The sequence below is a fragment of the Chionomys nivalis genome, chromosome 1, assembly GCF_950005125.1.
Source record: "Chionomys nivalis chromosome 1, mChiNiv1.1, whole genome shotgun sequence".
Classification (NCBI taxonomy): Eukaryota; Metazoa; Chordata; class Mammalia; order Rodentia; family Cricetidae; genus Chionomys; species Chionomys nivalis.
Genome location: NC_080086.1, coordinates 19,267,294 through 19,339,382, shown reverse-complemented (window position 1 = coordinate 19,339,382; position 72,089 = coordinate 19,267,294). Strand labels below are relative to the sequence as shown.

At 38.6% G+C, this 72,089-nt stretch overlaps 1 pseudogene; it reads left to right on the top strand.

The window, feature by feature from the left end:
* The first annotated feature begins 26,390 nt into the window (after positions 1-26,390).
* Positions 26,391-69,669, top strand: LOC130885239 (killer cell lectin-like receptor 2; annotated as a pseudogene).
* The last annotated feature ends 2,420 nt before the right edge of the window (positions 69,670-72,089 follow it).

The window sequence follows — 72,089 nt, the reverse complement described above, 5'->3', positions numbered from 1 at the left end:
ATGCCACAAAACTGGAAAATGCAAAAGAAATGGACACTTTTTTAGATAAGTACCATATACGAAACCTAAACCAAGACCAGGTGAATGATCTAAATATTCCTGTTAGTCGCGAAGAATTAGAAACAGTTATCAAAAATCTCCCTTCCAAAAAAAGCCCAGGACCAGATGGTTTCAATGCAGAATTGTAACAGAAATCCAAGAAGAGCTAATACCTATACTCCTTAATGTATTTCACAATATAGAAACAGAAGAGTCATTGCCAAATTCCTTTTATGAAGCTACAATTACCCTGATACCAAAACCACACAAAGACCCAACCAAGAAAGAGAATTACAGGCCTATCTCACTCATGAACATTGACGCAAAAATTCTCAATAGAATACTGGCAAACCGAATCCAAGAACATATTAGAAAAGTTATCCACTATGATCAAGTAGGCTTCATTCCAGAGATGCAGGGCTGGTTCAACATACACAAATCTATCAATGTAATCAACCATATAAATAAACTGAAAGAAAAAACCATATGATCATTTCATTAGATGCTGAAAAAGCATTCGACAAAATTCAACACCCCTTTATGATGAAGGTCTTGGAGGGATTAGGGATACAAGGGTCATACCTAAATATAATAAAAGCTATTTACAGCAAGCAAGCAGCTAACATTAAATTAAACAGAGAAAAACTCAAAGCCATCCCACTAAAATCAGGAACACAACAAGGATGTCCACTCTCTCCATACCTCTTCAATATAGTGCTTGAAGTTCTAGCAATAGCAATAAGACAACATAAGGGGATCAAGGGGATTCATATTGGAAAGGAAGAAGTTAAGCTTTCATTATTTGCAGATGATATGATAGTATACATAAACGACCCCAAAAACTCTACCAAAGAACTTCTACAGCTGATAAACACCTTTGGTAGTGTGGCAGGTTACAAAATCAACTCCAAAAAATCAGTTGCCTTCCTATACACTAAGGATAAGGAAGCAGAGAGGGAAATGAGAGAAGCATCACCTTTCACAATAGCCACAAATAGCATAAAATATCTTGGGGTAACTCTGACCAAGGAAGTGAAGGATCTATTTGGCAAGAACTTTAAGTCTTTGAAGAAAGAAATTGAAGAGGACACCAGAAAATGGAAGGATCTCCCTTGCTCTTGGATTGGGAGGATCAACATAGTAAAAATGGCAATTCTACCAAAAGCAATCTATAGATTCAATGCAATCCCCATCAAAATCCCATCAAAATTCTTCACAGATCTGGAGAAGACAATAATCAACTTTATATGGAAAAACAAAAAACCCAAGATAGCCAAAACAATCTTATACAATAAAGGATCGTCTGGAGGCATTACCATCCCTGACTTCAAACTCTATTACAGAGCTACAGTATTGAAAACAGCTTGGGCCGGGCGATGGTGGCGCACGCCTTTAATTCCAGCACTCGGGAGGCAGAGGCAGGTGGATCTCTGTGAGTTCAAGACCAGCCTGGTCTACAGAGCTAGTTCCAGGACAGGCTCCAAAGCCACAGAGAAACCCTGTCTCGAAAAACCAAAAAAAAAAAAAAAAAGAAAAAAAAGAAAAGAAAACAGCTTGGTACTGGCATAAAAGCAGAGAAGTCGACCAATGGAATCGAATAGAAGACCCTGACTTTAGCCTACAAACGTATGAAAACCTGATTTTCGATAAAGGAGTTAAAAGTATACAATGGAAAAAAGAGAGCATCTTCAACAAATTGTGCTGGCAAAACTGGATGTCAATCTGTAGAAGAATGAAAATAGATCCATATCTATCACCATGCACAAAACTCAAGTCCAAATGGATTAAAAACCTCAATATCAGTCCAAACACACTGAACCTGATAGAAGAGAAAGTGGGAAGTACTCTACAACACAGGGGCACAGGAGAACACTTCCTACGTATAACCCCAGCAGCACAAACACTAAGGACATCATTGAATAAATGGGACCTCCTGAGACTGAGAAGCTTCTGTAAAGCAAAGGACACTGTCACTAAGACAGAAAGGCAACCCACTGACTGGGAGAAGATCTTCACCAACCCTGCAACTGACAAAGGTCTGATCTCCAAAATATATAAAGAACTCAAGAAATTAGACCGTAAAAGGTTAATCAATTCAATTATAAAATGGGGCACGTAGCTGAACAGAGACTTTTCAACAGAAGAAGTTCAAATGGCCAAAAGACACTTAAGATCATGCTCAACTTCCTTAGCAATCAGGGAAATGCAAATCAAGACAACATTAAGATACCATCTTACACCTGTCAGAATGGCTAAAATCAAAAACACCAATGATAGCCTCTGCTGGAGAGGTTTTGGAGAAAGGGGCACACTCATCCATTGCTGGTGGGAATGCAAACTTGTGCAACCACTTTGGAAAGCAGTGTGGCGGTTTCTCAGGAAAGTCGGGTTCAACCTACCTCTCGACCCAGCAATACCACTATTGGGAATATACCCAAGAGATGCCCTAACATACAACAAAAGTATATGCTCAACTATGTTCATAGCAGCATTGTTTGTAATAGCCAGAACCTGGAAACAACCTAGATGCCCTTCAATGGAAGAATGGATGAAGAAAGTATGGAATATATACATATTAGAGTACTACTCAGCAGTAAAAAACAATGACTTCTTGAATTTTGCATACAAACGGATGGAAATTGAAAACACTATCCTGAGTGAGTTAAGCCAGACCCAAAAAAAGGAACATGGGATGTACTCACTCATATTTGGTTTCTAGCCATAAATAAAGGACATTGATACTATAATTTGTGATTCTAGAGATGCTAAATAAGAAGGTGAACCCAAAGAAAAACATATAAGCATCCTCCTGAATATTAACCTTCATCAGGCGATGAAAGAAGACAGAGACAGAGACCAACATTGGAGCACTGGACTGAAGTCTCACGATCCAAAGGAGGAGCAAAAGGAGAGAGAGCACGAGCAAGGAACTCAGGACCACGAGGGGTGCACCCACACACTGAGGCAATGGAGATATTCTATGGGGAACTCACCAAGGCCAGCTGGCCGGGGTCTGAAAAAGCATGGGACAAAACCGGACTCGCTGAACATAGTGGACAATGAGGACTACTGAGAACTGAAGAACAATGGCAATGGGTTTTTGATCCTATTGCATGTAATGGCTATGTGGGAGCCTAGGTAGTTTGGATGCTCACCTTAATAGACCTGGATGGAGGTGGGTGGTCCTTGGACCTCCCACAGGGCAGGGAAACCTGATTCCTCTTTGGGCTGAGGAGGGAGGAAGACTTGATTGGGGGAGGGGGGAAATGGGAGGTGTTGGCGGGGAAGAGGCAGAAATCTTTAATAATTAAATTAATTAATTAATTAATAAAAAAAGGAGTTTCTCAACACATTAAAAAAAAAACACAAAGTCCCTGCCAGCAAGCAAGCTGCAACACTATATCCACAGACAACACTCAAGTCCTCTCTCTGTAGTCGGCCCTCCTGCCTCAAACAGTCAGAGTTTGCCTTGGCAGGACAGACCAGAACGCCAGCATTTTAAAACAGCACAACTTTTTCCTGCTACAGCTGAAAACAAACAAGCATTCAGTCAGCTTTTATCAATACCATTTAAGTGTTTCATGGCAGGACCTCTTAAGAGAACTGCAAGTTTTTGCAGCTAAAGCTGAGTCAGGAAGCCTCTCTCAGATGAGAGCGCTTGCTTGCCTCAAGCAAGCAGAGCAGACCCAAGAAATTGCTGCTACCAAGAAAACATGCTTTACTCTATTTTTTCCCAAGCTTTCCCAGGCTTTCTGTGGACTCAGTTGGCCCCACATTGGGCACCATTCTGTAGTAGGAGCTGTGGGCTGTGTTCCTGCCACCCCAGCTCCTGGTCGCCTAGCTAGCTTATGCCCCGAAATAACAACACACAAACTGTATTCATTTAAACACTGCTTGGCCCATTAACTCTAGTCCTTACAGGCTAATTCTCGCACCTGGACGAGACCATTTCTAATTTATGTGTGTAGCACCCTAAGGTGTGCTTACCGGGAAGATTTTAGCCTACGTCCATCCTGGGTCGGAGCTTCATTGCGTCTGCTCTGGAGAGGAGCGGCATCGCGTCTGCCCGGGAGAGGGGAGCATGGCATCTGAGCTCACTTCCTCTTCCTCCCAGCATTCTCTTCTGTTTACTCCACCCACCTATGTTCTAACCTATGAGGGACAAACAGTTTCTTTATTTTTGAACCAATGACCTTCCTCCTTCACCAACCCTTTACTCTGAGTAGATGTCTGTCTTTGTGGTTGAGCTGTGTTTCTTGTAAGCAGCAGAATGTTGGCTACTGTTTTTGCATCCAATCTCTTAGCCTGTGCCTTTTTATAGGTGAATTGAGTCCATTGATGTTAAGTGATATTAATGACCAGTGGTTGTTAACTCCAGTTATTATTATTTTGGGGGGGTGGTAGAGTTTGTGTGTCTCCCTTCTTTGAGTTGTGCTGGTTAATGGTTGTTAGATGTCTGAGTTATTGTGGGCATTGTTGGATTTTTTGGGTTGTTATTTTCCTTCTAATACTTTCTGTAAGGCTGGGTTTGTGGCTACCTATGGTTTAAATTTGTTTTTAACCTGGAGTATTTTGTTTTCTCCATTGATGGTGAATGAAAGCTTGGCTGGATATAGTAGCCTGGGCTTGTATCCATGGTCTCTTAGTTTCTGCAGCACATCTATCCAAGACCTTTTGACTTTCATGGTTTCCATAGAGAAGTCAGGTGTAAGTCTGATAGGTTTACCTTTATAAGTTACATGAACTTTTTTCTTTGCAGCTCTTAATATTCTTTCTTTATTTTGTATGTTTTGTGTTTTGATTATTATATGATGAGAGGAGGCTTTTTTTTTTTGATCCAGTCTATTTGGTGTTCTGTATGCTTCTTGTGCCTTCATAGGAGTATCCTTCTTTAGGTTGGGAAAGTTTTCTTCTATAATTTTGTTGAATATATTTTCTGGGCCTTTGAGCTGTAATTCTCCTTTTTCTACCCCTATTAATCTAAGGTTTGGTCTTCTATGGTGTCCCATATTTCCTGAATGTTTTGTTATGAGAATTTGTTGGATTTGCTATTTTCTTTGATCAATATGTTTATTTTCTCTATAGTGTCTTCAGCATCTGAAATTCTTCGATCTCTTGTATTCTGTTGGCTATGCTTGTCTCTGTAGTCCCTGTTCCTTTACCTAGATTTTCCATATCCAGCTGTCCCTTGGTTTGTGTTTTCTTCATTGCCTCCATTTCAGTTTTAAAGTCTTGAACTGTTTCCATTATCTGTTTGGTTTTGTTTTTTTTTTTCATGGTTTCTTAGGGTATCTTTTAGGGATTTATTTTTTTCTTCAAACTTTTTGTTATTCTTCTCATCCATTTCTTTAAGGGAGTTTTTCACATCCTGTTTAAGGGTCTCTATCACTTTCATAATGTCTATTTTTTCTACTTCTTCTGGATTAGGGTGTTCAAGTCTTCCTGCTGTATGTTCACTGGGTTCTAGTGTTATCATGTTGTTTTTCAGATTGTTGGAGGAATACTTGCATTGGCGCCTGCCCATCTCTTCCTTCAAATGCTCTCCAATGGATCTTCTGGAACAAAATCAGGGCCACTTGCTGGCCAGGGACCTCGCAGACAAAAGGACAAGCTTGCTGTGTGCAGGCTCTCCAATGGATCTTCTGGTACAGGATCTGACCACTTGCTGACCATGTCCCTTGCAGACAAAAGGACAGGCTTGCTGTTTGCAGGCTCAGTGAAACGAAGGAACTCCTTCCCGGTTTTACACAACACTTTGTCCCCAGAGCCTCAGCTCCAAAACAGGCAGAGTTGGGAGATCTTATGACCCCACAGAAGGGAAGGAATGCCTGGGAGCAGGCTGGGATGGGATAGGAAGAGATAGGCAGTAACTGGGGAGAGAAGCCCCTGCAGAACGACCTGAAAGTTTAGGGGGTTGAGGGTGTCTGTGCTCCCTTTCAGGTGGCATCTGCCAGCCGGTCAGGAATACACTCATCTCTCCGATAAATCTTCTGGTACAGGATCTTGTTTTCTTTATTTTTAAATATTTATTTATTTATTTTACAACTTGAACTCAGTTTCCCCTCCCTCGTCTCCTCCTAGTCCTGCATTTCTTCTCTGTCCCTCCCCCATCCACTCCTCCATTTCTATTAAAAAAAAGGACAGGCCTCCCATGAATATCAAGAAAACATGGCATATCAAATTACAGTAAAAATGAATGTCTCCCCTATTATTAAGGCTGGGCAAGGCAAACCGGTATGAGGAGCATGGGTCCCAAAATCCAGTAAAAGAGACAGACCCTGTTCCCACTGTTAGGAGTCCCACAAGAAGACCAGACAATACAACATATATGCAGAGGTTCTACGTGAGTTCCATGCATGTTTCCTGGTAGTTGGATCAGATTCTGTGAGTTCCTATAAATACAGGTTAGTTGATTCTGTGATATCCTTGTTCTCTCTGATTCCTATAATCCCTCCTGACTCTACTCAGCAGGATTTCCCAGGCTTAGCATAAAATTTGGCTATGGGTCTCTGCATATGTTTTCTTAAGTTGCTGAATGAAGCCTCTCTGGTGACAAGTGGCATAAGCACCAATTCCAGCAGGATAAGAATCCTGCCTATCCTAATAGGCAGGATAGACTGTGGTCACAGGTTATGTGGCTAGATTAATGCCCAATCCTTCCATTGTCTGTCTTGCCTGGTCACAGGAGACCCCAGTTCAGGCTACCCTACTGCTAGGATTCTTAGCTTGAGTCATCCCTGTAGATTCCTATGAGTTTCCCTTGGCACCAGCTTTATATATGAGCCTGAAATGCCTGTCCCCTTTCATTTGTCTCTTTCAATATTTTCACCTCACTCCCACCTGATCCCTTATGTTTCCCATCTCTTCCTGCCCGAGTCCATCTATGAAATCTCTTCTACTTTGCCATCCCAGAGAAATCTGAGCAACTCCCTTGAGTCCTCCTTATTACTTATAATCTCCGAGTCTGTGGATTGTATCATAGTTACTTTTACTCTACAGTTAATATACACTTTCAAGTGAGCACATACTGTGTTTGTCTCCTATAAGAAGTCTTGCTTGTCAGGTGCACAGCACCAATGTGGTCAAATCTCCAGGAAGTTCTGAAAACTCTCAGTTACTAGATCTTTGTAAATTCTTCCCTAGGAACAAATTAATGCTGCTCCTGATGAGTGACTGTGTTCTCCAGAGTTGGCTGTTATGAAAATCACAGAAGATTCTTCTCTACTTCTGGTTTCCTATCTTTACCATATGACATCTCCATTTCCCACATATTGTCATGCGGTTCCTCCATAGTGCCACCTGCAAGGTTGATGAGCAGAGAGTACTGCCAAGTCTTATACCTCATACTTCCCAGACTGACAGCCTTGTGCATCTCTTTTCTTGATAAATCACTCAGCCTTGGGTATTTTATTACAATAATAATTTAAGTAGTAGATTATGTTGATTGATTTATTTCCCTTTTAACATATTAAAAACTAAATTTATTTACAATTTCCTATCTGTTTAGAATGCATTTTGACTACATTCATCCCCACTACTTTATCTCCTTCCCATTCCCTGACACCTTTTTTTTCTTTCTGAATGTCTCTTTCCCATACTGAAGGCATTTTGTTTAGTTTTGTTCTTTACTGATTTGTTTGTTTATTTTCTGGGGTCCCTAGATCTTGCTTGGTTACTGGAAAAGTCAAAATCTTCTTCTAAAGTTGTAGACCAGGATATGGAGCCCAGAGAAGGGGGTGCAGTCTAGGGTTGTTGGGTAGGATTAAAAGAGTTTAGTGGGCAGTGGGCATGTGTAGTGTTTTACCTGGGGCAGTCTTGCCATTCTGGCCTGTGTGAAAGCTCTCAGAGTATGGGCCCTAATGTGGAACCCTGGGGAGGGATTGTAATTTTGGATTGTTGGGTTGGTTTTAAGGAGTGTTAGTGAGTGGGGAGCATGGTTTTACCTAGTTCTCCTGGATCCCACCTGGCCTCTTATAAAGTCTAACACTCCTTCAAAGGTAGTAGGCTGGTATATGGAGCCCAGTAGTGTCAGTGCAGTCTGGGGTTGTTGGGCAGGCATAAAGAAATTAAAGCGGGATGTGGTCTGTACCTTACTTCGGGTCCCAAAGACTAGCCTGGCCACCAGTATAGCTGCTGGGGCTGGAGATCCTAGATCTGCCCTGTGCTCAGGTAAAACCTAAATCTGCTTCTGTAGTTTAAGGCCAGGATATAGGAGTGCACACTTATACAACCACTTTGGAAATCAGTAGGGCAGTTCAACAGAAAACCTGAAATCAATCTACCATAAGATCTAACTATACCACTCTGGGACACATATTGAAAGGATGCTCAATCATAAAACAAGTAAACTTACTCAACTATGTTTATAGTTGTTTTGTTGTAATAGCCAGAATGTGGAAACCATCTAGATGGCTCTCAACTGAGAAATGCATAAAGAAAAAAAGGTAGTACATTTATACATTGGATTATTACTCAGCTGTTAAAAGCAATGACATCAGGAAATCTGAAGGCAAATAGGTGGAATTAGAAAAAGTCATCTTGAGTGAGGTAACACAGACAAAGAAAGAAAAATGTGGTATATATTCCATCATAAATAGAGATTAGCAGTAAAATAAAGAATAGCTATGCTACAATCCACAGACTGTGAGAAACTAGGTAACAAGAAGGGTTCAATAGGAGACATCCAGATCTCCCTGAGGAAGGGAAATAGAAAAGTTATCATGAATGGACTGCAGAAAAGTGAGGATGTGAATGTAAACAATTGGGTTTGGGGACATGCAAGGAACAAGTACTGAAAGAGGCTACTGTAAAAAGCGGCCTTTTCATGGTCAGGCAAAAACCTGGGCAAGGGAAATTCCCAGGAATCTACAAGGATGACCGCAGCTAAGATTCCTAGAAATAGAAATACATAGTCTGCACTGGCCATCTCCCGTGACCAGGCAAGGCTTCAAGTGGAGGGAGTGAAAAACCAACCTGGCCACATAACCTTTGGCCTATAGTCTGTCCTGCCTCTGGGCTGGGCTGGGGAAAGGGTGGCATAGAGATAGAGGGAGCGGCCAACCAATGACTGGTCTAGCCTAAAACCCATTCCAGGAGAGAAAGCACATGGCTGACACTTTCAGGAGCACCAGAACACAAAGACAAAAGGACCTAGAGACCTAGGATAGAACCAAACATGATTGGAGGGGAGCAAATATCAATGTAATGATGGCTAACAATATTCTGCTTTAGTCATAGATTAGCCAGAGGGGTCACAAGAAACACAGAGAATCAAATAAACTGGGTTAATAGGTGTTCACAGAGAAGACCTAGATATTAATCCACACACCAATGAACACCTGATTTTTTTGATGTAGAAGCTAAAATTATACAATGGAAAAAAGAAAGTATCTTTTAACAAATGGTGCTGTCATCACTGGATGTCAACATGTAGAAGAATGAAAATATATTGATATCTATCCCCATGCACAAAACTCAAGTCCAAATGGATTAAAGACCTCAATATAAATCTGACAACAATGAACCTGATAGAAGAGAAAGTGGGAAGTATTTTCAATGCATGGGCACAGGAGACCACTTCCTAAATATAACCCCAGAATCACAGACACTGATATCAGCAATAAATAAATGGAACCGCTTAAAACTGAGAAGATTCTATAAATCAAAGAACACAGTCAATAAGACAAAAAGGCAACCTACTGAATGGGAAAAGATTTTCACCAAACCCACATCAGACTGATCTTCAAAATAACTAATGAACTCAAGAAATTAGACATCAAAATTCTAAATAACCCAATTAAAAATGGGGTACAGTTAAAAGGATAATTAACCCAATTAAAAAATGGGGCACTGAACCGAACAGAGAATTCTCAACAGAAGAAGTTAAAATGGCCAAAAGATACTTAAGGTCATGCTCAACCTCCTTAGCTATCAGAGAAATGCAAATCAAAACAACTTTGAGATATCATCTTACACCTGTCAGAATGGCTAAAATCAAAAACACCAAGGATAGCCTTTGCTGGAGAGGTTGTGGAGAAAGGGATACCCTCATCCATTGCTGGTGTGATGGAGGTGGGTCATCTTTCTATCAGTTGTTTCATTGGTTAAGTAATAAAGAAACTGCCTTGGCCCCTTTAATAGGACAGAAAATTAGGTAGGCGGAGTAGACAGAACAGAATGCTGGGAGAAAGAAGCCAAGTCAAGGAGTCGCCATGATTCTCTCTCTCCAGACAGACGCAGGTTAAGATCTTTCCTGGTAAGCCAGCTCATGGGCTACACAGAATATTAGAAATGGGTTAGATCAATATGTAAGAGCTAGCCAATAAGAGGCCGGAACTAATGGGCCAGGCAGTGATTAAAAGAATACAGTTTCCGTGTAATTATTTTGGGGCATAAGCTAGCCATGCGGGCGGCCGGGTGCAGGGGACTCAGCCCCGCCACTCTTATTACTACAGAGTGGCACCCAACGTGCTAATGAACTCCACATAAAACCTGAGAGGGCTTAAAAAGGAGAGAGAGAGAATTTAAGACAGCTTTTTGCTGTTTGTGGGTTGCATGCGGCAAAGAAATTGTCCTGACTCAGCAGCAGGAAAAAAACTGGCTGTTTTAAAATGCCGGCTTTCTGGGTTGTGCCGCCATTGCGATCTCTATCTGGCTCCTGCGGGAGACAAAGCTTTTGAATGGATCATTTGGAGTAAAGTGCTACAGCTTGCTTGATGGCAATGTGGACTGCTGTGTGCCTGGAACTGTGTGTGACTCAGGGGCACCAAATGGTTCTGATGCAGGAGCAGCTCAGCTCCGCCATGTTGAACTGTGCTGGTCTCAGGCAGGAACTACCGTAATTACCATAACAACAGGGCAGTTAAGGTTTAGACTGAGAAGGACATAGGTGGTACCGTATTACCCCTACATGGTGCAACTTAAGTTTTTAAGAATTTCTTAACATTTTAAGAAATGCTCCTGGATAGTAAAAAAATTACAGATTCACAATAGAACTGATTCAGACACTGTTGGATGAATGTACGTAGGCTTGAGAGAGAGAAAAAAATATAAGGAATAAAGTTAATGTTTTAAAAAAAGGGTAAAGTCTTTAAAGAGACAGAGTACAGATAGTTGTAGATTAAAAGAAATAAAGAAAAATAAGCCACATAAAAATGGAAAATTCACAGAGAGTCTGGATTCTTTGTATTATTGTGTTTTCTTTAAAATTTTTTACTGTAAAGGAGCTAAGTACAGAGAGACATTTCATTATATGGACTGCCAAGCATAACCAGAATGGATATAAGGGTATTATGATTTCAGAATTTGGGTCTAAGGATATGATGCTTTGGAGAGGGTCTTCTTTTGTTTTCACAGAGGATGAGACTCTGTGGATTGCGGCTATACCAATATGGTATGATAGACCACGCCCTCCTGAAAGGTTGCTGTGAACACCTTCAGAAAATTACTTCACTCAACTGCCGACTGAGATGACCCTGACACACAGGTTACACTATGAAAGATCTGAATACAGCGCCCCCATTCAGCAGGAAGCAGTTTGGAGAGAAAAAACTGCGCCCATATTCCCAAATATTGTTTATAAATGTTCTTTTACATTTAAAGGGGGATATGATATAGACATGAATAATTTACATTGGTATGGATTTTAAGGTCAATTTTGTTATATGTATATGTATTTCTGATCTTGATTAAGGTATTGTGATTGTGTAGTTCAATTAAAAATGTAATGTATAATTAGGAAATATAGGTTGTTAATGGATAATCATCAATAATAGTCAAGCTTGTAGTCATGTTAGTTAGATTTTCTAGATATATAGAGATATATTTCAATTAGATAGGCATTCTTCATATCTTTCAAAGACTACAGAACATGGCATTTAAAATATTTTAATAACTTAGGGCTTTTCATGACAATGAGACACATCTGCTCCTGTCAGCACCAATCTACTTCAAAAGGAAGATGGGCATCAAAGAGGATCCTTATGGAGTTTGATAGCCACTTGGGCAAGAAACTGTTCTTGCCTGGACTATTGCATAAACTGGACACAAAGAACCCGCAGAAAGAGGACTGCTGAACTTGCCTAAAGGTGAGATGGTTTTTCGGGGTTCCTGACTCATGAAAGAGTCTGCGAGACATTCTGCAGGACACAGCAAAAAGTGACTGAACTGTCTTTGGAATTTCCTGCTTGATGAAAATGTCTGCTGGATACTATGGGCCTGTAGGCCGAAGATGGATGCCCCAACGGTACTAAAGAACTTTGGGTGACTGTCCAGGCAGCAAGATGTCTCTGTCATTTCTAGAGTTTTGGATTTCTTGTTTACTTAGGTAATATTATATCCTTTTGGAGTCTTTGATGGAGTTGAAGAATGGTTAGTTATAGTTATAGTTTTCCTTAGTTATGATAAAAGATAAAATAGATATAAATATTGTAACTGTAATTCTTGCTTGATAATCGTTTTGTTATATGTAATTTTACTATGTTAAAGTTAAAGTCTTTCTTTTTTGTTTAAACAGAAAAAGGGGAAATGATGGAGGTGGGCCATCTTTCTATCAGTTGTTTCATTGGTTAAGTAATAAAGAAACTTCCTTGGCCCCTTTAATAGGACAGAAAATTAGGTAGGCGGAGTAGACAGAACAGAATGCTGGGAGAAAGAAGCCAAGTCAAGGAGTCGCCATGATTCTCTCTCTCCAGACAGACGCAGGTTAAGATCTTTCCTGGTAAGCCAGCTCGTGGGCTACACAGAATATTAGAAATGGGTTAGATCAATATGTAAGAGCTAGCCAATAAGAGGCCGGAACTAATGGGCCAGGCAGTGATTAAAAGAATACAGTTTCTGTGTAATTATTTCGGGGCATAAGCTAGCCATGCGGGCGGCCGGGTGCCGGGGACTCAGCCCCGCCGCTCTTATTACTACACTGGTGGGACTGCAAACTTGTGCAACCACTTTGGAAATCAGTGTGGCGGTTTCTCAGAAAAATTGGGATCAACCTACCCCTGGACCCAGCAATAGCACTCTTGGGAATATACCCAAGAGATGCCCTATCATATGACAAAAGCATTTGTCCAACTATGTTCATAGCAGCATTATTTGTAATAGCCAGAACCTGGAAGCAACCTAGATGCCCTTCAATGGAAGAATGGATGAAGAAAGTGTGGAATATATACACATTAGAGTACTACTCAGCGGTAAAAAACAATGACTTCTCAAATTTTGCATGCAAATGGATGGAAATAGAAAATACGATCCTGAGTGAGGTAACCCAGACCCAAAAAGAAGATCATGGGATGTACTCACTCATAATTGGTTTCTAGCCATGGATAGGGGCCACTGAGTCTATAATTTGTGATCCTAAAGAAGCTAAACAAGAGGGTAAACCCAAGGAAAAACATATAGATATCCTCCCAGCTATGGGAAATAGACAAGATTGATGGGCAAAAAATTGGAATCTTGGGGGTGGGGTGGGATGGGGATGAGGGGTGATGGGGAGAGAAAAGTGTGAAGGAGAGGATGAGGGGAACTGGGGGATTCGGGGTGATTGGGGATAAAGGAAGGTGGGATAGGGGAGCAGGGAAACTCATATCTTAGTTAAGGGAGCCACCTAAGGGTTGGCAAGAGACTTGAACTTGGAATGGCTACCAGATGCCCAGGGCAATGTCCCCAGTTAGTTCATTGGGGCACCTGAGGATAGGGAACCTGAAATGAACCTATCCTATAATCATACTGATGAATATCTTACATATCGCCATAGAACCTTCATCTAGCGATGGATGGAGATAGAGACAGAGACCCACACTGGAGCACCGGACTGAGCTCCCAAGGTTATAATGAGGAGCAGAAGGAGAGAGAACATGAACAAGGAAGTCAGGACCATGAGGGGTGCACCCAACCACTGAGACAGTGGGGCCGATCTATTGGGAGCTCACCAAGGCCAGCTGAACTGCTACTGAAAAAACATGGGATAAAACCGGACTCTCTGAATGTGGCGGACAATGAGAGCTGATGAGAGGCCAAGGAGAATGGCACGGGAACTTTCATCTGGCGATGGATCGAGAGAGAGACAGAGACCCAATTTGGAGCAACGGTCTGAGCTCTTAAGGTCCAAATGAGGAGCAGAAGGAGGGAGAACATGAGCAAGGAAATCAGGACCACGAGGCATGCACCCACCCACTGTGACAGTGGAACTGATCTGTTGGGAGCTCCCCAAGGCCAACTGGACTGGGACTGAATAAGCATGGGTTGAACCTGGACTCTCTGAACATGGCGGACAATGAAGGCTGATGAGAAGCCAAGGACAATGGCACTAGGTTTCGATCCTAATACATGAACTGGCTTTGTGGGAGCTTAGCCTGTTTGGATGCTCGCCTTCCTGGACCTAGATAGAAGTGGGAGGACCTTGGTCTTCCTGTAGGGCAGGGAATTTGGACTGCTCTTCAGTATCGAGAAGGAGGGGGAATGGACTGGGGGAGGAGAAGAGGAGTGGGTATAGGGGGAGGGGTGCGGGGGGAGGGGGCAATATGTGGGAGGAGGGGGAGGGAAATGGGAAACGGGTATCAGTTGGAAATTTTAATTAAAAAAGAATAAAAAAAAAGAAAAAAAATGGGGTACAGAACTAAACAGAGAACTCTTAACAGGAAGAAAAACATATGTAGATATGCCTGGATAATGGAAACAGGCAAGATCATTTGTTAAAAATCTAATAAAAAAAGAAAAAAAAGAATCTCAAATAGCCAAAAAAAAAAAAACTTAAGGATGTCCAACATCCTTAGCAATCAGGGAAATACAAAACAAAACAACTCTGAGATACCATCTTCTACATGTCAGAATGTCTAAGATCAAAAACACCAATGATAACCTATGCAGGAGAGAATGTGGAGTAAGGGGAACACTCATCCATTGCAAGTGGGAATGAAAACTATTACAACCACTTTGGAAATCAATATAGCATTTTCACAGAAAATTGCAAATCAACCTACCTTAGGATCCAGCAATACCATTCTTGGGCATATATTCAAAAGATAGTGAGTCATGCTACATAGGCATTTGTTCAACTATGTTCATAGTAGCATTATTTGTAATAGCCAGGACCTGGAAACAACCTAGATGCCCCTCAGTCAAAGAATGGATAAAGAAAATGTGGCACATTTACACATTAGAGTACTAATCAGCAGTGAAAAAAAATGACATCATGAATTTTGCATGCAAATGGATAGAATTGTAAAACACTCTCCTGTGGGAGGTAACCCAGACCCAAAAGATGAATATGCTATGTACTCACTCATAAGTGGATACTAGTTATAAACAAATGATATTGAGTTCATGATCCTAGAGAAGCTAAGTAATAAGGTGAACCCTAAGAAGAACATATATAGATCCACCTGGTAAGTGGAAATAGACTAGATCACCTGACAAAATTGGGAGCATTGTGGTATGGGTAGAAGGAAGGGTAGGAGGGGAAGAGGAGGAGAGAAGGGAAGGGGTGAGGAGAACTTGAGGATATTGAATAGTCGAAATGGAGGAAGGATGGAGATGAGAGCAAGGAAAGAGATATCTTGATTGAGTGAACCATTACAGAGTTAGCAAGACCTGGCTCTAGAGAAATTCCCAGGAATCCACAAGGATGACCCCAGCTAAGACCCTAAGCAATAGAGGAGAGGGGATCCAATCTGAAATTGCCCTGTAGTCAGACTGATGATTATCTTAAATATTTCCATAGAACCTTCATCCAGCAACTGATGGAAATAGAGTCAGAGACCTGCATGGGAGCACTGGACTGAGCTCCCAATGTCCAGTTGAAGAGTGAGAGAAATGAGAAAACAGCAAAGAGATCAAGACCATGAAGGGTACACCAACTGAAATAGTCTACTTGAGCTAATGGGAGCTCACTCACTCCAGCTGGACTGGGAAGGAGCAAGCATAGGACAAAATTAGTCCCTCTTAATGTAGTTGAAAGTTGCATTGCTGGGGCAGACTTAGGGGCCACTGGCAGTGGCACCAGGAATTATCTCTCCTGCATATACTGGCGTTTTGTGAACCTATTCTCTTTGGATGATACCTACTCAACCTATATATAGTATGGAGGGCCTTGGACCTTCCCCAAAGAAATGTGCCTTACACTCACTGAGGATTGGATGGGGTGGGGTGAGAGGGTATATGAAGGGAATGGGAGGAGTGAGGGAGGGATTGGTATGTAAAATGAAATAAGATTTTTTTATATATAATTTAATAAGAAGAAAAGAAAAGAAAACAAAAGAAAATTAGCTAACTCTGAGCCATGGAGCAAGCTAGTAAGAGAGTAACTCTGTGGTTTCTGCTCACTTAAATTTTTGTATTATATTCCCCCAATATTGTGTAGTAACACATAAATGAAATAAACCACTCCCTCCTGAGTTTATTTGGTTCAGTGTTTTAGCACAGTATCAGAAAGCAGACTAGGATAGTACCTACACATATTTTTGACTTCTAATGAAAAGAAGTCCTGCTCATATTTACCAGTTCCTTCAAAGTTCTTTCCATTAGAATTCATCTTTCATTATGCTGGTTAATTCTGCTGCTGGTGTCCTATTTAAGTCTCTCTCTCTGAATCCACAGTGTAGGCCTTATGCTATGCTGGTAGTTATAATCTACTTGTTGAAGAGATCAGTTAGCATTGACTTCAGGATGATAGATTTCAAAGTCTGAGAGCTGTGTTAAGCAGATAGAAGCACAGTGGTTCTGTTCATTGAACATTTTGTAACAAGAGAACTGTTCCATATTGGCAAAGACCCACACAGAGCCACTGTCATTTGTGTGACAAATGTGTGATGACTACTGATAGCCTCATCTGTACCTAGTGTAACTGAAAGTATAGAGTTATTATAATTTTTTTTAATTTTGAATGAGAAGCTGCAAACATTCCAACTTATAACAATTACAAACATCCCTATCCAATCCACCCAATAACTTTGTGCAGATAATTTTTCACTTAGCTGGTATCAGTAGAGTTTATTTATTTATTTGTTTATTTATTGACTTGCTGCTTTATTTAATAACGATTAATGTAGGTATTCAGATGGTTTGTGGCTTTATTCAGTGTATCTGTAGGTACTTGCTTGGTAGGCTGTTTGCCAGAAAATACTCTGTGTTCCTTTTGCTATTCACAAATGTGTGGTTCTTCTCCTCATTTTACTGTGTAAAGTCTGTTGATATACCACTCATTGTGCATTTCCATACCCATCAACTACAGGTGGGAATTAATATTTGTATCCAAATAATAGGCCTTGATGAATTTAAAACATAAAGCGCATCATCATTTTTCCTTTCTTTTAGCTGAAAATCCAAAAAGAAAGAGAGGAATGGCAACTATTATAAAGAAAATAATTTAATTGGGGCATTCTTACAGTTTCTGGGGTTTAGTGCATTTTCATCATGGCAAGAAGCATGGCATTATACAGCCAGACATAGTGCTAGAAAATCTGGATCTTGCAAACAGCAGGAAGAGGAGACACTGGAACTGGCTTAACTTGTGAAACTGCAAAGCCCACACCCAGTGATAGACTTCCTCTAACAAAGCCACACCTGCTCCAAAAAGGCCACACCTCCTAATCCCTCTCAGTTACTGGCTCACTAATGCTCAAACACTTAAACATAATGGGGTCATTCTTCCTCAAACTAGTAACACTAAGTAAGACAGCATATATGAGAATTTAGTAGGTCTTCACTGTTAGAGTAACAGCAGATGAATCACAAAGGAGAGCTGAAGACCCATTTAATTGCTCAATCGTTGGTGCTAGTATCTCAACAGTTAGAGTAATCCCAATGTGGTCCTCTCTCACTGGGGAAGGTGATTAAACCAGTAGTTCTCAGTTCACATGACTAGGTACCCCAGTCATCCTAGCATAGCATCAAAAATTATTAAGATTCCTGGAGAATACCTGTGTCTTAATCCATGATGAAAGCCTGGAAATGCTGGCTCCAGTATCAGCTGATACTAATTTGTACTAAATTGAAACAGAAACAAACCATAATAAAGGTCTGTAGACAAAAAGTTCCCATGATTTTAACTCCATGTGGGTGGTAGGAATCAAAACTAGACACTCTTGAAGAGTAGCCATAGGATTATTGCTATACCATATTGCTATCAGGAATATAAATGATAGCAGAGGTTATTTGAATATATTACTATTAGACTCATATATCTTTACTTAAAATGTGTGAGGAGCTGTTTAAAAGAGCTAATGGGTAAATTGATCCACAGAGTCATTTGATTGTTTCAATAACTGGATTCCTAAGGTTACTGGATAATGAAGTAGGATGAACTTCACATCAAAATCAAAATATACACAATCAAAATTAAACAGATGATGTAAGGTTTGGAGATGGTGGCTTACACTGTAATTCCAGAACTCAAAAGTCGGAGGGAGGAGGATCAGGACTCCAGGCCTGTCTTGGCTACATAGTCAGTTCTAGACCATCCTGAACTATATCAGATCACTCATCAGAAATAAAGAAAAGAAAATTAAATTTGAAAGGAAGAGTGTTTTGAAGTAGATGAGCTGAGCCTGGTGACCCTATAGGAGAAGCAGTGGAGTTGCCCTTGAGTCCCTCCTCTGGGCTACGATACAGTGAGAGAACAGGAACAAAAAAGGTATTATATATTGGTATTTAACTGTCTTCTCTATTAACAAGTCCTACACCTCTGTATCACAGAGCTCATAGATCCATGTGAAACCCTTTTCTGATCCCTTTTTTATCATTCTTACTGAGTTCCTGAAGCATCCTTTACATTTCTTCCCTCTCATTGCTTGAGGCTCAGCAATACTGTGTGGGTACACATGATAACGCAGAGTATTAAAAAAGTTGTCATTGTAAATGCCAGGACACACGTGGTTATAGTCACAGGAAATCTCAAAATAGAGCTCTTTTCGGTTTTGTTAAGAGCTGTGAAGTTTACCGTATTTCAGTTTTGTGAAAGTTCCACCTTAAGACAGAAGTACTAAGAGGTATGAATTTGGCCAGAACCAGCCAGTCCTCCCAGTGAAACTTCACCTCAGCCTGGGACAGGAAGATCTATTCGCACTGTGAAATGATGAGGCCACTGTGGTCTGAGGGACCCACTGGTTTGAATTTGTGACTAGATTTGTGCGTCTCAACATAAAGAAACAGGAAGTTGTGGTTTAACAACTAAAGGCTTTTACAGCAAAGAAGCTAAAGAAGTAAATAGATACTTGAGTGTGTATGTGTGGGATTTTTTTCCCACAAAACTGAATTTGGAGGCAAAATTCAAGAAAACAAAAACTTTCTTCAAACTTCATACATCTCTGTTACACTAGTCTGTTGGAAAGAATTTTGGTATTTTCTGTTTTGTGCTGCACTTTGGTCAAATAATCACAGTGAAATTGTCAGTCAGTTTTGTCTGAAGTGACTCTGTTTTCTCATGATATTTATGCTCATTAATAATTATATTTTTCTAAGAATTCAGACTTAGTTGTATGGAATTCAGAGGGTAGAGGTGGGAGATTTCTTTGTTTTTTGGGCAGAGTCTATGCTTGAATAGGTAGCTCTTTGATCATCAGCATGAATAGTAAAACTTGGTGTATAACCATAAGAGACATAGGATGTCTAACAAATGATTTAGCATCACATCATGTCAACTGCACTTCCAGTTTTGTTTTTATCAAATCACTAGAAAAATATTACTTAGCAGGAAAATCAGCGTGTTCTATTTCAGACTAGTCAGCATTAAAGCAGTAGGCTGCACTGACTCCAAAGCCACCACATCTCCAAGCAAGGGTACAGGGTAGATTTCTGGATACATAAAAGAGTGGGAACTATCACTTCTCTTCAAAAAGAAGCTGACATGGAGATATCACTTAAAAGATGTGTGGGTGAAGCCAGACGGTGGAGGCATGTGCCGCAGTCATGAGACAGAGCCAGGAGGGCCTCTGCGAGTTGGAGACTATCCTGGTATCCTGATCTACAAGAGTGAGTTCCAGGACAGATTCGAAAACTACAGAGAAACCCTGTCTTTAAAAAAAAGAAAAAAACAAAACAAAACAGGGAGCTATAAAATGAAGCTACATTGCTAGAACAGGCTATGATTTTCATAAATTGAAAATATAAGTGGTGTTATCTAAGTATACTACTTTTCATTACCAGAATTGCAAAAAAAAAGGCTCAATTAACATAAGAAATTTAAGTTTCAGTTATAAGGAGCAAGAACATATTTTACTTCTTCAGGAGTGAAAGGGTCAGAAAACACAATTTAGGATCCTTATACAAGTGAAATGATTACCATGGTGGTTAATACACCTTCAGGGATCAGATTCCTATGCAGATACTGCATCTAGAAGAAACCCATGATCCCTCCCAATCTTAAATCCTCAAAGAAAAATAACACTATAAATGATTATACACACATCTGTCTAGGAGGAAGATTATCAATAAGCAAAACATTATTGTGAATCCTATTCATATGTTCAAGGGGAACAAACTGAGTCAGGAAAACTACTGAAACACAGCTTCACACATGACTGTGTAAAACAGCTGATAACCAACCCGGCTTCTCAACAGGAAACTTCATATCAGTTGCTTTGCCCCATATGCACATTGCATAACACTATTTTACAGATTTATCATTTGAGAGAGTTGTGTTTCCTGCTCATCATATGGGATTATCATGGCCTCTTTCTACTGACTAAACCCACTTAAACTTTTACCATTAAACCTGAGGGACTCTTTTAATTGAAGTAGAACAAATACATTTGTTTGATTTCAGATTTCATTGAGGCAGTCATCCAGTATGCCAGTGAGGGTAGTTGCACTAGTAGCCTACCAAATTAAGGACTTGTAAAATTGATACCAATCTACTCAAAAGACCTACTTACAGTGTTCACATCACATTGAAACAATAGCCAGGTTCGCCACATTTTCTATATCATTATATATATATATATATATATATATATATATATATATATATATATTTTGGTTTTTCGAGCCAGGGTTTCTCTGTGGTTTTGGAGCCTGTCCTGGAACTAGCTCTTGTAGACCAGGCTGAACTTGAACTCACAGAGATTCGCCTGCCTCTGCCTCCCGAGTGCTGGGATTAAAGACGTGTGCCACCAACGCCCGGCACATTTTCTATATTGTACTACAAAAGGAAAACATCTTCTCTTTCCAGAGGTGGGGAGGCTGTTTTGCATGTCTGTTCTAACTGAGATGGTTAATGTTCTTCTTCCCACTATTTAATTAATTCCAAGAATTGCTGATAAAAGATATTAAGGCAATAGAAAAATAAATGTTTTAGGATAAGCATCATCTTAACTGTAATTCAAAATTCTTAGTCAATGTTTATGAACTGAATTTTTTTTGAAAAAAGATTGTGTTGCAATATAACTACGTAGTGTAAATCACATTAAAGTGTGGTTTAAATTAATGTTCTAATTAATATCTTCTGATAGAAGACAATTAGATATTTCATAAAATGCTAGCTTCAATTATAAAAGTAGTGAGAAAGCATAGTATTTCTCAAGTGTATCAGAATATGTGGAATATTTTACCCAGGATTACCTCTGAAGATGTACAAACATAAGTATCAAGATACAGTACTGTCAAATATTTTCTTCAGTTCATTTGTTTACAGTAAAATTCAATAAATTTTATTTTACTCTGCTCTTCTACAAAAGTAAAACAATATCATTTTTCTTTTAAAAAAAAGAAAAAATAAAACAAAAACTAGTGTGGGTGATATAGAGTTGTTGAAGGTGGTTAGACAAAGAACCTGTTTAGTCATAGCTGCTGTGCCTATGAGCAGTAGCACTAGGTCCACACAGTCAGGTGCTCCCCACAGTCACCTATGGAAAGAGAAGGGGCTCCCCCAGGCCCTACTATTCAATGCTGATCTATTGGGGATAGAGATAAACGTGACTAGTTAGAGGCACTCTGGAAGCACCCAATGAACTTGTCTTACACTGTTGAGATGAATTAATGTCTGTGAACAGTTTTGGAAAACATCTGGTATATAATAATGGTAAATTTGAGCGATGACTCAGAGATAATTGTTTAAGAACCATGAAGTGGACCTGTGAAATGTCTCCATGAGTAAAGCACTGGTCACACAAGCCTGATAACCTCCCCAAATTTGATCCATGGAACCCAAAGTGGAAGAAAAGTACTAATTCCCAAAGTTGACCTCTTACCCCAACTTGCTAGCCATGGAATGAATGCATTCAAACTCACAAACTCACATACAAATATTAAATATAATATTTATAATAATAATAATAATAATAAATTTAAAAGCTCTTTTTTAAGTCTACAAAAAGAGCCATGTAAGGAGACTAAAACCAACCATGTAAGACAATGTCTTATATTGTGAAATAATTAGCAGCAAACATAAGAGGTAGAAATGAATGAAGACTAAGGGACTGAGAATTATAGGCTGGCTAGAAGTTAGTAAAAGAGGAGATGTTAGTATTTAGTCATCTGTACTGGCCTGCTCTAGTGGACATGACAGGACACATCCTCAGCTGCAATCAATAAGAGCACATCCTGTCCACATTCACTGCATTCCATTTTAAAAGGTGTGCCTTGCCCACCTCCAGTCTCTCTCTCTCCCTCTCTCTCTCTCTCTCTCTCTCTCTCTCTCTCTCTCTCTCTCTCTCTCTCTGCCTCTCTCTTTTCTTCTGTGACTCCTGTCCCCAAAGGCTGGTCTCCCTTCCTCCTCTCTGCCCATTTCCAATTCACTTTCTCCCAATTAAAAAAAAAAAATCTCTCTACCTGGGCTCTGTTGCATGGCATCTTTCTTTCTGGTGCTGCTTTTCTAAACTGATAAGAGAGAAGCAGGAAGTTTGCCTCTGCTATAGTCAAGTGAGGGTGAGTCTTTTCATTGCTTTATCGGTTCCTTTTCTTTTCTCCAACCCATTCCCCATTCTCCAGTGTTCCATTAATTTCTGTATCTTGATCTGACTTTGAGTGACCATGGCTCCATATTCCAAAGTGGAAGTAGTTTCATGAAGTTTCTGTAATTTTATAGAACTGAGAAATTTATAAATCAAGACAAATTTAAGATATATTGGTGGGCAACAGAGAGGTAGTTACACAAAGATGGGGGAAGCTTTTCTATAAGTCATCAAATGATATGCTTAGCTTTCAAATTGGTGAAAGTTAGTGGTCTGCTAAGTTAATATTTCTCACAAAGTTTTTATCTATTAGTTATGGTTGTTAATTCTGTCATAGGTGGCCAAAGAATGGCTGTGTCATAGCTAGAACTACGACACATGTAGTAAAGGAGTTAGTCTCTGTATCTACAGAATCCCAACTTCTCCACTTCACTGTAGTTTTAATCAGAAATAAGCAAATGAGTCGTTACTGACATAGCTTCTTTGCAGGAATTCTCATCACAAACTTTATGGGCAAAGCTCATCGAAAAAAATCAGCTTATTTCAGCTTTAAGCAAAGTAATTGTGAATATTTTCACACACAACTGGTGGATTACAAATGACTTACAGTGTGTGTGATAATCTATACTATAGCTCCTTAAATGTCTATTTCCTTTGATCCCATGACTTCACACATAAAATGTCTTTCTAAGTATGTTCAAAAGTATAGCCCATATAGTTTTTAAATTAATAATCAACAATATAGTGTAAATAATTTAAATATTCAACAGTAGGAGATTCTTAATTATTTAATTTATTCTGTATAGAAATGACTAATAATTATGTCTTTAAAGTGTGTAAATAAATATTTACAAAATGAAAATGCTTATTACTTATTAGATAAGTAAAATTAGAAACATGGTATAAATTTGTATGGTGGTAGACAGCTAAATTTCCAGCAATGAAGAGACTGAGTCAAAAGGACTCAGCGTTTAAAGCCAGCCTGGGCTGCAGAATAAATATGCTATAACGACTGTCTCAAAAAAAAAAAAAAGGAAAAGAAAAAAATCAAAAATCTCAAATCAAACCAATAAACAAAGACTGAGTCCGGTGCTCAGTCTTAGAATATTTGCTGAGCATGCAGAATATCTTAGATTTGATATCACACATCTATGAAAAAATCAGCAATAAAACCACTTCATACAGAATGACATTATTGTAAACATTCTCTATGAATAAGAAGCTAAACGATAACATATAGTAAGAGTTTTATAGCACAAACATTAGTGCTTTAAAGGAATTCCTAGGGCACACTTAGTTGTAATAAACATAATTCAAAAAAAAGTAATTTTATTGTTTTTTGTTTTTCAAATAGTAATGTTAGGAAAAAACTTCAATCAACATATTACAAAATTAAGAGTGGAACAACTGTGCTCACCTCTTTTGACTACTGTTTTTGCTAAGGACACTGGTTTTATTTTCTCACAGTAATGTTTTTTCCCCAACTTCAAATATTGATTACGGACATCATTTGCACTAACCGATATGGTAGCTTGGTTCTTTCTTCCCCGTCAGCATCAGCTTTCATCGTACAATTTCCTCTTTTTGTTTTGGTCAAGAGGAGGGGCAAAAAGTCACGAGCTTGAGTATCACTCAGAGACGACTCGGTTCTGACTTTTCTCCTGGAGCTCTGAGAGAATCCAGGCCAAGAAAGGTCAGCTTGTCCCTCACTTGGAGGATCAACTCACTCACAGGAATTGCTTCCTGGTATAGACACAGGTAACAACTGTTATTGTTATTTTTCTATCACATGATCGCATATACACTAGAGAATTTCAGGTGTCTATAACTTAAGAGAGGGGTTGGTGGGGAAGCCCTGCTAGTTGTGTTAGATTTTGTTAACTCTGGCATCATGTGAAAATTGGAGTTAGGCACTGATTGTTCCCTTTCTCGTATGCTGTGTCTCGTACTGTGTCCTAAGTAAGGTGAACGGATCTATGGAGTTCATTACTCTTTAACTGGGTCAAATATTGTTATATTATCCATCTTGAAGAAGTCATAATAGCAACCAGGTAAGATGGCTCAGTGTGTAAAAATACGTACTGCACAAGTCTGACTGACCACCTGAGTTGATCTCTGAAACCCACATAAACGTGGAAGGAGAGGACTCATTCAGTAAAGTTCTCTTCTGCACGCATGTGCACAATGGCCCAGGCACCTACCCAACAACAATAATAATGAATAAAAAGTAAATATATCTATATAACAGAAAGATTCCTTTTACTTAAACAATTAGGGGAATTTCAGAAAACTTCATAAATTAACACTAGTGAAGCATCAATCCATGCACAGTTTGCTTTCCTATTATCTATTGGCTACCATCTCAGTTATGAAGGTAATGGTCAAGGTGAGTTATAAATATTTACTACTTAGTAATATATTGGTATCTATTACCAGACTGTACCTTTATGAGCATGAACTAATGACTACATTATGATAAAATTTATTTAAATATATGCTCCTCTGAAAATATCATATACTACAACATTATATGTGAAATGATAATATACATGGAATGATTTGAGATTAAAACTTCAGGTCATATCCAGCTATTACCCTCTCTATTTCTTCCATACCTCCTTGTTTAATGACCCTTTCTACTTTTCTTGTTGCTGCAGTCACTCAGGTTTTGTATCATGTATGAATACTTGGAGCCAGAAACCTTATATTCAAAAGAACATGGAGCATATGTCTTTCTGAGTTTGTGCTACCCCACTCAGTAGGATTTTCCCAGTGGCATCCATTTAGTAGGCCAGACCCTGCAGAAGAATGTGCGGGTGTGGCTGGGTGAAGAAGGTGGACATATCAGATGTTTGGGCTTTAACACAAGAGATATTTATGTACTTGGAGCCCATAATGTTAATCACCAGTAAGTAGTATTAACATTCAAATATTGCTTCAAAGGTAGTGCTTGGAAAATTCTGATAGTCACATTTGACTGGAAAGCCAACAAAAGCATTTTTATATTCATTCATGTGTTTATCAAGCCATGTAAATAATTTTAAAGCAAAGATTTTTATTTATTCAGAAAGCCTTGAATTTTCTTATTTTAATTGGTAGTTTAAAGGCATTTCAATAATTTGTGGTAGTACCGATTTTGTGTAACATTTTTATATATGTACTGTGTCAATATTACAATGACTTGTTAGTAAATTTTTAATTTTTCTGTATTTCCTAATAAAAACTCCTGCGGCCATTAGATGTATAAATGACAGAAATCCACAAAGGATTCTCATCTCTAGTGGAAATCAGGACCAGTCCATGTGATTTAGGTTGTTTGGATCATTAAGTTAACTAATTAGACACCATCCTTTCCTATTGCACTGCAGCATCAGATCCAGGTATTTTCCTGAAGGGGGATATTTTAACTTGTTCTTTGTAAATCTTTCAAGATCAAATTTGTACATAGTCCACACTTCATATATTCCCAAGATGACTGACAAGGAGATCACTTACACAACTGTGAGATTCCATAGGTCTTCAGAGTTGCAGAACCGAAGAAGGCCTGATGAGACACAAAGATCCAGAGAAGCTGGCCATAGAGGTAAGTGTTTTAAGCATTTAATTTACCTGTTCTTAATTCAACACAAACTTCTAATTTTGACAATAATATCCTACTGGCTGACATTAAAAACAATAATCCTACTTTTGTTGCTGTGGTTGTTGTTGCTTGTTTTTTTTTTTTTTTTTTGAAATGGGATTTCCCTGCTTAATAGTTTTAACTGTTCTAGACTTCACTTTATAGATCAGGCTGGCCTTGAGATCAAACTGAACTGTCTGCCTCTGTCTCCCAAGTGTTTGAATTAAAGGCATGCACAATCAAGTCTGGCAAAAGTCTGTTTCATTTTATTGGTTTATTTATTTAGTTAGGTTTTTTTTTTTTCAGTGCAAGGTTTCTCTGTGTAGCCTTGTCTCTCCTAAAACATAGTCTGTAGAACAGGCTGGCCTCAAACTCAGAGATCCACCTGTCTCTCCATCCTGAGTCCTGGGATTAAAGGTGTGTGCCACCACCGCTTAGCAATAATCCTATTTCCAGTTGTTAGCTAGTAACAAAAGCAAGTCCGATGGGCAAATTAGAACAATGGGAGACTGGAAGGAAACAGTTATGAGAATGGAAAAGGGAGAAGTATATATAATCTATCAAATTTGAGAAACAATTAAGATATGTTTTTATTTTTAGTCTTGGAAAGAACAATTCTAGAACCTTTAAAAGTAACAGTAGAGTCTTAAGAAACCCAAGATGTTCTAGAGAAATTAAATCTCAAGGAAATACAAAATATGCATTAGAAACGATACTTTTACTCTAGCAAAGGATGTTTTAATTGTCTAAACATTCACCACCTTTAATATAATGAAGCAACAAACTTAGTTCATCAGTTGAGGGAGTCTTTTCCCTGGAAAGAAGTGGCAGAGGAAGAGACGGGATGAGAGAGAGAGAGAGTAGTGAGGGTGAAGCTGACTAAACTGCATTATGTGTTTTTGAAAATGTCAAAGGAGTTATAAGCTTATTAATTAAAAAAATTCTATTCTGTTTTTCTCTTCACTCTGTATATAATGTCACAAATAAACTCTCAGTTGCAAACTTAACTTATTTGACATGGTGATAATAGGAGGCTTGACTTTCAGATTCCCAACACCTCAGATAAATGAAGATGTTTTGTATTATCTAGAGAAAATAGAACTTACAGAAAAAAAAAATAGAGAGGGTTAACTTTTGTCCCTTTCAAGAATGTACCTGTATACAGGTCAGCTCCAGAACCAACATGGTTCCCTACAGTTCTCAAAAACATTCACCCCTCTTCCCTTCCTCCGCATCCTCAGTTGTGCTCCCTTGGTGGACTGCATGCTCCAGTTTATCATCTTCTACTTGGATTGTGTCTGTGTCCCCAATGCTTTCTGAAGGATGCACTTTTGATCCTGTAGTACTTGGTGAGGGGCACATGCCTGCCATCCAGCTATTTCTAGGCGGAGTTAAGAAGATTGAGAATGTAAGATCAAATATTTTAAAAAGGTTTAAAATTCAGTGAAGCTTTACACATGTAGGATTTCTGCAATATGTACGTTTAGGTAGAAAGTTAGAATTTTGAATGCAAGTGTTCAGTCAGTTTGTCTGATGGATTTCTATAAAATATTTAGAGACCAATATTCCCTTGTTTCCATGCTACACAAAATTGTTATCAGTATTGGGATATGTTGTTTTCACAATGATGACTTTTTTGCTTTGTTTTGTTGATTTAAGAATCGTCAGCACCCTGGCACTTCATTGTGATACCTCTCGGAATCCTTTGTTTCATTCTGCTGGTGACAGTGGCAGTACTGGTGACACTCAGTGAGTAACTGGCATACATCTTCTTTGCCTTTCTTCCTAAACAATAACTTCAAACACTAACTATACAGTCAACACACTCTGTCCATTGTGCTGACTATAATCAGGGGATGTGCCACATAACTCTGGACATAGGATGTTTTTTATGCCTGGCACACTACAGTGTCCCTTTCTCTATACATCTCTTTCATTAATTTGGGGGCTGTTGAGAGCTTTTGTACTTTCTCAATAGTGGTAATGTTCATTCTGAAAACTTGGTGATAGTCTGCCTTCTGAGCTCAGATGACTGTGAATCTTAGGCAAACAATCTGTGAGAAACAGCTATACAAAGGAAATGATGGCTTTCTTTTTTCCTCTGTCAATACTGAAAACATGATTGTGTAAGAAAATGAGATGTGTACGTAGATGTTAAAACTTCAGTCCTGTTTGATTCCTTCACATCTTTGGAAAAATAACTCCCAGGCAGTGTTAAAATATACCTAAACACAAGGATATCATATTTCCCATCTGGTGCTTTGAGAATTCTGCCATATCTATATGTTTCTTATTTTACATTTTCAGTATGTTAAAAGTTGACTGAGTTCATTAGTTAAATATTTATTTGTAAGTTTTATGCAGAAAAAATCGAAGGGATTGGAAGGTAATATGCTTCCACCATAATTTAATTCTGATTTATCATTTAATATACACTGAAGTTTCTGAAAGAAATTGGTGTTTCCATATCTTTAGTGAGTCAATTGAGATGTTATTTTTTAAAATGTCAAAATAGCAATTGAAGTAATGATACATGTTATCAACATGAGGCCTTTTCTTATATCTTAAATTTCAATATTTAGTATTAATAACATTTTGAGTTATATCTTTTTTAATTTTAGTTTTTCAAGATAAATATGAGCTAATGAAATGTCAAAACAACCTTGATCAAAGCACTGTACAAAATACCAGCTTCTTTAATAAAACATGGACAAATAAGCCACCAGAGATTGAAGACTGCAAAAATCAGGAGGAACATAACAGATGTTGTGGGAAAACTAAGGTTGCTTTAGATTATGGAAAGTACACAGGTAAGGAGCAGTTCTTGAATAAGGAATTGCATTGTTCTGTATTGATTCTTCTACAGAAGATTTGAAGTCCAGTTATCAGGTTACAATCCTGGTGATGTGTGGGTTAATGGTTGGGTTTCCTTATATCCTGTAGGGTTTGGGACCCCAGAAATCCCTGTTTGAATTAAGAACATCTTACAGTTTCTAAAACTCAGTGACTGTTCTGTCTCCTACCACTCTCAGGAAAGGAAGCTCAAACCAGCACAGCTGAGAATTCAGGTTGTTTTCATGTGTGAACAAAATGGGTCCCCCTTTTGTGGTTAACAAAATGTGGGAGTTTCCAGTAAGAGTGTGTTTTCCAAATTCCAAGACTGATATTGACTTAGAACATTTACGTGGATACAGTCATAAAAATAATTGTCTGTATGTTTGTTTTCCTTCTGCTTTGGTATCAGAAAGTTGGCCTCCTTGTGACCAGGGTGTCATCCCTGCAGTGCGCATGAGAGCTTCACCATGGTGCTCACACTGGTGTATATTTGTCAGTGACACAAGGATGAAAATATCTAATGTTACAAGGAATCTTTTCTTGCATCGTGACTGGTTAGCAATAATTGACACAATTTACCATTAATTATAGAGTATTTTTTTCAGAATTAGTGTTCACAGAAAACTCTTGCATATGACCTCACTTGTTTGATAGCAGGGGTTGACAATCTTCACTATTCAAAGACTAATAATATCTTTAAAACTGGTAAATTTAAAATATAAATGAATAAATTAAGTAAAATAAATGAAAATAAAGTTCCAAACATAATCATTGAGACATTCGAGACTCATGAAAAATGTTTTGTATTATTGTATTAGAATAAAATAACTGTCACCTCTAAGTGGTAAAACAATTCTGCAATGCTTGTGATTAGAGCACAAAGGAAAGATGACTGAAAATTTGAGGACAATCTTGGTGTCCAGTAAATTCCAAGGAAGCCTGAACTACACAGTGATGTTACCTCTGCATAGGAAAACAGGAGTTGGACATAAAGATTTATTAATAGAGAGAGGGTATCCACACCACCAGAGCAAACAAATAAATGGCATTGAAATATAGCTATAGAAACCACACATGTTTTTATGTATTCAAATTTGGCACTTTGGGCATGTGAGTGTACCACTGAAGGCAGAAGAACATAAAATCGCCATCAAAATCTTCCTTATATGTCTCTTAATTCTATTAAGGTAAAAGCATCTAACATAGACCACAGCACAGCTGTACATGCATAATAGCATGTGGGCCACTGTGAGCACAGTGCAATGCTGCAGATCTCCATTGCATCCTACATGTAATGGCATCTGAGCACCGAGTACTCATTTCCCATCCCTCTGACCCCTGGGATCTTACAAACCTCTGCTTCTTAGAGCTGAACTGTGTTAGAAACCTCATCTAAGTGGAATCAAAAAGCATGGTTCTGGCCCCGGTTTGTTTCACTTTGCATTCTATCTTCAAATTCACCCACGCTTCTCTGACAGACTTTCTTGTAGACATCTGAGAAAGGGAGGATATTGCAAAGATTCTGCAGTTTCATTCATAATGAATCTTCTCACAGCAGATGCTGTGTCCTGACACTAAATGAGCAGCAGTCAGGAGTCATCTGGGAGACTCATAGGTGTTGTGAGGTGCTAGGCGTTAGAGATGGTTTCATTGTATAACCAAAGTTCACTTGGAATATACTGGATAACCAAGGCTGCCCTGGAATTCACTGCTTAACCAAGGCTGACCTCAAACTGGAGGTGAACTTCTTGCCTCAGCCTATGTAGAGATGGGCTCATGGGCATAAGCCGTGCCCAGCTGGATTTACTTCCCTTTCAAGAAAAGATAGTATTCCTTTGTGTCTACATGCAACACTTTCTCTACTGATCCACCCATAATGAGCACTTAAATTATATTCACATTTCTATTAAACACAGTGCTGCATAGAGCATTGGTGTAGAGTGTTCACTCAGCATTCCAGAATCTTAATTTCTGAGAGCTGTGAGATCTTAGTAATAGATGTGTAATAAATACATTGTTCTAATAATAGAATACCCGAAATTAAGAATTTTCAAAATTTTTTCTCTATTGTAGACAAACATGCTGAAGCACACTTGTTCTGCTGTGGTATAAAATGTTATTTAATCATGGACAATAAAAGCTGGAAGGACTGTATAAAAACCTGCCAGGACTGCAGCTTATCCCTTTTGAAGATAGATGATGATGATGAACTGGTACTGTAGACTCTTAACGTGTCCATTTATTCTCTTAGACTTTGTTTCTAAATCTTGGATAGTGACATGTTGACCCCAGGCAGGTTTATAGAAAGAAAGACCTTCAAGGATTAAATATGATTGACTGTAATTAGAGCAAAAACTGCATTAAGCGTCTCTCAGTATACCCCTCCTGCTTCTAGATTAGTTGCCAGGACACAAGGTCTGATATGAGGAGACACTACTAAAAAGACAGTTGTCTTTGCAAACTCCTTCATTTTTCATTAGTTTGGAGGAGAGTCACTCAGAGAAGCATGTTTTCCCTGATGAAGTTATTATTTTATTACAGCACATTCTGTGACTGACAGTTATGTGTCTCCATAGAGGGCCAGCTACACCCGGGAAGGCAACCGTCGTGGGCTTGCTCTTTGGAACCCAGAAGTGAGGCTGTCTGAGATGAGTAATTAGATGGCAGTGGAGAAAGTAACTGACATCTAGGCCAATCTGCAAAAATGGAGATTATATGAGAACCATGGAATTTTCACTGAATCTGACCATAGTATTTACCTCATGATATTCTAATGTTCCATAAAAAGTTATCTCTCTTTAGAAATGAGTATTAAAGGAAAACTACTGGCCAAGATACTGACATTAGATGTTTACATTTTCACTATAGAAATCTTTTCAAAGTCAGGTGGTAGTGGCTCCTGCCTTTGATCCCAGTACTCAGGAGGCAGAGGCGGGAAGATCTCTGTGAGTTCAAAGCCAACCTGATCTACAAGAGCAAGTTCAGGATAGGATTCAAAGTTAGAGTAAAAACCTGTCTCAAAAATCCAAAAAAAAAAAATCAAAAATCAAACAAAGAAAGAAATCTCTTCAAATACATAGAGGGTCTTTTTCTAGAATAATGATGGAATGGTCATCTTGAAACCTTTTTCATTTAGAACTTGATGAATAATACTCCACCAATTTAATACATGCTGAATAATTACAGCATAAAATGAATTTTTATGTGAAGTAATAATATAATTTTACATTTGATTCATTAAACATAGACAAATTTAAAATCATTCCCTAAAATATATTCAGTAATTTTATTAGCTATCATGTCTACATATGTCACATGTAAGTCACACTAATTTCTTCTACATACCTCCCACTTTTTCATGTTCTGTCACTTTCAGATCTGAATAATATCATAGCTTCCTCACTAGAACATGGAGGATAATGAACAGCTTTTCACAAGATTTTTTATTTTAATGAATTTGGTTTGAATATGGAGTTCACTCACGCCTCCATAGTCTTCTGAAATATAAATTTGAATAATTTCATAGCGTGTCAGACTTACCTAAGGAGCTGGATATGCAATGTATGTCTAAGAGTTTGAAGCAGGGAGATTGTGAGTTCAAGGCCAGTCTTTCACACTGACCCTTTCTCTGAGAATCACAGATGTAAATCTTTTCATGAAAGTAGTATCTCTAGACATTTGATGCTTCATGTTAAATAACTTATGTAACTGACTGGTTCTGGTATAGCATGAGAAATCACTTTAAAATTAAACTTGGAAGAACTGGAGGACTGGAGGACAGGACAGAAGAGAACTGACATAAGAATAGTTGAGACCTGCTATAGCTTTTCTTTTCTCATCAAACAGAGAAAATTTTTATTCTAAGATAAATTTTTATTATCATTACAGAAGTTTCTAAAGTTCCAGCTTACTACAAACACTTCCTGGATTGGATTATCTTATCAAATAAGCAAAGACAAATGGCAATGGATTGACAATGGCACATCTAAGCTGTGAGTTTCCTGAACCATCACCCTCTAACACTGTTGCCAGAGTTGGGAGGATTGTGTTCAAAGGCTTTTTTCTCATTATACATGATTTTTCTCATTTTCTATGAAGCTCAGGGGTAAGGGAAAGAAGCAGAAGGCAGTATCTGAGCAAGTATTAAACAGGGAATAGAAATGTGTAGGAGCTGATGGACAGTAATGTAATACTAAACGCAGCTCAGGATTGTGTGTTGTAAGATGCACAGAGCACAAGAAAACAAAGCTTAAGATAATGTGATGTGATTTGATCTTCATTAAAGATACAGTGAGTGTGAGTATCTTAAACATTCATGACTTGTTTCTGTGGTTAGCTTATATAATTTTTAATTTATAAATATAGAAATATATATACATATATATTTATATGTATACATATCTACTTTAGATTTCAAGGTGCTTTAGTCTATAAGCTCTGAGCTTGTTCATTTCTGACCTGGCAGAAAACTCTTTATTGATTTTCTTTATAAATAATATTTCTTAAAAATCTCTTATATATATACAAAATGAAATATCATTATATCTATCCCCCACTTGCCAGCTCAAGCTTCCTCTTACTGTACCCTGGTACACATTTAATGGCCATTCACTGGAGCAAGGATACCTGGCCAAAACAATAAGAAATATATCTACCATTTCCAGCAGCTGCCACCTAACAACAGTGACTCATTAAAATATAGAAGGTCCTCCTCATCCATGCTGTAATTTTGGCCAGTTTGATCTTGTTCACGTCTCACATAGATAACCACAGCTGCTATGAGTTTGTGAGTGAGAAAGCCTTGTCATGTCCAGATGGCAGGATTACACAGAGCAGCAGATGGCTCTCATATATTTTCAACTTCCTCTGCCCTGTTGTTCCCAGAGACTTGAGGTGGTTTTGAGTAGGAAGAAGTTGATGGCTATGTCCCCATAATGCTAAACACATTTTCTCTTCTGTTCTGATCTTTGACTACTTCCATGGCTCTGTACAGATTACTGACTGCTGCAAAAGAAGCTTCCCTGACCAAGGTGGAAAACAGTTAGCTACATGTCCACTTAACAAAATAATTGTATCAGGTTCCACCCTAGAGCCCTTGACTTCTACAATCATGGGTTTTTGATTTGGATTACAATACCAAACATTATCCCTCGTGTAGTAAAATATCTCAACTCCAATAGGAAAGCAGTCAGTTATGCCATTATAATGGTACCACTGGGTACATCTTGCCTCGCAGGCCAGTATTGTAGCATGCTAGATTATGTGCTGGGTAAGATTGTTCATATCTTTTCTCTTCCAGCAGCACTTTGTCACCCTTTGAAAATCAGCCCAAGTGAAGATGTTTCCTGGTTGATTTGAAATTGATTTCTCTATGTTCTGAAAACAAAGTGTGTGCTGTCTTCAGCTAACAGATTTTACCATGTAGTTAGGAGAGTTAACCAAGGGCCATGTCACAATGCTGTGTTTTTTGGTGACCTCTGTGGTCTCTCTGACCTGTAATTTCCCTGGGTGTATCCCCTGCTTTATACTTTGATTTTCACTTAATAACTTATATTTTTGTGCTTCAATTTTTTCAGTTATATTTTAATTTTCAATTGACTATATTGTGATCAACTTTCCCAACACCTAACAATCCCACATTCTTCTCACCTCCCTGCCCATCTAAAATCAAGTTCTTTCCTTTGCTCTCCAAAAACAAAAACAAAAATGATAATCAAATCAAAGAAAACGCGCAATCAGACAAAACTGTTTAAATATATATACAAAGACACACAAAAACAAACAAAAACCCAAACCACCTAAGAAAAAAAAAAAAAAAAAAAAAAAACCTGCTTTGTGTTGTCCAAACACAAGTTTATTACCTAATAATGGTCTGTAAGTTCTTTTATAGATCCTTAGCTTCAGATAATACACCATTTATCCTCATCTCCTTTTTATCCCCCAGTGCTATTGTCATTTGATCTTTTAATCCTCAGAATTCATCCCTCTATTTGCATTTCACATATATCCATTCCTCATGCTTATTGATGGTTTTAGACATACTAATACTAAAATTTTTCTCATGGGAATTCTGTGTTTGTCCTCAAATAACATTGGAAAACATATGTATGTATGTATGTGTATACATCTATATGTATGTGTATGTATTTAAAACACAGTGTTTATTATCCAATTCTTACAATGTGACCATCCAAAATGCAAAAACAGAAAATACTGTTTTATTTTTGATGGTTGCCTTTTTTTCTATTTTAAAATATTTTTTGACAGTGGTGGTGGTGCATGCCTTTAATCGCAGCACTTGGTGGTAGACACAAGCATATCTCTGTGAGTTTAAGATCAATCTTGTCCACAAATTAGCAGCCAGAGCTGTTACACAGAAAAGCCTGCCTTAAAAAAGCAAAAATAAATGAATAAAATAATTCTAATAAATTGACCATTTTCTTCCAGTACAGGTACAGTCTTCCTTGCCTCCCTCATCTCCTTTCAGTCCCTCTCCCACCTCCCTTTCTCTTCCATGCTCTAATCTAATCCTGCTCCTTTCTCCTCTTAAAAGGGCAGTGCTCCTCCCATGTAGGCATCTCCTTTCCAATTGAGGCTGGATGGGGCAACCCAGTATGAGGAAAGGGTCCCTCTTTTTGTATACTGTGAAGATGTGTGGATATTACTGATTCAATAAAAAAAAAAACTGAGTGGCCAACAGCTAGGCAGGATCCCCAGAAAGAGAGGACACTGGTAAGAAGGGAGGAGAAGCAAGGAATTGCCAACAGAAAGAGATTGAACAGACATGCAGGATGAGAAGTAGAGGCATGAGTCACATGGCAATGCATTGAATGTTAAAGTATTAATTTAAGTTATAAGAGCTATTTAGAAACAAGCCTAAACTTTCAGCTGAGCTGCCATAATTGATAAGTCTTTGTTTCATTGTTGGGGAGTGGTGGGCCCAAAGGAAATGTCTGTCAAGTGTGGGCAAAAGTTACTGTCCCACCTGGTCCTGCAGCCCTTTAATACCAAAGAAATGCACACAGGTCTACTACATTAATTATAAACTGGTTGGACTATTAGCTCAAGCTTCTTAATAAATAATTTTTAAATTTTAAATTGGCCCATTATTCTTGTATGTGTTAGCCATGTGGCTTTGTGCCTTTATCAGTGAGGTGTTCTCATCTTGCTTTCTCTGCATCTGGATGATGACTATGGACTGCTCCTGTCTTTTTCCCTGAATTCTCCTGTCCTCATCACCCCACCTCTACTTCCTGCCTGGTTGCCCCACGTGTACTTCCTGCCTGGCTACTGTCCAATCAGTGTTTTATTAAAATACACGTGACAGGTTACATACCATTGTCCCACAGCACTCTCTCCCCCTTAAAATAAAAAAAGAGAACACTGAATGAAATCTCCTCTGTTTAGATTTCCTACTGACCATTATACACAACAACTTGCAATCAAGATAAACATTCATAATCTATATTTTGGGAATGTGGGCATTGTTTTGAAGAATTCTTCCTGCTGTTTGGGAGCACTGATAATCTTATGGAGACATAAAAGAAACATTTGAATTATGTTCAAGTCCTGAATTCTGTGAGGCTTGATCATCTCAGCCATCAGTCTTGAAAAAGTTCTGGATGCAGATCTCAGAGGAAAATGCAACAGATGTCCTATAAAATGTTGGATCATCTGAACTGTCTACTCCTATTGGAGATTCTTCAGGGGGTCTCCCTTGATCAAACCTGATTTTTCTTAGCCCAGAATGAATCCACACCTTCTCATTTCCTAGAGAAACAAAAGTGAAACCTCTTCTCCGAAGTAACATACTTTTTGACTTAAATTTTGAAGTCAAGGCATTTTCAAAATATATATGTTGGATAAATCCAGCAGCATTTATAATCAAATATCTTTTAGCAGGTTTTGCTCCTTCCTCAGCCATCAAACAATTTAAAGACAGCACAATAACATACAGTATCCAGACTCTCTGTGTATTTTTCATCTTTATGTGGCTTTATTTTAAACTCTATTACTTTTATTTTTAATTTTTGTCTTTTTGAGACAGGGTTTCTCCATGTATCTTTGACTGTACTGGAACTCACTCTGTATACTAGGCTGTCATTAAACTCACAGAGATATGCCTGTCCATCTGCCTCCCAAGTGCTGGGATTAAAGGTGTGTGCCACCACACCTTGAACTCACAGAGATCTGCCTGCCTCTGCTTCCCTCCCAAGTGTTGGGATTAAAGGTGTGTGCCACCATACTGAACTACTCTCTCTCTCTCTCTTTTTTTTTTATTATAAGGCTTCATTCTTTTTCTTTCTTTTCCAAACCTACATATATTTTTAAACACACGGTAAACCATTTGGAAGTTTTCTTCTTCTGAATCTATGTTTACTGTACAACTCTCTTTTTCTGACCACATAAGTACCTAATTTTCTAATCAATATGGTTACAATTAAAGCTGTGGCTCTGATGGTTGGATCTACCCCATTCCTTAGCTTTCTGAGAGTCTAGCCTCATGGAAGAGATACCAACTAGAGCCATGTTTATTACAGCTCTATGGAATTTCAAGGTCTCAGCCAGCACCAAAAAGCATGCAGTCAGCTATTCATTAATACCACTTAAGTGTTTCATGGTGGGGCCTCTGAAAAGGGCTGTAAGTTTTTGCAGCTAAAGCTGTGTCAGGAAGCCTTTCTAAAATGAGACACACTTCTTCCTGCAAACAGAGCCCACTGGAGAAAATGCTGCTACTAAGAAGCCATACATAACTCTGCACTTTTGTGCCTAGAATTACTTCACAAGCTCTCTCAAGTTTTAAGTGGATTTTGTTGTCCACATGGACACCATTTGTTGACAAACGTTTCTGTCCCACCTGGTCCTGCAGTCGATCAGTCCCAAGGAAATACACAGAGGTCTACTAAATGGCCTAATAGCTCAGGGTTCTTATTTACTTATTCTTATATCTTAATTTGACCCATTATTCTTGTCTATATTAAACACATGGCTTGATACAATCACCAGTGAGTTGTTCTCATCTTGCTTCCACTGTATCTGGATGAAGACTGCAGATGCCTCTTTTCCTCTTCCCTGAATTCTCCTGTTCTAATTGTACCACCTCTACTTTCTGCCTGGCCACCCAGTCTATACTTCCTGCCTTGCTACTGGACAATAAGTGTTTTATTAAAATACATGTGACAAGGTACAGACCGTTGTCCCACAGCATTCAGTTCCCAAAGACATGTAACATAGTCAGACAAAAGCCGTGCTTTCACTGTTAGAAGACACATAAGAAGACCAAGCCACACAACTGTTGCACATATACAGAGGACCTAGGTCACTCCCATGCAGGCTCCCTACTTTTTGGTTCAGTCTATGTGAGTCCCTATCAGCACAGTGCAGTTGATTCTGTGGGTTTCTTATGGTATCCTTGGTGCCTTTGATGCTCACAATCATTCCTCCCCTCTTCCACAGAATACCCCAAAGGTTTGCCTGAGGTTTGGCTGTGTGTCTCTGCACATTTCCATCTATTGCTGAACCCAGTGACAATTGATCTAGGCAACCATCTATGAGTATAGCAGAATATCAATAGGAATCATTTCACTGACGTTTTTTGTCATTCATATTAGGCATATTAGGGTAGGATCCCTCTCATGGCATGAGCCTCACACTCAACCAGTCATTGACTGTCCATTCCCATTTCTTCTGCATCACCTTTACCCTAGTATCTCTTATATGCAGTGCAAATTGTAGATCAGAGGTTACATGATTGGGATGAGGTCTGAATCCCTCCACTAAATGTCTTGCCTAGTTATAGGAAATAGCCTGTTCAGACTCTGTATCCCCCATAGCTAGAAATTCTGGATAAGGTCACCCTCATTGATTCCATTGCACTAGGTTTCTAACTCAGACCACAAATGACCCTCATTCCAGTTGTCTTTTTCAGTATTCTCTTCTGACATCTTCACCAAACCTGATCACTCCTATTCCCATGCTCACTTACCCCAATCCACCCATAATGACTATTCTATTTCCCATTCACAGTATGATTTGTTGTGCAAACCCATGAATTTGAGCCCTTCTTGTTACTTAACTTCATGAATCTGTGTATTGAAGCATAGTCATCTTTTCATTTATGGCTAAACTCCGCCTATATGTCAGTGCATACCATGTTTCTTTCTGGATCTGGGTTATCTCACTCTGAATGATCTTTTCAAGTTCCATTCATTTTGTGAAATGTTTACTGATGTCCTAGTTTTTAACAGCTCCATACTACTCCACTGTGAAAATTTACCACATTTTCTCTATCCATTCTTTTTGTGATGGATGTCTATGCTATTTTCAGTTTCCAGCTATTATAAATAAAGCCACTATGAATGTAAGTGAAAATGCCCTATTTGGTAGTATACAGCATTCTTTGTGGTAGGAAGGATTATGCTTTGTGTATAAGCCCAAGAGAAGCATAACTAGCTCTTGATGTAGATCAATTATCCATTTTCTGAGAAAGAACCATGTTGATATCCTAAGTGGTTGTACAAGTTAGCACTCCCAGCAGCAAAGGAGGAGATAATTATGTTTTAATTGCCTTTGGTATCATTTAAATTTATATTGATTTTGTTGGTTTTAGATAGAGATTCATTTTCCCATGCTGGACTTGGACTCCTAATGTTTTTGCCTTCATCTCTCAGGTGATGGAACTGTGGACAGGTGTGACTCTGTATGTTCCTTTTTCTCTGGAAAGATATCAACTATTCTTATTTCACATGTGTTAGTTGGTAATCATAGTTTCTGAAGTTCTATGGGTTTAATGTACTGTTTCTGCTGGCTTTTGCTCATGATGTAATTTCCTTTGTTTTATTTACTGAGTTTCTTCTTCCACAGAAACAAAACTATCTGAAGCATGATATTCACATTGGTAACTGTATCAGGAATATTTCATTCCCTGTCTGGGAACATGACAGGTCTGGCTCTCTTCTACTTAAACATGATCATGCAAAAGTGGAAAGCTAATTTACATATATACAGGAAATTAAATTTCTCTCTTCTCCAAGTACACTCTCAGGCAGGTTGTCACAGAGGTCGCCAGGATACAGACACTCTTAAAAGATTTTATAATATATTCAAAGAACACAGAATATTTTTGCTTTTATTATTTTTTGTTTTTATATATTTTTTCTAAATCTGTAGGAGACTTTAATTTTTTTCAATTTTTTTCATTAAATTTTTTTTATTAAAAAAAAGAGGAACATGGGATGTACTCACTCATAATTGGTTTCTAGCCACAAATAAAGGACATTGAGCATATAATTTGTGATTCTAGAGAAGCTAAATAAGAAAGTGAACCCAAAGAAAATCATATAGTCATCCGCCTGGATAGGGGAAGTAGACAAGATTGCCGGGCAAAAATCTGGGACCTTGCGGAACCTTCATCTGGCGATGGATCGAGATAGAGACAGAGACTCAATTTGGAGCAAAGGTCTAAGCTCTTAAGGTCCAAATGAGGAGCAAAAGGAGGGAGAACATGAGCAAGGAAATCAGGACCACGAGGCATGCACCCACCCACTGTGACAGTGGAACTGATTTATTGGGAGCCCACCAAGGCCAGCTCAACTGGGACTGAATAAGCATGGGTTGAAACTGGACTCTCTGAACATGGCAGACAATGAAGGCTGATGAGAAACTAAGGACAATGGCACTAGGTTTCGATCCTAATACATGAACTGGCTTTGTGGGAGCTTAGCCTGTTTGGATGCTCACCTTCCTGGACCTAGATAGAAGTGGGAGGACCTTGGTCTTCCCGCAGGGCAGGGAATTTGGACTGCTCTTCAGTATCGAGAGGAAGGGGGAATGGAGTGGGGGGAGGAGAAGAGGAATGGGGATAGGGAAAGGGGAGTGGGGGGAGGGGGCAATATTTGGGAGGAGGGGGAGGGAAGTGGGAAACGAGGACAGGTGGAAATTTTAATTAAAAAAGAATAAAATAATAATAAAAAAAATTTCCGCCTCCCCCCCCACCGTCTCCTTTTTCCCTCCCCCTCCCCCCACATCCCACATCCCTCAGTCTCCCTCTCCAGTCCAAAGAGCAGTTAGGGTTCCCTGCCCTGTGGGCAGTCCAAGGTCCTCCCCCCTCCATCCAGGTCTAGGAAGGTGAGCATCCAAACCGGTAGGCTCCCACAAAGCCAGTACATGCAGTAGGATCAAAACACAGTGCCATTGTCTTTGGCTTCTCAGCAGCCCTCATTGTCCACCATTTTCAGAGAGTCCGGTTTTATCCCATGCTTACTCAGTCCCAGTCCAGCTGGCCTTGGTGATATTTTAAGTATCATTTCATACAGGCTAGCCCCATTTTTTTTTTACATCTCCCTCTCAAGCACTCAAACTGATGCTGCTTCTCAGCAGGGTTGGCCATAGAGTTAGTGAATTTATTTTTTGTTTAAAGCACCATACCGAGTCAGAGATGGGCAGGTGGAAACATTTGTTGTGAGGTATCAGTGGCTGGTAGGACACCTGCATTCAGGTGAAAACATCATTGTAGACCTTGACTATGCTACAGAACTCTCAACTGAAGGTGATATGAGCACTAAGGTCACACTTGGGGATTCAGTTTAAAAGTCTGGTGTTGTAATAGGAGCAGCAGGCCGCTTCCTGCCACCCGGCTAACTTTACCCGAAATAATTACACGGAAACTGTATTCTTTTAAACACTGCCTGGCCCATTAGTTCCAGCCTTTTAATGGCTACCTCTTACATATTGATCTAACCCATTTCTAATATTCTGTGTAGCACCATGAGCTGGCTTACCAGGAAAGATCTTAACGTGCGTCTGTCTGGAGTGGGAGAATCATGGCAACTGACTGACTTGGCTTCTTTCTCCCAGCATTCTATCTGTCTACTCCGTCTACCTAATTTTCTGTCCTATTAAAGGGCCAAGGCAGTCTCTTTATTTAACCAACGAAATTAACACAAAACAGAAGACTCTCCCCCATCAGACTGCTGGTGAGAAGATTTCATTCACCACCACAGGCATTTTCTCCAGTGTGAAAATGCAGTAGTGTAGACACCTGTTACGATGTCAGCTTCTAATGGACCTAGTAAGCAGCTATGAACTTGTGCTTCTTGGGTAGAGGTTGAAGTGGGCATCACTATGGAAGTAAGTTTAGAACTCATGATGATCCATATGCATCTTGTGAATAGTTACTGTCTTTTGGGTCTTTTCCTCTTTGCCAACATTCAATACACATGCTTAATTGATTGTACCCATAATCATTCCTCATGCTTGACTAATGTGCATATTCATTTATATACTTTATCTTACCTATTCTGTCTATGCCCCAAATACCAATTAGCATAATTTATGTCTTTTGCTGTTCCTTTGATAAATCTAAATACTCTATATTTACCTAACTTGAATGAAGGGCTCAAAAAAATGATAAACTTTTGTTGAAGCTTTATCCCTTTGACATCTCAGCCTATACAGCTGTCATTCACTGTTTTACATTCTTTTGCACAGATTCTCATCAGCCTACCCTTGTGAAATCTCACAGGGTTGTCGAAACCATGGGTCCTTGTCCTGTGTTCCACGTTTATTTTTTTATTTTAAAATGTGTTTATTGCAAAAAGAATCATATTTACTTGAAGATGAAAAATTAGCAGAGTGGAATATATAAGTAGTTGAATTGTAATCAAGAGACCATTATTGTTTTTATTATACTTATTTCTTTTTATGAATGTATAAAAGTGTGTGCTCATGTCACAACACATCAGTAGTTAAAAGGCAGTTGAAGGATTTAGTTTTCTTTTTCCACTATGTTGTATCTGAGGTCTGAAATCAGATTGTCAGGTTTAGTAGTAATGATTTCCATTCACTTAGGTATATCACTGGCCCAATACATTTTTTAAATGAGTTTAGAGAAAACAAAAGTGTAGTGGGAGCAGCGGGCTGTGTTCCTGCTGACCCAGCTCCTGGTCGCCTGGCTAGTTTATGCCCCAAAATAATGACACACAAGCTGTATTCTTTTAAACACTGCTTGGCCGATTAGCTCTAGCCCTTACTGGCAAATTCTCATATCCCAATCAACCTATCTCTAATAATCTGTGTAGCATCAGTCTTACTGGGAAAGATTCAGCATGTCTGACCTGGCGGCTTGCTTCATTGTGTCTGCCCTGGAGAGCAGCGGCATGGCATCTGCCCCAGAGAGGAGAGGAAATGGCATCTGAGCTCACTTCCTCTTCCTCCCCACATTCTGTTCTGTTTACTCCACCCACCTATGTTCTAACCTATGAGGGCCAAGCAGTTTATTTTTTAACCAATGACCTTCCTCCATCATTTCCCCTTTTTCAGTTTAAACAACAACAAAAAAGGAAGGCTTTAACTTTAACATAGCAAAATTACATATAACAAAATAGTTATCAAGTAAAAATTACAATATTTACATCTATTTTATCTTTATCATAACTAAGGAAAACTATAACTATAATTAACTATTCTTCAACTTCATCAAAGACTCCAGAAAGATACAATATTACCTAAGCAAACAAGAAATAAGCAACTTTCAAACTCTAGAAATGACAGAGACAGAGACATCTCGCTGCCTTGACAGTCACCCAAAGTTTCTCTGTACCATTGGAGCATCCATCTTCGGGCTACAGGCCCATAGTTTCCAGCAGACATTTCCATGAAGCAGGAAATTTCAAAGACAGTTCAGTCACTATCTGCTGTGTCCTGCAGAATGTCTCCAAGACTCTTTCATGAATCAGGAACCCCGAAAGATCATCTCTCCAGTCCAGGCAAGAGCAGTTTCTTGCCCAAATGGCTATCAAACTCCATAAGGTGCCTCTTCGATGCCCATCTTCTTCTTGAAGTAGATTGGTGCTGCCAGGAACAGACATGTCTCATTGTCATGAAAAACCCTAAGTTATTAAAACACTTAAAATGCCATATTCTATAATCTTTGAAAGATATGAAGAATGCCTATCTAAAATATATCTATGTACATCTAGAAAATCTTAACTAACATGACTACAAACTTGACTATTATGATTATCTATTAACAACCTATATACATTACATTTTTAAATGAACTACACAATCACAATACCTTAATCAGTATCAGAAATACATATACATATAACAAAATTGACCTTAAATTCTATAGCAATGCAAATTATTCATACCTACATCATCTCCCCCTTTAAATGTAAAAGAACATTTATAAACAATACTTGGGAACATGGGCACAGTTATTTCTCTCCAAACTGCTTCCTGCTGAATGGGGGCGCTGTTATTTAGGTCTTTCATGGTATAACCTGTGTGCTAGATTCATCTCAGTCAGCAGTTGAATGAAGTGATTTTTTGAAGGTGTTCACAGCAACCTTTCAGGAGGGTGTGGTCTATCATACCACATTGGAATAGAAACAATTGACAGGGTCTCATCCTCTGTGAAAACAAAAGAAGAAACTCCTTTCCAAAGCATCATGTCCTTAGATTCAAATTTTAACGTCAAGGTATTTTCAAAATATCTATCTTGGATTAGTTTAGCAGCGTTTATAAACAAATATCTTTTAGCAGTTGTTGCTCTTTCCTCAGCATTCAAACAATTCGAACAGAGCATAATAGCATACAGTATCAAAATTCTCTGTGTATTTTCCATCTTTGTGCGTTTCATTTTAACTCTATTTTGTTTATTTTTACTTTTTGAGACAGGTTTTCTGTATATCTTTGTCCTGGAATAACTCTGAAGACCAGACTGTCCTTGAACTCTCAGAGATCCTTCTGTCTCTGCCTCCCAGGCATTGGGATTAAAACCTTCCTCCATCACAAAAGAACTTTTAGCAAAATACTTAAATTAAGTCCATATTCTTTATATTTTGGTCAATAAACATAGTTTCTAAATCATTAAATACACCAATAAAAGATTCATATTTTAATAACTAACCATTATATGTTTTGCTTTATAGAGATTTGATGAAATTAAAATTATTAAGGAAAAATGGAGGCTGTGCATGTCTCAGTTTTCGAGGAATACAGGAAGATGACTGTGCTACAAAACACCCCTGCATCTGTGAAAAGAAAATGGATAGAATCCTTGATTCAGTGTGCAGTATGAAGGGAAAGTAAAAAGTGGAACACTTTGTCATCTTTGTTGGTTTCCTGTGATGATTAGTGACAGCTTAATGACTAAATGTTTAAACCACAGGACTCATTCACCTGAGCAAATATGGCAAAGAGCTGGAAAAGAAAGGAATGTTTTTGCTGAAATCTAACAACACATCACAAGTCATCCTCCTTCATACTAAACACAGAACTTATGTCTGGAGAACGAATGCCCTTTGTTCCAAACCCTAAGGAATCACTCCTTTGTTTCCTGAATGTCACTCAAAAACAAATGCAGAACCTTGATAAATAACACTTGTGAGTCATCATCACTAGGATAAACCATTTCAATATTCCACTGCTTTGACATCATTTGTCAGTTGGTTGCTTAGTGTTTGTAATTTTGCTTGCTCCGTCTTTCTCTCCCTCCCTCCCTTTCCTCTCTCTTCTCTCTCTCCTCCCTTCTCTCTCCTCTTCTCTCTTTCATCTCTCTCTTTATCATTCTGTCTGACCAATTTGTTGATAAATTGAAATCCCCTAGATACTGGAATATTCTTTGAGGCCAGCTGGATGTCATGGCTCAGAATTATAATCTTTTAAGTACTTGAGTTTGAATGCAATCTGGGCTATATCATATGCTTCAGGCCATCATGGGCTACAGAAAAACTCTGTCTCATGAAGCATAATAATAATGATGGTGGTAATTATAATACTAAACTGTCCATAAATATTTTCTAAGCTATTTCTACAATAGCATCATACTAAAATGATAAAAACATAAGAAATTTAGTATTGACCTAGTATATGATCTGTTCCATACTCCATATATATAATTGTCAGTTTTCTCGCTTATATCACTATTGATATTTCCTCACATTCACTAACATTTGTGCTTTCACTTGTAATGTCCTTTAGCACTAATTAAAAATATCAAATTTGACCTTGGAGTATATAAGTAATTAAACGTCACCACTGTAAGTCATTAGAAATATGAGTTTATAAACATGTACATATCTTCCCAACCCATTGTGCAGGTTAGTTTTATGTCATTTTGACACAAGCTTGACTTATCTGAGAGGAGATCACCTCAACTGAGAATGTACCTCAATAAGATCTGGCTGTAGGCAAGCCTATAGAGACTTCTCTTAATTAGTTACAAATAGAGAGGGCTCAGTGCTTTAGAGTTGGTATGACCCATGGACTGATGGTCCTATGTTCTATAAGAAAGCAGGCTGAACAAGCCATGGGAAACTTCCAATAAGCAGCACCTCTCCATGGCCTGTGCATCAGCTTCTGACTTCTGGTTCCTGCCAGGTTTCAATTTTGTCCTGACTTTCTTTGATGATGAACAGCAATGCTGAAGTGTAAGTGAAATAAACATTGTCCTTTCAACTTTCTTTTTGGTCATCATGTTTCATTACAACAATAAAAACCCCAGTCTCCAGGACACACTTAACTCAGAACAGCCAAGACATGATGCAGACTACAGGCCAAAGGTTATGGGACTGGGTTGATTTTCCACTCCCTCCCCTTGAAGCCTGGTCTGCTCACAGGAGATGGCCAGTGCAGGCTACTTATACCTAACTCCTAAAAATCTTAGCTGAGGTCATCTTTGTAGATTCCCGGGAGTTTCTCTCACATCAGGTTTTTGCCTGACCATGAAATGGCCCAACTTTCTGGTAGTCTTTTTTGGTTCTTGCACCATTTATGCCCCCAAACCTGAATTTTTATGTTCAAATACTCATCCGTCTGCATTGGATTCATGACACCTTTTCTATTTCCATTTCTCAGGGAGATCTGGGTGTCCCCTTAAGAAGACTCTTTGTTACCTAGTTTCTCAGGGTCAGTTATCCTTGATTTTACAATTAATCTCTTCTTATGATTGAACATATACCATATTTATCTTTTCCCAGTCTGGGTTACCTCACTCACGAAGACTTTTTCTAATTCCACCCATTTGCCTTCAGATTTTCTGATGCCATTGCTTTTAACAGTTGAGCAATACTTTATTGTATAAATGTACTACATTTTCTTTATCTATTCCCTAATTGAGGGTCATTGAGATGTTTTAGACATCCTTGCTATTACAAACAAAGCTGCTATGAACATAGTTGAGAAAGTCTCCTTCTGGTATGATTGGACATCCTTTGGATAAATGCTTGAGAATGGAATAGTAAGATCTTAAGGTAGCTTGATTCCAGGTTTTCTGAGGAACTTCAGTATTGATTTCCAAAGTGGCTGTATAAGTGTGTACTCCCATATCTTGGCCTACAACTACAGAAGAAGACCTAAGTTTTACCTGAGCAGAGGGTAAATCTATGGACCCCAGCGTCAGCAGCTTTACTGAAGTCCAGGTTGTTCCTAGGGATCCCATGTATGTACGGGCCACCTCCCAATTTAATCTCTTTATGCCTGCCCAACAACCCCAGACTGCACTGCCACCCCTGGGCTCCATATACCAGCCTACTACTTTCTAAGAAGTCGGGCTTTATAAGGAGCCAGCTGGGATCCAGATAAACTAAGTAAAATAGTGCTCTCCATCCACTAACACTCCTTAAGATCAACCCAACAATCCCAAAATGCATGTTTCCTGGGGCTCCCATACATGACAGCTTTTCCAGAGGTCAGAGTATTAAGAAGACCCCAGGTAAAACACTGCCCAACAGCCTTAGACTGCATCTCCTTCCCTGGGCTCCATACTGTGGTCTCCAACGCTAGAAGAAGATTTTGACTTTTCCAGAGGCAAGGCCAGATATAGGGACTCCAGAGAAGAAACAAATAAATCAGTGAAGCACAAAACTAAACAAAAAGATACCAGTATTAGAAAAAGACATTTAGAAATGAAAAAGTGTTGACAGAGGATGGGAAGGAGACAAAGGGGTGAGGATGAATGTAGTCAAAAGGCATTCTAAATAGCTAGAAAATTTTAAAATAAATTTAGATTTTAAGATGTTAAAAGAGAAATCAATGAATGCAGTTTACCAACTTAAATTATTGTTGTTACAAAATACCCAAGTTTGAATGATTTATGAAGAAAAGAGATGCATTAGGCTCACAATCTGGGAGGTATGAGGTACAAAACTTGGCAGCGCTATCTGCTCATCAACGTGGCAGGAGACACTATGAAGGAACCACATGGAAATATATGGAAAATGGAGAAATCAAATGGTAAAGATAGAAAACCAAAAGTAGAGAAGAATCCTCTATGGTTTTCTTTTATTTATTTATTTATTTATTTATTTATTTATATTTTTTTTCTTTATTTTATTCTTTTTTACTTAAAATTTCTGCCTCCTCCCCATTTTCCATTTCCCTCCCCCTCCTCCCACACATTGCCCCCTCCCCCCACTCCCCTCCTCTTCTTCCCACTTCTCTCCCCCTCCCCCCACTACATTCCCCCTCCCTCTAGGTACTGAAAAGCAGTCCAAATTCCCTGCCCTGCTGGAAGTCCAAGGTCCTCCCACTTCTGTCTAGGTCCAGGAAGGTGAGCATCCAAACAGGCTAGGCTCCCACAAAGCCAGTTCATGTATTAGGATCAAAACCTAGTGCCATTGTCCTTGGCTTCTCATCAGCCTTCATTGTCTGCCATGTTCAGAGAGTCCGGTTTCATCCCATGCTTATTCAGTCCCAGTCCAGCTGGCCTTGTTGAGCTCCCAATAGATCAGTTCCACTGTCAGGGAGCCATCTTAGGGTTGGCAGGAGACTTGACTCTAGAGGGGCTCGCAGGTGTCCAGGGATATGTCCCCAGCTAGTACCTTGGGCAACTGAGGAAAGGGAACCTGAAATGACCCTATCCTATAGCCATACTGATGAATATCTTGCATATCACCTTAGAACCTCCATCTGGCGATGGATCGAGATAGAGACAGAGACCCAATTTGGAGCAACGGACTGAGCTCTTAAGGTCCAAATGAGGAGTAGAAGGAGGGAGAACATGAGCAAGAAACTCTATGGTTTTCATAACAGCCAACTCTGGAGAACACAGTCACTCCTAAGGAGCAGCATGAATTTGTTCCTGGGGCAGATTTCAGAGATCTGGTAAGAGAGTTAACAGAACTTCCTGTAGATTTGAGCACATTGCTACTGTGTACCTGATGAGCAAAACTTCAACACAGGAACTTATGGCAGACAAACATTGTTAGTACTCACTTGAAAGTGGATATTAGCTAAAAGTAAAAGATAACTATGATACAATCCACAGACTCAGAGATGGTAAGTAACAAGAAGGACTCAAGGGCATTCATTGATCATCTCTCCCTGGGTAGGGGAAATAGAAGGGATTTCATGGGTGGCTGGGGGCAAGGGGGATGGAAACATAAGGGATCAGGACGAAAGTATTGAAAGAGCCAATTGGAAGGTTGCAGGCTCTTCAGGGTTGTGTACAAAGCTGGTGCAATGAAAATTCCCAGGAATCTACAAAGATGACCTCAGCTAAGTCTCCTACCCGTAACATAGCCTGAACTGGGATCTCCTGTGATCAGGCAAGACTTGCAAGGGAAGGATTGAGCATCAACCCAACCACATAATCTTTGACCTGCAGTCTATTCTGCCTATTAGATGTGCTGGAATTGGTGCTTATGCCACTTGATACCAGAAAGGCTTCATCCAGTAAACTTGTGGAAATAGATGCAGAGACCTATAGTTAAACTTTATGCCAATCCTGGGGAATCCTGATGAATAGAGGAGGGAGTGATTATAGAGGCCAGATGGATCAAGGACATCACAATAAAAACAGAATCAACTAAATTGGATTTATAGGAGCTCACCGAATCTAATCCAACTATCAGGAAGCATGCATGGAAGTGATCTAAGACCTCTGCATATATATTGTATTGTTTGGTCTTCTTGTGGAATTCCTAACAGTGGGAGAAAGGTCTGTTTCTTTTACTGGCTTTTGGGACCCTACTTCTCATACTGGGTTGATTTGCCCAGTCTTAATAAAAGGGGAGACATTGAGTTTATGGTAACTTACTATGCCATGTTTTCTTGTTATCCATGGGAGGCTTACCTACTTTTCAATAGAAATGGAGGGGTAGAGGAGAAGTGGAGAAAGGGACTGGGAAGGAGGGAGGAGAAACTGAGTTTAGGTTGTAAAATAAATAAATAAATAAATAAATAAATAAATATTCAAAAAGAAAGAAAACAACTCAATTAAAAGTAGGGTACAGGTCCAAGCAAAGAATTCTCAAAAGAGGAAACAAATGTTTGAACTCATGGTGTGTCTTCATTCACCATTGGGTGAGGTCTTTATTTCTCCAAGTATTCTGACTTGTGTCTTACACATATTGATACTCTATAATGATAATTTGTCTTTCAATATTTTGAAGTTATCTGTTAATTTATAAAACTAAAATTAATGTTCTTTTTTAAAACTTTCCTTTTATGGTTCCACCTTGGTAAATTATTCAATATTTTCAGGAATTATGTTTAGTTTTTCAGTAGATCTCTTAAAAAGTTTCTTCACTATGCTCATATGCACATCTTCTTACATATAGTCTTGAGCGTATTACCCCTGTGCACCCAATGCAACAACAGAGAACAGCAAGAAAGACTGGAGAAAATGATGTGTTCACCAGGCTCTCCTATAATCTCAGACTAACTCAGTTTTCTTTTAACTCTCAATGTTCTGTGCCTCTTTGTACTGTGAAGAAGACAGGCAAGTATTTAAGCAATGCCAAGCTGGTCTATATGTGAACAGTTTTTGAAAAAAACTTTTTTCATATGTATGGTTGTTTTGCCTGCATGTATGTCTGTGTACCAGATAATGAGCTTATTACTCCTCGATGCTAGAGATGAAGTCAGAGATTCTGAAATTGAGAATACAGATAGTTCTTAGGCCCTGTGTGGGTTCAGGGAATCAAAATTGAGTCCTTGGGAAGAGCAGCCAGTGCTCTGATCTGCTTAGCCAACTGTCCAGTCCACTATATGAACATTTTTATCATGAATATGAACAATAGACAATATTTTTTGCATATTGAACTATTAGAAACCTGTGTCTTCACTTAAAATGTGTGAGAGTTACTTTGAAGAGCTAAGGTGCAAGTCGCACCACAGTTCCCTTTGATTGTTTAAATAGGTGAATTCCTAGACTTACTGGATAACTAGCCAGTATAAAACATCTGAACAAAATAAAAGATACACAAAGTGAAAGAACGATATGAGGGCTGGAATCAAGTGGCTTATACTGTAACCGAAGAACTCACAAATTGGATGGAGGAGAATCAGGAGGCCAGGCCTGTCTCAGCTACAAAGCATTTCTGGGCCATCCTCGACTCTTATCAGACCATGTGTCAGGAAAAAATTAAATTTAAAAGAAAGAATGCTGTGAGAAGGATGAGAAGAGCCTATAGACTCCACAGAGGAATTAGCAGAGTTGGAGAGCCTCTCTCTGTCATATGATATAGTGAGTAGACTGGGACTGAAGAGGCAAAAACGTTTAGTTATGGATTTCATTCCCCAATATGAAAGAGCTTAGATATCTATTTGAAACCATTTAAAGGCCCCTTTATTACTCTAACTGAATTTCCAAAATGTATTTCTGATTTCCTTGCTCTCAGTGCTTCTGGACCAGAAGGACACACTAGCACTATACCTAAGCACTGTGTGGGTAGGTACAATAAGAGAGTATTAGAACAACTCTGATTATAAATGCTAGGACAATCAGGTGACTAGGGGCACAGGAAATTTCAAAGTAGAAGGTTTTTTTTCTTTTTGATTTTTTTTTTTGTTTGTTTGTTTTGTTTTGTTTTAAGAAGTGTGGAGTTTAGAGCTGTCAACCTTTAGCCTCTGAAGAGAAGTAATATCAGGTGGGAAACTAACCAGAAAAGACAGTTTCCCCAGCAAAGTGGTTCAAACTAAAATTCTACGTGGACTCTTAGCTATTCCATATAACCTCCTCAGCTTGGGCAGGAAGAGCAGTTTGCAGATGTGAAACGATAAAGCCTGCTGAGGGCTGAGGGTGTGACCAGAGGTTAGAAGGTGTGATTGTACTGATGTGCACAGCTTCCTAGTTGCAGTCTCACCACTGTGAGTGGGCACATGATGTGGCTTTCAAATAAAAGTGATTCTTGTAGCAAGGAACCAGAAACATACATATAGTGGATATTTATTTATGTTTATCTGTATGTGTTTTTACACAAAAGTGAAGTTAGAAAAAAAATAAAGAAAATGAAAAATATTTTTAAATTCCTCAACTTTCTGTTTTATTAGCTGATTGTGATTAAGTTTCATACATCCTTTTTGTTCTCTACTTTGCTCAAAGAATTGCAGTGTGTCAATAAATTAGTTGTGCAAAGACCCGCTCTTTAATGTAATCATCTTCATTTGAAGACTTTATAAGAAACTCAGAGCTTCATAATAAACAGAAGATAAAATTTGCAGCTGCTCCTATATTTGCCTTTCCAGTTCTTTGTATGATTCTGTCTCTACTATGTATGCAGTTTCTGTTCATACTATTCTCCTTGTTTGTCAAACACAGTGCTGAAACCACATCTTTTGTCCATTCTGCTGTCACAAACAAGATGAAAAGGACGTTGAGTATGTATCACAGTTTCAGAGAGCGAGGAGACAACACTCACATGTTTGCTCTGCATTTGCTCCATATTCCTCCTAGGACCACAGCCTCCCATCAAGGATGGGAATCAAAAATGTCTTAACAGCATTAATTTTTCTGTGAACAGTTTAATGTGAATCCTCAGACCTGAGGTCATCAGTGTTGTTTTTCTCACTACTGTGAATTTCTCAGATCCTCAGTTTTATTTATGGTCTCTATTCTAAAAAAAATCAAAACAACCTGCTATCACAGTGTCTTATGTTCTTTTTCTGTTATGATAAAACATAGATAAGCCAGCATAGGGAATGAAGGGTTCATTTTTCACTCACAGTTCAAGTTTATATTCCTTCGTGGTAAAGAAGTCACTGTAGCTGGAGTTTGAGGCAGCTGATCAAATTTCATCATAGCAAGAAACAGAGAACAATTAATGAGCATACAAACTCAGCTCGCTCTCTTCATTCATATAGTCTGGGATTCCAGTGTAGGAAAATGGCACCAGCTACAATGGATAGATCTTCCCACCTCGATTAACCTAGCAAATATAGTCCTTCATACTCTTTCAGAGCTAAATCTAGCATAGATAATCTCTGGCAGGTGTGCCCAAGTCTTATCTTTGCTTGATCTTGTCAAGCCCACAATACTAACTACCACTACCAGTTTGATATGATAGGATAAAGAACCTAGCTCAATGTGTATGCGGGTTCATTACAGTTACTGTAGCAGAGCAATAACCTGAGTAAGTTACAATGAAAAGAGTTTTTTTGGGGGTGAAGATTTTTGAAGGTTAGAAATCTCATTGTCAGTTGTCATCATTTGGGGAGAGGCCTAACATTTGCCGACCCACGACACAAAGTGAAGGGTAATAGTTGCAGATTGGCATATGTAGAACAATGAGTGAGATGGATGGGCTTGCTTTATGACACCTGCTCTCAGAGAGGCGGGGTGCTTTACAGATAAGGTCTCACTTAATAGCTCTAGGTGTTCTGAAACTCAATACGAAGTAGACCAAGCTGTCCTTGCACTTCTGATTATTCTCGTGCCTGTGATTCCAGGAATTGCAACAGTGTATTATCATGCCTTGTTGCATGTAAGTTTTTGTTTATATAAATTGTATTGCAGTCATCATACACATCGCATACACAAAGAGAGACACACAGATAGAGACACACAGACACAGGCACACACACACACTGTGTAAACTGTTTCAGTAATATGTATCTGTAACACAGAACTGAGGAGGATGATGCAGGAGAATATTGGATTGGAATCCAGTCTGGGCTTCATAGTGAATTTCAGGTCATTATTAGTTGTACATCATGATCCTGTCTGAAACAGAACCAAAAACCCAAACCAGCAACCAACCAACCAAACAAAAAATAAGCAAGTCCTCAAAAGATGAATGTGTAGCTCAAAGTTAATCTCTTGTGGCAGACGTGCAAGAGCTTGGGTTTAATAGCCCAGCCTCATAGAAATGACAGCAACGAAACCAATGTGGAAAGACATCAACTTTCATTGTAAACATTATGTGTGGATTAAAGGGTAGATCAGTAACTGCCAAGAAAATCACAAAGGGAATTTGAGTGTCATAATATGGCATTCCTAATATACATTGACTTCAATAGTCAAAATTAAAAAAATAAACAGTACTGCTTCCTCTGAAATAGTAATAAATATTAATCTAAGACAAAATTCCTGAAAATTACTAAAATTTGGAACTGAAAAGTTTAGTCATCCCTTTTATTCTATATACCCTTATATTCATATAGAGATGTTTCAGTCATTTCTTCTAAACAATGGCTTCTTTTAATCACATTATATTTTAGCTGAAAATATTGAGAGTGTTTTGTCAAAATGTATCTACCTTTTTCCTTTCAGTCAAGAAATACTGGGTAAAAGTGTGATCCACATTTCATGTACAGGAATGCATAGTTCATGATTCTGATCTTTCAGTATCAGCTCTCAACATACAATTTCCTCTTTTCACTTTGGTCAAGAGGAGGGGCAGAACTTTAAGCGCTGAAGCATCTTGCAGAAGGGACTCTCTTCTGTGTTTCATTTGGAGCTTCTGAGGGAAACCAGAACAGGAAAGGACAACTTGTTCTACATCCCCAGTTTCCTCCACCTTCATCACCACCTGGATGGGCTATAGGTAACAGCAATTTTGATTCCTTCAGACACTTCTACACAGGATCATACTTATTCTATAGAAATACCATTCAGTTACAAATGGCCGGCATGACAGTAACAGAGATAGGAAAGACAGTTGATCATATTAGGACTGTATTAGGTCTGCCTGTGAAAGTTGGAATTTAGCTTCAAGAGAAGAATGTCTTTTATTGTGCTTATTTTTGTTGTGTGTGTGATATAGAGTGATCAGTAGAATTAATTAGTTGGTGATTAGTTCAAGTGGTTTATATACTTTCTTCTGCACTTTTTAGAATTTTATAATAGGAAGACATTTTATTTTTAGGGAATTCATGAAATTGTAATTGAGTTTCAAAAATTTCATCAATGATAATGTGTTGAATGAATTGAAATGAATTGAGATCACCAAAAATGGTTAATATTACCTGTTTATTCATTGCCCCTTCAAATACTATTTAATGGAAGAGGCAAGATAAATCATAAATACTGATTATTTAATATTTGTTTATTAATTATCATATTTTTAAAAGCCAGCCACCTTCCACACTCTTTACAGCATTCAGATCTTTAAAGGAGTTAATAATCTTCCACCCTATGCCAGTATAAAGTTCTGGAATGTTTTAAACTTGGACATTTTAATTTTTTCTTTACCTAGACATCATCCCAAGACAATATTTTAATTTAAACCTTCTTGCTTCTGCCCAAAATGAGAAATCAGGCCGTGATATATTCAAACTCAAGAGTATTTGAGTCTTCTTCAGAGTCACAGAGTCCAGTCAGTCAGGATGAGACTCACGGTCCTAGAGAGGTTTGCCACAAAGGTGAGTGCTCTCCTCCTAGGCACTGTACACACCAGACATTGTAAACTGATGATTATCAACTGATAATAGGTGACCACTGCTGGAAGAAGTGAAGACTTAAAGCATTTATTAAAAAAGTAAAATTTGAGACTGAAAAAAAACAATAATTTATTAGTCTTGTGATTTTTTTTTTTTTTTTTTTTTTTTTTTGCTCAAGTAGCCAGGACCGATATTAACTGTGCTATGTGGCAAAAAGTGGCCCAGAATCCGTGATTATCTCAGCTCAGTCTCCCAAATGATGGGATTACAGTTGTGAGTCAACTAGCCTGCCTTGAATACATTTTTATAAATTTGAGAAAACTTCAGCTTTTAATTAATTTTATCAAATTATGATTTAAAATATGAGGCCTTTAGAAATGAACTACATTCTGAGGAAACACCAAATTTTCCAAAGAAATAAAATCTTAAAGAAATGAAAAGTATAGCTGGGCAGTGGTGGTACACACCTTTAGTCCCAGACCTCAGGAGGCAGAGGCAGGCAGATCTCTGTGGATTTGATGCCAGCCTGGTCTACAAGAGCTTGTTCCAGGACAGGCTCCAAAGCTATAGAGAAACCCAGTCTTGAAAAATTTAAAACAAGACAAACAAACACAAAAACAAATACAAAAAAAAAAGAAAAGTATGTGTCAAAAGCATATCTCTTTCTAAACAAGATATTCCAATGCCAATCATCAGCATCAACAGTCGGGTCAGAAGGGAAGTCAAAGTCATTACTCTCATTCCCTTGTCCTTCAAATATTGTCCCACTCAGTGTCTAAACTGAAAACTTCTGCTCTTTTAGTGTTGTGATAGTAAGATGCGGGACCCTAGAACCCAAGACCTTACGTCACAAGGATAAAATTTACTGAGAAAAACATAAATGATAGACAGGGAAAGAGATGACTTCTAATAATTTTTTTTATACTGGAAACTTATAGAGTTCAGAATTTTTAGGCTGGCTACCAGCTTCTCAAAGATTGATCTTTCTTTCCTCTTCATGCTGAGTTGTGATCTCTTTGGTGGGCGTCTAATTACAGTTTGTTGTTTCCTACCTGCATCGTGCTTATGCCTTCAGTGTTTTGTAAGATGAACAAACTGTGCACCAGGAAGAGGCAGTTCAAGCTGTCATTCCAGCTACCTAGAGACTGAGTCAGAAAGACTGAGAGTTCAAGGCTGAATGGGCAAAACTTATCTAAACTCCTAGAGAGCTACTTATATGTAGGGTATAATCAGAATAGTTGTCTGCCATTCAGAAATCTAAAACTTAAACTTTTTAGAGCTCATTAGAATTTGTTAATTATATAAATAGAGGGTTTCATTATGATTTGTGTATAGAAGTAAATATAATTTACTGATTATCTTTATCCATTATTATTATATTCTGTCCCACTTTCCCTGTTACCCTTCCAGTATCTCTTAATGCTCCTACTTTGATGTATTGTCTCTATTGTTTTTTTTCCCTTTTATTAGTAATATGTTTACATGTGTTTATATATTCAATCTGACATTCCATTTATCACTGTTCACATGCATGTATTTTAGAGCTGACCACTTGGTAGTAGATATCCACTTATGGGCTCATTCCTAGAAGAGGTTTATTTTCTCTGTCAACTGTCATCAATTGCCTGGGATCATGTGTAGATTTCCCCTGTCCTTGTTGGCATGTTCTCTGGTGTTGTAGTTGGGCATGTCTTGTTTACGTTATGCTATTTTTGAGATTGCTGAATGCAGCTTCCCTATCTTGACTCTCTGTATTTTACAATCTTTAGTCTCTCTTATTTATTTATTTATTATTGAAAAAATTTCCACGTCCTCCCCGCCTCCCATTTCCCTCCCCTCCCCCCATTCTTCTCCTCCTCCCCCTACTCCTTTCCCCATCCCCCCGACACCGTTCCCCCTCCTTCTCCAGTCCAAAGAGCAGTCAGGGTTCCCTGCCCTGTAGGAAGTCTAAGGTCCTCCCCCCTCCATCCAGGTCTAGGAAGGTGAGCATCCAAACAGGCTAGGCTCCCACAAAGCCAGTTCATGCAGTAGGATCAAAACCCAGTGCCATTGTCCTTGGGCTTCTCATTAGCCCTCTTTGTCTGCCATGTTCAGATAGTCCGGTTTTATCCCATGCTTTTTCAGTTCCAGTCTAGCTGGCCTTGGAGAGCTCCCAATAGATCAGCACCACTGTCTCAGTGGGTGGGTGCACTCCTTGCGGTCCTAACTTCCTTGCTCATGATCTCCCTCCTTCTGCTCCTCATTTGGACCTTGAGAGCTCAGTCCAGTGCTCCAATGTGGGTCTCTGTCTCTATCTCCAACCATCGCCAGATGAAGGTTCTATCACCATTTCCTCTCTTCTGAGCTGTTACCTGAACATTAGGTGTAGGAGTTAGTTTGTATTCTGGGATTTTGCTTAAAACATTAGAGTTTATCATCCCTTTGACATATGAAGCTCCAGGTTCTGGCTAGTGGTGAACCATGGGATGGTCCTGGTGATAATTCTCTTACCAATTTGATGTCTTTAAAGTTATATCTCTTACAATCTTATTACATCTCATTGCAGTGGCTCTTGGGATCCTTTGCTTACTTCTGATGACAGCAATTGCAGTGTGGCTGACATACAGTGAGTAATTCACATACATCATTTTCCTAGGTAATGACAATAGACACTAATTATGCCACAGAGATCATACTTTGTCCATTATTTTGTCTGTCATCAGGTGACATTCCAGGTGGCCCAGAATTTGTAAGCTATTTTTTCCCCTGGACTCCTGAACCCTTGGACATTACAATGACTCTGGGGCTGCTTGTCTTACTCATAATAATATTCATTGTGATAAGATATGTATTGCTGATATTCTGATTTCTCCTTCAGTGATTATAAATCTTTCATAGACAGCCTGTAAAAAGTAGCAGTCCAAAATAAATTACATTCTTTTATGGATTTCTTTCACATGCTTATATCAAGGACATGGTGAAGTGAAAAGATGGAATCTGTACTCAGAAGTTAGAAGTTGTAGAACTTCAACTTTACCTTTTGTTTGATATCCTCACATCCTTAGAGAAAACCGTTGATAGGCTAAGCTCCAACAAAGCTGCAAATCTGCATATTATTGTCTCTTCTCCTGTGGGTACTCCATCTGCACTAATGATAACTGTGGTGTTACTTCCTGTTTCTTTGTTCAAATTTTCAAGCTGTATTCTTTCTCTATTTTACTTAAATATTCATTTGTAACCTTTTTGTACAAAAATATTGAAGTAATCAGAACATAAGGTGTGTACATCATAGTATTTTTTAGCTATTTCATCTACTTTATACTGAAGCTGCCAATTATGATAAGTTCATGTTTCCATTCTGTAGTGATGAGGAGAGCAGGCCTGCTTTTCATCCCACCAGGTTCCCACACGGCTAGCTTTACACCTGATATAACAAAATCGAAATTGTATTCTTTTAAACTCTGCCTGGCCCATTAGTTCTAGCCTCTTATTGGCTAACTCTCACATCTTGATTAACCCATTCCTAATAATCTTTGTACCACCATGAAGGGTGGCTTACCGGGAAAGATTCAGCAGGTCTGAACTGGAGGCTGGCTCCATAGCGTCTGTCTCACTGCCTTCTTCCTCCCAGCATTCTGTTCTGTCTTCCTCTACCTAGTTGTGTTATGACTTATCAGGCCAAGCAGTTTTCTTTATTAATTAACAAATGAAACAACAGATAGATAGAAGACCCACCTACATCATTTTCCCTTTTTCTGTTTAAACAAAAAAGAAGGCTTTAACATTAACATAGCAACATTACATATAACAAATCAGGTATCAAGCAAGAATTACAATTACAATATTTAGACCTATTTTACCTTTTACCATAACAAAAGAAAACTATAACTATACCTAACCATTCTTCAACTCCATCAAAGACTCCAGAAGGATATAATATTACCTAAGTAAACAAGAAGTAAGCAACCTCCAAAACTCTAGAAATGACAGAGACATCTCACTGTCTGTACAGTAACCCAAAGTTCTTTTGTACCACTGGGGCATCCACCTTCAGCCTTCAGGCCCATAGTATCCAGCAGACATTTCTATGAAGCAGGAAATTTCAAAGACAGTTCAGTCACTTTTGGCTGTGTCCTGCAGAATGTCTCACAAACTCTTTCATGAATCAGGAACCCCAAAAGATCATCTCACCTTTAGGCAAGTTCAGCAGTCCTCTCTCTGTGAGTTCTTTGTGTCCATTTTATGCATCAGTCCAGGCAAGAGCAGTTTCTTGCCCAATGGCTATCAAACTCAATAAGGAGCCTCTTCAATGTCCATCTTCCTCTTGAAGTAGCTAGTGCTGCCAGGAGCAGACGTGTCTCATTGTCATTAAAAGCCCTAAGTTATTAAAATTTTAAATGCCATATTCTGTAGTCTTTGAAAGGTATGAAGAATGCCTGTCTGAAATATATCTATGCACATCTCGAAAATTGATAACCGACATGACTATAAGCTTGACTATTATTGATGATTATCCATTAACAACCTATATTTCCTAATTATACATTACATTTTTAAATGAATTACAGAATCACAATACCTTAATCAAGATCAGAAATGCATATACACATAACAAAATTGACCTTAAAATCCATACCAATGCAAATTATTCATATCTATATCATATCCCCCTTTAAATGTAAAAGAACATTTATAAACAATATTTGGGAATATGGGCACAGTTTTGTCTCTCCAAACTGCTTCCTGCTATATGGGGACACGTTATTCAGGTCTTTTATGGTGTAACCTGTGTGCCAGGTTCATCTCAGTCAGCAGTTGTGTGAAGTAATCTTTTGAAGGTGTTCACAACAACCTTTCAGGAGGGCATGGCCTATCATACCATATTGGGATAGAAGCAATACACAGGGTCTCATTCTCTGTGAAAACAAAAGAAGAAGTTTTCAAAAGTATCATAGCCTTAGATCCAAATTTTGAAGTCAAGGTATTTCAAAATATCTATCTTGGATTAGTTTAGCAGCATTTATAAACAAATATCTTTTAGCAGCTGTTGCTTCTTCCTCAGCATTTAAACAATTCAAAGAGATCATAATAGCATACAGTATCAAGATTCTCTGTGTATTTTCCATCTTTGTGTGGCTTTATTTTGACCTCTATTTCTTTTATTTTTACTTTTACTTTTTAAGACAGTATCTCTGTATATCTTTCTCCTGGAATAACTCTGTAAACCAGGCTGTCCTTGAACTCACAGATATCCTCCTGTCTATGTCTCCCAGGAATTGGGATTAAAGGTGTGTGCTACCACACCTTGAAGTCATAGAGGTCAGTCTACCTCTGCCTCCCAAGTGTTAGGATTAAAGGTGTGTACTACCACAGCCAACTACTCTCTTTCTTTTTTTGTTTTTAACTTTAAGAAATTTACCTTTTAGCCTGCATATATTTTTAACACACCATAAATCATTTAGAGGTTTTCTTTGTTTTTGAATCTCTCTTTACTGTATATCTCTCTTTTTCTAACTATGTGAGTCTAAGGAGAGGATTAAAGCCGTGGCTTTGACGACTGGATCCAGCCCATTCTTTAGCTTTCCAGCCTCATGGCAGAGGTACTGGCTGTAGCCATTTTTATTGGCAAAACTCTATGGCATTTCAAGGTCCTTGCCAGCAAGCAAGCTTCAGCAGTGTGCTTGCAAACCACACAAACCACTTGCCTAAAAGAGTCAGAGTTTGCCCTAACAGGACAGCCCAGAAAACTGGTATTTTAAAGCGGCACAGCTTTTTTCCTGCTATGGCTGAAAACTGAAAAGCATGCGTTCAGATTTTCATCAACACCATTTAAGTGTTTTATGGCAGCACCTCTTAAAAGAACTGCAAGGTTTTGCAGCTAAAACTGAGTCAGGAAGCTTCTCCTAGATTTTTGTGGGAGCTGAGGGCTACTTCCTGCCACCCAGCTCCTGGCCACCAGGCTAGCTTATGCCCCAAAATAATGACATACAAACTATATTCATATAAACACTGCTTGGCCCATTTCTATTACTGTGTGTAGCACCACGAGGTGTGCTTACCAGGAAGATTCTAGCCTACATCCATCCTGGGTCAGAGCTTCATCACGTCTGCCCCAGAGAGGAGAACTATATAGTCTCTCTCTGAGGCATCTTACCTCACTTCCTCTTCCTCCCAGCATTCTGATCTGTTTACTCCACCCACCTAAAGGCTGGCCTATCAAATGGGCCAAGGCAGTTTCTTTATTAGCCAATGACCTTCCTCCATCATTAGATGAGAGTGCTTGCTTGCCTCTATCAAGCAGAGAAGACCCGAGAAATTGCTGCTACCAAGAAAACATGCTTTATTCTATTCTTTCCCAAGCTTTCGCAGGCTTTCTGTGGATTCAGTTATCCACATCTGGGTGTCATTTGTAGTGATGAGGCGGCATCTTCTATCTATCTGTTGTTTCATTTGTTAATTAATCTAATTAATTAATCTTATCATCTGATATAGGTGGGTCTTCTATCTGTTGTTTTATTGGTTAATTAATAAAGAAGACTGCTTGGCCTGATAGGTTAGAACATAGATAGGCAGGGGAAGACAGAACAGAATGTTCGGAGGAAGAAGGCAATGAGCCAGCCGCCAGGCAGACATGCTGAATCTTTCTCGGTAAGCCACCCCTTGCGGTGCTACACAGATTATTAGAAATGAGTTAATCAAAATGTGAGAGTTAGCCAATAATAGACTGAAACTAATGGGCCAGGCAGTGTTTAAATGAATACAATTTGTAGCTTACAATTTGGGGGTAAGCTAGCTGGGGTCCGGGTGGGAATGAAGTTTGCTGCCTCATCACTACACCATTCTTATAGCAAGTTAAATGAAGGATTGGTTTTTAAGTGCCAAAATAGCAATTAAAGTAATGATATGTATTTCCTGTCAACTTGAAGATTTTCTCTAACCTTAAATTTCAATATTTACTCAATACAAACATTTTTGTATTGTACCTACTATTAAGTTTAGTTTTTCAGTATAGTGAAGAAAAAATATGAACTGCCAAAAACTCTAAACAACCTCACTCTAATGTATCACACCATGGAAAAGGACAGATACTTGAAGAAAAAAATGCTGAGAAATAAACCTAGAGAGTGAGGAGACCTCAAACATCAAAAGGAAATGGAGTCCCTCAACAGAGAATGGAACAGATGCTATGGGGAAGATAAGGTGTTTTTTTAGCTTGCATAGGGCACACAGGTAATGAGGGGATCTTGAATAAGGAACCGCATTATTCTGTATTGTTTCTTCTCCAGAAGCTTTGAAGTCCAGTTAGCAACTTATGAGGCTAATGATCTGTGGCTTAATGGTTTGGCTTCCTTATTTCATGCAGGGGCCTGAAATCCTGGAAATTACCATTTGGATTAGGACAATCTTACAGTTTCTAGAACCCAGTGGCTATTCTTTCTTCTACTGCTTCCAGGAGATATATTCACAGATTAGCACCTGTAAAAATTAAGGTTTGGTTTATAGGCAAATCCAAGTCTCCAACTTTGTTCTTGAAGAACATGGAAGTTTCCAGTAATAGTATATTTACCAGATATTTAGTACGAAATAGAATAAAGTGTTTGAAATATTAAAGTAATAAATAGAAGTGTATGTGTGTTTCCTCATTAGTTGCTATCAAATATGTTGCCAGTTTGTGACCGAGCCGTACTTCTTGAAAGCATGTGGGAGATTTACAATGGTACCCAAACTCATGTACTTCTGCTGAGGATCCCATTAGTAATAGGAGAAGAACTAAAATGTTATGTGCTGTGAGAAACCTTCCTTACCTTGCATTATGATGGGTGTTCTTTTATTGACTGCTTATCAATTATTGTTAACATTCATTCAGAGTTTAATGTTTACCAAGAGCTTTTGCATATGGTCTCTCCTCACAATAGGAGTGTAGATTCTCATTATACAATGACAAATAATATCTTTAACCTGATGAATTGAAATATGTGAAAGAAAAAAAACACCAAAAAAATCTTTGAAACATTCCAAACTAATAAAATATGTTTTATGTTATGATTTTAGAATAAAATAACTATCACTTCCAATTATAGCACCATTCTGTAATGCTTGTGATTAGAAGGCCAAGGCAGGAGGATTTTATATGTGAAGACAGTCTGGGCAGCCCAGCAAATTCCAAGAAAGCCTGAGCTACACAGTGATAACACTCCACAGAACAAAGATCAGAGACAAAGTTTGTTGATAGAGCAAGGTCAACACCAGCACTTCACAAAACAAACATATTGAATTGTTATTGCTATTCAAACTTCAAGCATTTTAATGTATTTAACTTGACATGCTTGGCGATATGGGTGTACCCTGGAAGGCATCTCTCCAGTCACCAGAAAAGTCCATCACTTTCAAAAGCTTCCTTGTGAGTCTCTTACTTGTTGTCTTAAGGAAAGAGCATTTAAAACAGACCCCAGAACAACTCTGAGAGCACAATCACTTTTGATCTACTGTGGGCTTTGTTCGTTAACGGAGATCTAGCACCGTGTCCTACATGTAATGGCCTCAGAGCAGCAAATATTCATTTCCCACTCCCCAAGCCCCGGGGATCCTCAAAGCTTCTGCTTCTTGAACCTGGGCACTGAAGCTTATCTGAGTGGAATCATAAAGTATGGTTGTGGGCCAGGAATGTTTCACTTTGTGTCCTCGAATCCATTCAGGCTTCTCTGACAGAATTTCTTGTAGACTTCTGAGAAAGGGAGGATAATGCAAAGACACTGCTGTCTCTTTTGTAATTTAATATGTGCACGGCAGATGCTGTGTCCTGACACTAACTGAGCAGCAGACAGGAGTCTCTTAGGAGACTATTACTGAATAGTTGATCACTTAGGTCAGGGACAGAAAGCTAGGTAGGCGGAGTAGACAGAACAGAATGCTGGGAAGAAGGCAATGAGGCAAACACTAGAGCTCCCCTCTCCAAGATGGACGCAGGTTAAGATCCTTATGAGTAAACCTCCATCTCGTGGTGCTACACAGATTAATAAATATGAGTTAAAGCAAGATACAAGAATTAGCCAATAAGAGGCTGAAAGTAATGGGCCAAGCAGTGTTTAAATGAATACAACTTGTGTGTTGTTATTTCTGATATAAAGCTAGCCATGCAGAAGCTGGGCGGGAACACAGCCCGCTGCTCCATTACTACATCTTCCTCCATCCCTACCTGTCCTCAGTCCACTTATGAAATGTCTTCTTTTCCCCGCTTCCCAGGGAGATCCAGGCATTCCCCCATGAACCTTCCTTGTTACCTATTCTTGCTGCATCTGTGGACTATAGCATAGTTCTCCTGTATTTTACAGCTAATATTCACTTATAAGTGAATATTACACACCATGTTTGTATTTCTGGGTCTGGTTTACCTCACACAAGATGTTTTAATGATGGTGTTCTTTCATTTATTCCTCAGTCTATATTGAAGACATTATTATGTAAAACGACTAGATGTGTAAAGAGATGTTAAAACTTCAGCCCTGTTGAATTCCTTCACAATTTGGAGAAAATAACTCCCAGGCTGTGCTAAAATATAACTGCACACAAGGATATTATGCTTCTCATCTAGTGCTTTGAGAATTGTGCCATATCTATATGTTTTTAATTCACATTTTCAGCATATGTTAAAGGTTGACTGAGTTCATTAGTTAGATCTTTATTTGTAAGATTTATGCATAGAAAAATTTGAAGGGATTGGAGGGTAATATGTTCCCACCATGATTTAATTCTGCTTTATTTTATAAAATGTCAACAGAGCAATTGAAGTAAAGATATATATTATCAACATGAGGCCTTTTCTTATATCTTAAATTTCATTATTTAGTATTTATAAACATTTTGAGTTATATCTTTTTTTTATTTTAGTTTTTCAGTATAGTCAAGAAAAATATGATCAAAACAACCTCTATCAAAGCATTAGACAAAATATCACCTCCTTTAATAAAACATTGGCAAATGAGTCACCAGAATATGAAGACTGCAAATATGAAAAGGAACAGAAGAGATGCTGTGGGAAAACTAATGCTGTTTTAGATTATGGAGGGTACACAGGTGAGTAGGGCATCTTGAATAAGAAATTGGATTATTCTGTATTGTTTCTTCTCCAGAAGATTTGAAGTCCAGTTATCAGGTTACAGTCATGGTGATCTGTGGATTAATGGTTGGGTTTCCTTATATCCTGTAGTGGCCTGGAACCACAGAATTCCCTGTCTAAATTAGAAGCATCTTACAGTTTCTAGAACTCAGTAACTGTTCTGTCTCCCTCCACTGTCAGGAAAGGAAGCTCAAACAGCACAGCTGAGAATTCAGGTAGTTTTCATCTGTGAGCAAATCTGGGTCCCCCTTTCATTGTTAACAGAATGTGGGAGTTTACAGTAAGAAAGTGTTTTCCAAATTCTTAGCCTGAAATGAACTTAGAACATTTACGTGAATACAGTCATAAATATATTCTTTGTATGTGTGTTTTCCTTCTGCTTTGGTATCATAAAGGTGGCCTCTTTGTGACCAGTGTGTCCTCTCCACAGTGCACATGAGAGTTTCACCATGGTGCTCACACTGGTGTATGGCTATCAGTGACACAAAGATGAACATATCTAATGTTACAAGGAATATTTCCTTGCATCATGAATGGTTAATAATAACTGACATAGTTTACCATTAATTATTAAGTATTTGTTCAGAATTTAGAGTTCACAAAGAACTCTTGCATATGATCTCACTTGTTGGATAGCAGGGGTTGACAATCTTCACTATTCAGGACTAATAATATCTTTAAAACTGGTAAATTTAAAATATGTGACAGAAAATAATAAGGCTCCAAAAATAATCATTGAGGCATTCCAGACTCGACAAAAATGTTTTGTATTATTATATTAGAATAAAATAACTATCTCCTCTAAGTGGTTACATGATTTTGCAATGCTTGTGTTTAGAACACAGAGGAAGGATGATTGCAAATTTGAAGAGGGTCTTTGGGTTCAGTAAATTCCAAGGCAGCCTAAATTACACAGTGATGTTACCTCTGCACAGAAAGACAGGGGTTGGACATAAAGGTTTATTAATAGAGAGAGGGTATCATCACCACCAGAGCAAACAAATAAATAAACAAATAAATGGCATAGAAACCACACATGTTTTAATGTATTCAAATTTGACACTTTGGGCATGTGAGTGTACCACTGAAGGCAGGGGAACAGAAGATCGTCATCAAAAAGCTTCCTTATATGTTTCTTATTTCTATTAAAGTAAAAGCATCTAACAGCTGTACATGCATAATAACAGGTGGGCCACTGTGGGCACAGTGCATTGCTGCAGATCTCCATTGCATCCTACATGTAATGGCCTCTGAGCACCAAGTACTCATTTCCCATCCCTCTAGGATCTTACAAACCTCTGCTTCTTAGAGCTGAACTGTGTTAGAAACCTCATCTGAGCAGAATCAAAAAGCATGGTTCTGGCCTCGGTTTGATTCACTTTGCATTCTATCTTCAAATTCACCCATGCTTCTCTGACAGACTTTCTTGTAGACTTCTGAGAAAGGGAGGATATTGCAAAGATTTTGCTGTTTCATTCATAATGAATCTTCTCACAGCAGATGCTGTGTCCTGACACTAAGTGAGCAGCAGTCAGGAGTCACCTGGGAGACTCATAGGTATTGTGATGTGCTAGGTGTTAGGTATGGTTTCATTGTGTAACCAAAGCTGACTTGGAATGTACTAGATAGCCAAGGCTGCCCTGGAATTCACTGCTTATCCAAGGCTGACCTCAAACTGGAGGTGAACTTCCTGCCTCAGCCTATATAGAGATGAATTTATGGGCCTCAGCCATGCCCCGCTGTATTTACTTCCCTATCAAGGATAGATAGTAATCCTTTGTGTGTACATGATACATTTTTTCTATTGATTCATCCATAATGAACACTTAAATTATATTCACATTTCTATTACAAACAGTACTGCAAAGAGCATAGGTGTAGGGGGTTCACTCAGCATTCTAGAATCTCAGTTTCTGAGAGCTGTGAGATTTTACTCAGTTATAGATGTGTAATAAAGACATTGTTCTAATAGAATATAATAATTATAATTCTATTATTAATTGTAATGATAGAATACCAAGATTTTCACAATTCTTTCTCTGTTGTAGGCAAATGTACTGAAGCACACTTGTTCTGCTGTGATATAAAATGTTATTATTTCATCATGGACAATAAACACTGGAATGACTGTAGACAGACCTGCCAGGGCTGCAGCTTATCCCTTTTGAAGATAGGTGATGATGACGAACTGGTACTGTAGACTCTTAACATGCCCATTTATTCTCTTAAACTCTGTTTCTAAATCATGGATGGTGAGATATTGACCCCAGGCCGGTTTATTGAAAGAGAGACCTTTAAGGATTAGATATGGTTGCCTTTGATAAGAGCAAACACTGTATTAAGAGTCTCTCAGGATACCCCTCATGCTTCTGGGCTACTTGTCAGAACACAGGGTCTGTTATCAGGAGACTCTGCTAAAGAGACAGTTGTCTTTGCAAACTCCCTATTTTCTCATGAGTCGGCAAGAGAGTCCCTCTGAGAAGCATGTTTTCCCTAATGAAGTTATTATTTTATTATTTTATTACAGCACGTTCTGTGACTGACAGTTATCTGTCTCCATAAATTGCCAGCTACACATGGAAAGGCAACTGTCTTGGGTATGTTCTTTGAAACCCAGAAGTGAGACTGCCTGAGATGAATTATTGGATGGCAGTCGGGAATGTAACTGACCAATGGGGCAATCTGCAAAATGGAGATTATATGAGAACCATGGAATTCAGTTATTTTTTGGTTATAACCATACTGATTTTCACTGAATCTCTCCATAATATTTACCTCATGATATTCTAATGTTTCACAAAATGTTATCTATATTTAGAAATGAGTATTACAGGAAAAACAAGTGGTCAAGATACTGACATTACATTATTCACTTTCTCTATAGAAATCTTTACAAAGTCGGGTGGTGGTGGCTCATGCCTTTGATCTTGTACTCGGGAGGCAGAGGCAGGCAGATCTCTATGAGTTCAAAGCCAGTCTGATCCACAAGAGCTGGTTCCAGGACAGGATTCAAACAAAGCTACAGTGAAAACCTGTCTCAAAAAAAAAAGTCAAAAAGCAAACAAAGAAAGAAATCTCCACAAATACATAAAGGGTCTTTTTCTAGAGGAATGACTGAATGGTCAGTTTGAAATCTTTTTTATTTAGAACCAATGTAATACATGCTGGATAATTACAGCATGAAATAAATTTTTATGTAAAGTCATAATATAATTTTCCATTTGATACATGAAACATAGATAAATTTAAAATCATACCCTAAAATATATTCAATAGATCATGTCCACATATGTCACATGTAAGATTTCTCTGGTATAACATGAGAAATCACTTTAAATATGAACTTGGAAGAACTGAAGGACTGGAGGACAGGACAGAAGAGAACTGACATAAGAATAGCTGGGATCTATTATGGCTGTTCTATTCTTATCAAACGGAGATAAATTTTATTGTAAGATAATTTTTTATTTTTTTTATCCTTACAGAAGTTTCTAATGTACCATCTTACTACAAACACTTTTTGGATTGGATTATCTTATCAAATAAGCAAAAGAAAATGGCAATGGATTGACAATGGCACATCTAAATTGTAAGTTTTCTGAACCATCACGCTCTAACACTGAAGCCAGATTTGGGAGGATTGTTTGCAAAAGCTTGTCTCTCATTTCACATAGCTTTTCACATTTTCTATGAAGCTCGAGGGTAAGGAACAGAAGCACAAGGCAGTATCTGAGTAAGTATTCAACAGGGAATAGAAATTTGTAGGAGCTGATGGCCAGTGACGTAATACTGAACACAGCTCAGGATTGAGTGTTGTAAGATGCACAGAGCACAAAAAAACCAAAGCTTACGATAATGTGAAGTGATTTGATCTTCATGAAAATTACAGTGAGTGTGAGTATCTTAAACATTCATGACTTGTTTCTGTAGTTAGCTTATATAATTGTTAATTTATAAATATAGAAATATGTTTATATATGTATATGTATATATATACATATATATATACATCTACTTTACATTTCAAGGTACTTTAGTCTATAAGCTCTGAGCTTGCTCTTAGATTTCTGAGAGTCTACCCACATGGAGGAGGTACCAATGGGAGCCATGTTTATTACATCTCTGTGGAGTTCCAAGGTCCCTGCCACCACCAAAAGGCATGTGGCTGGCTATTCATCAACACCATTTAAGTATTTCATGGTGGGGCCTCTTAAAAGGCCTACAAGTTTTTGCAACTAAACCTGAGTCAGGAAGCCTTTCTAAAATTAGATGCACTTGCCTTCTGCAAACAGAGTCCACCCGAGAAAATGCTGCTACCAAGAAGCCATGAATACGTCTGTTCTGTTACTAGAATTACTTCCCAAACTCTCTCAGGTTTTAAGTGGATTTAGCTGTCCACATTGACACCATTTGTTGACAGGTTTCTGTCTCACCTGATCCTGCAGCTGATCAAGCCCAAAGAAATACACAGAGGTCTACTAAATTAATTACACACTGGTTGGCCTATTAGCTCAGATTTCTTATTAACTTATTCTTATATCTTAATTTGAGCCTTTCTTCTTGTCTATATTAAACACATGGCTTGGTGCATTTACCATGAGGTGTTCTCATCCTGCTCTACTGTATCTGGATGAAGACTGCAGATGCCTCTTTTCCTCTTCCCTGAATTCTCCTGTTCTAATTGCACCCCCTCTGCTTTCTGCCTGGTCACCCAGTCTATACTTCCTGCCTTGCCACTGGCCAATAAGTGTTTTATTAAAATACATGTGACAGGGTACAGACCGTTGTCCCACAGCATTCAGGTCCCAAAGACAGGTAACATAGTCACAGAAAAGTCCTGCTTTCACTGTTAGAAGACACATAAGAAGACCAAGCCACACAACTGTCACACATATACAGAGGACCTAGTTCACGCCCATGTAGGCACCTTGCTTTTTGTTTAGTCTATGTAAGTCCCTATGAGCACAGTGCAGTTCATTCTGTGGTTTTCTTATGGTATCCTTGGTACCTCTGATGCTCACAATCATTCTTTCCCTCTTCCACAGGATACCCCAAGATTTCCCAAAGGTTTGGCTGTGTGTCTCTTCACATTTCCATCTACTGTTGCACCCAGTAAAAACTGAGCTAGGCAACAATCTAAGAGTATAGTAGAATATCAATAGGAATCATTTCATTGACATTTTTGCCAGTCATATTCAGCTCTAATTTAGGTCTCTGGAATGTCCAACCTCAGGCAGTTTTAGGGGTAATATCCCTCTCATGGCATGGGTCTCACACTCAACCAGTCATTGATTGCCCATTCCCATTTCTTCTGCATCACTTTTATGCCAGTATCTCTTATATCCAGTGCAAATTGTAGATCAGAGGTTACATGATTTGGATGGGCTCTCAATCCCTTCACTAAATGTCTTGCCTCATTACAGGAAATAGCCTGTTCAGACTCTGTAACCCCCATTGCTAGGAATTCTGGATAAGGTCACTCTCTTTGATTACTAGGAGCTTGCATTGCACTAGGTTTCTAACTCAGACCACAAATGACCCTCATTCCAGTTGTCTTTCTCAGTACTCTCTTCTGCCATCTTCCCCAAACCTGATTGCTCCTGTTCCCATGCCCACCTACCCCAATTCACGCATAATGACTATTCTATTACCCATTCACAGTGAAATTTGTTGTGCAACCCCCCTGATTTTGAGCCCTTCTTGTTACTTAGCTTCATGGGTCTGTGTATTGAAGTACAGTTATCCTTTCGTTTATGGCTAAACTTCACCTATATGTCAGTACATACCTTGTTTCTTTCTGGATCTGTTTTATCTCACTCTGAATGGTATTTTCAAGTTTCATCCACTTTGTGGAAAGTTTACTGATGTCCTAGTTTTTAACAGCTCCATACTACTCCATTGTGTAAATTTACCAAATTTTCTTTATCCATTCTTCTTGTGATAGATGTCTATGTTGTTTCCAGTTTCCAGCTATTATAAATAAAGCCACTATGAACATTGTTGAAAAGGACAT